Consider the following 56,369-nt stretch of genomic DNA (forward strand, 5'->3'; position numbering starts at 1 on the left):
AGGTCGCATTTGAAGTGTCCTACTCGCTTTTCTGAAATGAGACAGCCTCGATGACGTATGCGGCCAACAAATGCGACCTCCAGAGGATGCAGCCTTCGAAACGAGACACAGCCTGTGTGACGCAAATGAGTTGATCTTCCCACACTCTCAAACAACTTATATATTTGTGTTTATCAGAATGTTTAGCAATAAATGCAAACAATATTGTTTCTATACTTATAATCAACAACCAAAAATCAATAGTTTTAAATATTCCCATCGTTTTTTATTCTATTACATCATTCGCAATGCTTCATGGGATTGTCGTTTGTACTCTCATGAAGGACGGTAAGTACACAGCCTTGTACCTTTGGTTTTTTTTTTTGTCAGATTTTCAAATACTTTTTTGCCTCAAAACAAAGTTTGTGATGTTGTGATTCACCTCGGAGCTGGCTGGTTTTGTTCATGGCTTACAACTCTTATGGAGAATTTTAAGAAAAGCCTATGCAAAAATGAATGGGAAAAATACTTCCGGAACCCAGATGCTGAATAAGTAGGCGGGGCACTGTTGCTCTCTGTAGCAAAAAAAAAAAAAAAAAAAAAAATGTCAGGTTTGTCTGGCCTGTGATCTTTTATCATTTAATAATCAAGAGATATTATAATTGTTGCATAATAATAACAGATTTAAAAATACTGTTATTGAAATTACCATTCAGTTCCTCTGTGATTTTCAAAATGTCATTGTGATAAAAACAAAAAACAAAACAAAAACAAGAGAGTTTATTTAAAAATATGTTTATTTTTTTTATTTTTTTACACAGACCCTTTGACTGGAATATGTTATGGTTGATTTTTTTCCTTCAATAAATTGTTTTTCAACAAATCCACCTCTTTATGATATGTACTGGGATTATTAACTTTACTGTCACATGGTACTCCAATGAAAAGAATGTACCCTTTTTTACAACAATACATGTAAATACTGTATGACATATGTCATGCTCTGCACTACATGTAAGTACTGTTGGAATACTATAAGTAAAGTAAGGGATAATGTACACTCAGCCAGTTGTTATCACAAAATAAACCCCAAAAATGTGATCAGGACCTTGACGTGAATCGGAGGGGTCTTGTATTACCCTAAAGAGGTTTATTTTGAGGAAATCATTTTATTTTAAATCAAACTGTAGTAATTTACTGTCATAACATTGAAAGCAGTTCATTGACATCAGGGCCATTATATGATTGGCTTCAAAGACTCGTGTGATCCAAGTTGACCGTTACTCACTCTCCTACAGTAGAGATGCAGAGGTTGGTATCTCCTTATATAAGAGAATCTCTGCAAGACCCAGACAACCTGCCTGATATCACTTGATCCTCAGAGGTGCGGTTCTTATGTATAGGTGAATTACAGACCGGGCCAGTGACCAGGGACCCTTGACTACCCCTGGGCTGCAAGGTTTCGCATCCCATCAACTTTGAAAACAAATGATTGTATATGCTTAAATATGTGGCCCCCAGAGCTTATACAAGGCCCCCTCAACAGGACCCTGTGACTATGAGGGCACCGAGTCCTCTTATGGGACCCTTTTGCCTTCCTGTTTCGAATTAAATTTTTTGAGCAACTCTTTAACCTTATAATGATCCTTTGAAACATGAGTTTCTAAAGTCTACATCATCATCACGATGTGTATGAAATATCTACTTTCGCCTGGGGAAAGTTTCCGTGCCCTTCTGGAAGTAGAAGACCTTGTAATATAATTTCCAGAATAGCTACCTTCATGTTTTGATGCACTCATCTTTTTTATGTGAAATCTTTGCTGATTTTGAAAAGTAAAATTAACAATAATGTTTATATTTTTACTGATATTTCAAAATTAGTATTTATTGAATTCAAGCAACATGTGCTTAAAATGTCATTATTTTATAGATTTCTGACTTATTTCATATGTTAGGCTTTATTTGGGTAAGCTTTATTCTTTATTCTAAGGGCTGCCAAACAAAAAGGTTTATTATAAAGGTTTATTATAAAATATTTTACTTTGTGTGGTTCACAATATTGATTTAAATAGATATGTCAAATTTGACGAAATAACTTTAATGTTGGTCTGACAAAACCTTGTCTGAAGGTTTAAAATAGTTTTAAATGCTTGACGTTTTTACAGAAAGAAAGAAAGAAAGAGAAAGAAGAGAGCATCTTACAGCAGATTAAAAGGTTTGTGTGTAAGTTTTGAGAGCTGAAGTTTGAAATTACGAATATTCCAAAACAGACTCGTAGCTCATTTAAACATTCTGTCAGTGTAGGGGATATTTGGACACTTTGAAAAGGCTTAAATGATGCCTTTGCGGGGCTTTTCGATGGAAGAATAATAATGGTAGCCAAGCTGTAGGGTCGTTCCAAACAGAATTTTATTACTAATTACTCAATTTGAATTACTAATTAGCCTTGCTAGTCATAATTCACCCTTGAATTGGACTCTCTGTCCTGTATATTGACTGTTGCTGCTGTCTTCAGCATCGATTCTTGCTCTCGGTTTCCCTACCATTATTCCAGTGGATTTACTATCATTTTTTTTACTATAAATCTCCATTTTCACATTCTTCTTTTGTTTTTGGCAATTCGCAATCTTCATACATATCGCCACCTACAGGGCAGGGAGGACAATTTATAGTAAAAAAGGACTGTGCACAGACTGTGATGCTTTGTGTCAGGGTCTCTCCCATTCATTTCCTATGGTGGGTCAATTTTGACCTCAAACAGCAAAGGTTTAAAGGGGTAGTTCACTCAAAAATGAAAATTCTCTCATTATTTACTCACCCTCATGATATCCTAGGTGGGTATGTCTTTCTTTCTTCACTAGAATACATAGAAAAATATCTCAGCTCAGTAGGTCCTTAAAATGCAAGTGAATGGCGATTTCTCATTTGAAGCTCCAAAAGTCACAGACAGTCAGCATAAACTTCATCCATATGACTCCAGCTGTTAAATTAATGTCTTCTAAAGTGACACGATAGCTTTTGGTGTGAAAAAGATAAATATTTAAGCAATTTTTTTTAACTCTAAATCATACTTCTGGTAGGCAGCGGTACGCGCGTGTGACGTAATCGCATTGGCATTTGAAACGCGAGAACTGACGCACTTGAGTCACAGCCGGAAGTGCAGCGCTGTTCTCAAGTTTGGAGGAGGAAAGCTGTACAGTAGCTTGGCTGATTTTGGTTTAGATCTGTTATTATCTGTTTCTTTACTCACAATGGTGTGTTTATGTGCTGATCCAGGATATCTCAATCGAGTGGAGAGCGTGAAATTACCTCGGTATCCATGGAAACACGAATACATCACACGAGAGACCGCTTGGACTCCACCCTCTCCTAAAGTGTTGGATTATAGTTAAAAAGTACTTAAAAATGTATCTTTTTTCGCACCAAAAGATATCATATCACTTTAGAAGACATTAAATTAACCGCTGGAGTCGTATCAATGACGTTTATGCTGACTGTCTGTAATTTTTTGGACCCTCAAAAGAGAAATCTCCATTCACTTGCACTTTAAGGAACTACTGAGCTAAGAAATTTGTCTATTTTTCTTCAAATGTGTTTTGGTGAAGAAAGAAAGTCATACACACCTGGGACATCATAAGGGTGAGTAAATTATGAGAGAACTATTCCTTTAAAAAAAATTATGGCTAAAAAAAAAAGACTCATTGAATTAAGTCCAAAAAGTTTTTATTTTGGTATATTCATATTGCAAGTCTATGAAAAGTCAAAAAGTATTATACCACTCCAGTTTGAGGAAACCACATTTATATAAAAAAAAAAAAAAAGAAAGAAAAAGAAAAAAGAAAAATGAAATTGGTCAAAAATGACCGAAAAGCTCAGGAAGATTAAAGTGTTTAAATCTCGTATTAAGTGTATAAGCAGGTTTCAGCATACAATGAAAACATATCTGATCCCTTGATGCTGGGCAGATAGAAGCTGAATTTACAGAATAACAAGTATCAAACCATGTCATAGATATTGAACTAATTTCCCACAACTTTTGCACCTTGATCAGGGTGAGTTTTACTTGCACTTCTAACTTTTAGTGAAGACAAGAGCCTTACATTTTTCTTATAATTTTTTTTTTCTTCATTTCATTGTTTACTGATTCATTTTCATACATATTTGTTTTCTCCCTCTTTTTTCTCTCTTTTCATTGTTGGAAAATGACTTCTGTAGAATGGCCCCTAGGTTGAAAGAACTGTACAAGAGAGAGTTAAAAAGAGTCCTTTCACATCCTATAACATCATAATTTAAAGGAATACATTAGTTAACCCAAAAAGAAAAATTCTGTCATTCTGTCACCCTTATGTCTTTTTCCATGGAACACAAAAGGACATAATTTAGCAGAATGGCCAGGCTGCTCTTTTCCATACACTCAAAGTGAATAGTAACTGACACTGTTAAGCTCTTAAAAGGACAAAGGGCACTATAAAAAATAGTCCATATGACTATACTGGTATGCTATATTTCAAGTCATAAATAGCTTTGTCTGAAGAACAGACCAATATATCAGACCAAGTAATTTTCAGTGAAAATCTTTCCTTGCCTATAGGGCTATCCAAAGTGTAAATCAAAGTCCTACCTTTGTCCATGGATATTGCATTCAACCTCAACTGACTAGATTATTCGACATAGAAAATACCAGAGACAGAAGATCATTTTGCTATTTTTCAAGATGTTCAGATTATGCACTACAGGAAAATGTGAAGAGAAGCATTATCTGTACATTTGCAAAGTTATAGTAATGTACAGCAAACATGTGTACCAACAAACATGTGTGTTTCATAATCTTCCTGCTGTCCACCTGATTGGCATTGTAAACAGGCATTTTTGAAAGTGGAAATCATCAGCCAACCAGTCTAACAGGTCCATTTCATTTGAGCCATAAATGCATATGCATATCCAAAAAAAGCTAATTGTGTAACAATTTTTTCTCTCCCAAAAATGATTACTAGCTTAATAAATACTAGACTAGAAATGTACGGATTTTCAAATTATAAATCTTTACTTTGTATTTAAGCTAATCATTGAAAGATAAAAAAAAATAAAAAATAAAAAAAAGAATCATCCTCAGAATTATACTTGAAGAATTCTATAATCAGAAAACTCAGTTTTCCTTTCATTTCCATATATATGGGTGTGGTTAAGGGACAATTGCAATAATACTCCCTCTTTGTGTTTTCTCTCTTTGTGTTTTGATCAGCAATTGTGATGGCTAATGAGCCATAGCTCTTTACCAGACTCTTGTGTGAGTCTAGTTGATCTTAAATAGGAAGCTGTAGGAGATGAGGTCCCTTTTCTTCGTTCCTGTAATGATTTTCTCTTGTTATATTTAGTTAAGGAGATAGGGAAGTTGTTTGTGTTTTGTTTTTATTTCTTGATTAGGAAATGTATATCTTATTTGTGGGAGTTAGAAATTTAAATAAAATAAAATTTTATTGTTTTTGGCCGTTCTCATCTCCGAAGCCTTTGCTTCCTTTCTTTTTAACATACATTTTCAATAAATTCAGCTTTATGATTATTCTGGTTGTGGTGTCATGTTTATGTTGCATCCTTACCCCTAGATGGGACATAACAATGTGCATGGCAGTAGTAGTGGGGAAAGTGGTGTCAAATAATAAAAAAAAAGAAAAAAAAAAAGACTATGTTATGGTCACAATATCTCAGAAATTCATTTAAATTATGACATTGTCATTGATGAGAGTATTTAGAGGCCAGTTTTTATTAGAATCTGTGCATAACACTGCACTGTTTAATCTAATTCTAACTTGTCATTCAGATTTTAAATTGGAGCCTGCAACAAACACCTCTGGCAAAGAGATCTAACAAATAAAAATGCAGTGATTTCTTAAACAAATAGATCACCTGTTGGACTAATATTAGGTCTTCTTTTGACCTGTGCGCTCTGTTTGTAGGTAGTGTGTGCTTGATTTTAATATATAATTAGAGCTTTTGAGAATGACCAATAGAACTGCCAAATTGTTGATCTATTTCAATCCTTGTAAAACTTGTTTTCCTACATTAGAGAAATGTATGTTGAATTAAGAGTGAATGAATGAGAATGTCAAAGTTGAAAGCCATAAAGAAAAACATGAACCCATTTAAAACAAGGTATAGTTTAAACTTCCTTTGTAGTGCCAATCACAATTCAAGTATCATCAGATAAAACAAAAATGTAATAAAGATAATGACAGTGGGAAGAACAAATAGCCAATAAAGGAAAGACTTGAACTGGAAAATAAAACTATGTTTATATATATATATATATATATATATATATATATATATATATATATATATATATATATATATAGATAGATAGATAGATAGATAGATAGATAGATAGATATAGGTATAGATATAGATATAGATATAATTAATAAAAATACTGTTGGAACAATAGTGCAAAAATACAATGTAGTGTGTAACACGAGGCTTAATATTAGTTACAATAGCTGAACATGTTTTTTAGAACATATGGATCCACTTTGTATTAGGTGTCTTTAACTACTATGTACTTAAGCATTCACAATGTGCATATTGTATACATACAGTATGTGATGTTGCATTGTACTTGCATTTAATTACATCTGTAGTTACACTGTTAACCTTACCCCTAATCCTAAACCTAACCCATTCCCAACCCTTACACAAACCCCTAAGCCTTACCCTACTCTTAAACCTATTTGTTCCTCAACTTTAGAAGCAGCAAATGTGAATCTTGCAAGAATTTTGCAGAACAACATGCAGTTACACAATAAATACATTGTATTGTATGTATTTTAATGTTAGTACATACTGTAGTAGTTAAAGACACCTATACAGTGGGACCGAACATATGTAGGTTTTTGGCCTTTACTGACCCCAGGACCCCTGAAAAAAGCATCCTGTAAATAGGACCTTGGGTTTATGATACCAAATTATTTCAAAGACTTCATGCATTCACTGGAAAGACCATACAATGGTAATTCATCTCGTTATTTGTAATAATCTTCACAGCACGTTGATATTTTTCTACCTGGACCATGGTCAAAATAGCTTGCGGTTTGAAATGCAACCTTAGTTTATTGCCTCAGTTTTCTAAGTTCAGAACCTTCTTTATTGCAGCTGCATTTTCGATTTAGCAATAAAGAGAAGTGTGAACAGAGAAGATACAGAGAAGCATGTTATGTAACATTATTTGACAATAAGTTTCAGTTTTCTGTTCTTGGTGCAACTTGTATTGTGTGTGATGACGCCAGTGCAGAAGAGCTGTTGTAAAACCAGAAAGTCAGGTTAGACGGGGGGAGTGTTGTAACAGATTTTTGTGCGGCATCTCAATTTTTATATAATATTCCTATATTTGTGTGCAAGAAATTAAAGAAGTTAGAACTTTTCTTATAACCTCTGAATTGTGTAATCAACATTTGTACAATATTTGACAAAGAACAAAGACAGACAGAGTGGGCATGTCAGACATGTCCTTGCAGGTTAAAGAAGGGGTATGAAATGGTAGACAATCTGCCACATAGCTGCCATCCAGATGAACCACTGCTTGGTTCCACCAACCCACTGCAAAACCTCCCGACACTGCCCTAGCACCTACCGCCAAAGATGAATTCTTGTTTACAGATCTTATCCTAGCTGAAGCTAGCCAGCTCTCTTATTTTCTTACTTTCATTTCCTTCCAGTAAGACCTGGTGTGAGGATGTGTCATGAGAAGCGATCATTTGTCAATCCAGGAGCAGTTTTACATACGAAGATCTAATATTCAAATGTGTATAACATGAAACTTATTAACCAGTTCAACCATCAATAAAATGCAAGAAACAATCAGTAAAGTCCACACAACACACATTATTTCAGACTGATCTCTTGACTGTGGCAAAAAAAAACAAAAAAAAAAAATGCAAAAGGAAATTACTGATTTCATTGCATGTTTGACTGCAGTTTCCCAGTGAAATGTCCAGCTGGGGGAGCCAAAAGTGAGTGAAAAGGTGTAGTAATCACGCAAGGTTTTTAAGGTGAATATTCGCTGGAAGTTTTAATGAGTAAAACTTACCTTTCTTACCTAAAACTTTAACCTAAACCTAACCAGTAGTGTTCTAAATGTAAATGAGATGTGAACAAAACAGACAGCCTTACCCTAAACCAAAACCTAAACCTAAAAAATAGTGTGGAAAAACATTGTGATTGGAAATGAGGATGGCTCTGTTTGTCATTGCTTCTTTTCATATGTGGGTGTGGTCAAGAGACAAAAAAGTACATTTAACTGGGAAGATCAGAGATCTGCATTCACTGTTTGCACTGACTGTGTACAGAAACTGTAAGGTAAGTGATGTATTTTGTATCTTAGAACTAAATATTATACCATAATATTTATGTTATGATCATTACACTAGTCAAAGCTTTAATCTGTTGGACCTAATTACATTTGTCCTGTTCACACATGGATGTGGTGTTAACATCTCTTTCCAATCACAAGTGGTGAGCCCAGACAGATTGCTGTTTACACCTATTTATCTGTCTATTATTTACTAACCCTCATGTTGTTGTTGGGTTTTTTTTGTTGTTGTTTGCCCTTTTTGGAACTTGACAGTTCCTGGTCACTGTATGCTTTTATTGTATCGAAAAAAGCACCGTAAACATTCTTCTTTTATTTGTTAAACGGAAGAATAAAAAAGTCTTCCAAACAAAATTTTCACTTTTGAGAGAACTAGTCCTTTATTGTGTCTCAAATGCATCTCCAAGAGGAGGGGGCAAAAATAGATCTGTTTTTAATTAATTAATTAATTAATTAATTTAAAGTGACATGACATATAAATGTTAACATGTAACAGGTTTGGTAGGCAAAGCTACCAAATAAACACCAGATGACAACAAACAAGGGATGAGAAAGTATTAAAAATAAGTAAAATAATAAGGTAAGTGTAAATGAATAAAAATTAATTACTGTATGAGACATTCAAATCCTCACATAACGTTTTACCTTTTTTTTTTATATTTCTCTAAAATATTAAAATATCAGCTTTATTCTAAAATCTTTACTCTAAATCGACATCCATTATTAAGGCAATTCATGTGTGAAAATTACAAACCTAGGTGCAATGTTGGACCTGTCATTGCAAAGACTAAAGTGGTCTATATATACTGGAGAAAGCTTTCAATAGTAGCTGCTAAGCTGGTCAGAAGCTGTTGTGTTTTGGGTGCTGGTCCTGGTCCCCCAGCATGGGATGATGGTGTGCTGGTATCTGCACCAGGCTTTTAAACTATTTTTATCAGCTTCATCAGAAAAACCACACTGGTCAATCAGCTAATTTTTGCTGGTGAAAAGCATCAAACCACCAAACCTAGACCAGCATGGGATTTGCATGCTGGTAACACTGGTCTTTTTAGCATGGCAAGTATGCAATTTGAAATCTGCCACCTTTGCTTCATTGGCACTTTTTTGAGCTGATAATCTAAACTGTAAAACTCACACAAGAAATCACCCTGGAACAGCAAGAAAATGATGTAATGACAATTGTGATTGACTAATTGCAGCATGAGAATGTAAACAGTTCCAAGTCCTTCATTACAGACTGACTGATCAGTGCATTAGCATCTACTAAACATTATGAAATATTTGTAATTTATATGTTGTTTGCAAGATTTTTATCTGAATTTATGGCTATATTTCAATGGATACATGGAAGATATCAGCACAACAAGCTGAAAAGAACAGCAGCCAGGCAGCGCAATACACAACTAACTGGAAGAAAGCAGCGCAGTCAGATATTGCCCACTGACGTGAAATGATTCTCGCATATACACGAGAGCAACAAGTTAGCCAAATAACTAAGGGTACCAACCGGATCAAAACAGTGCGATACCGAAAAGGGGTGGCCATGCAGAAGTGATGTTCACCCAGGTGACACAAAGCAACCCTTTTAAATGCACAGATTTGCACCAATAACAACGTCACTAACAGGGAACCGTCTATCCTGCTACACCAGCATAATGCTGAAGTTGTAGGATTTACCAGAACAGTTCATTTTTATCAAATAAGCAGCAACCCGATGCAGTGACTACCAATCAGGAGAGCAGCCAGTGAAGCCCACATGATTCGGTGCCTAATACAGTTGGATAAAGCCATTGCCTAACCAACTGCCATATAAAGAGACTGTAGAGTAGGATTCCTGAATAAGTTTAGTCAGCACAGTTAACTCAAAACTTCACACATCATCTCTCTGTTACACGTGCATCTTCCCATAACATTCCCACATCAGATCCAAGTAATTGATTCCTGATTCAGATAACACTACACCAACAATACTGGAATTTTTACAGCAACCCCAGCAATTATTTGTTGTCTGTGTGAACACCCCTTGATCTGTAACATGGCATTTATGGCTCAGGTGATTTGTTAAAAAACAATTCTGGTACTAAGTACCCATGAAGCATTGAGAGGAATGGGCATGCTAATGGTTAGCTGTCTTTATAGAGCTCTTTGGTTATAACACTCGGTCTAACACTGCAGCTGATGCATCATTCCAGATAGGTTAATGCACTGTGCAATGGTAAAGTGAGTCATGTGAAAGAGTTTTTATGGACACTTTAAATATTAACAATCTGTTCTGTTTTAGCAGAGATAAATACACAATCAACAACACTATGGATCTGGGTTTTTGCACAGAGGAGCGGTTGTTTGACGTTTTCCATCAAAACAAGACAAATCTATCTACAATTGAAAAACCACAGATGCTTCTCCACCATCTCGAGGACAATAAAATCATTAGAAAATATCTTTATGAAGTAAGCTTGATTTTAAAATTATATCAAGCATAGGAATTAATTAAAGACATGAGAAAAGTAACAATTGCATCAGCAGGCAAGTCTCATAAGGGAAACATAACTCAAGCATCTTTGATCCTGCACCACCAAAATGTTTTTTAATCTTTTAAAAATGTTTTGGTGAATTTTGGAATTCAAGCTGAGCCACATGCTCAAGCCGCTCATGCCAGAGCCCCTCCTTTATAGACCGCAAGCCAAATTTGTTTACCCTTAACAATCCGTATACCATTTCCACTTCCAGTGCTAGGTGGACATGCAAACTCGTGAAAAATGAATGGATGTTCCAATCAAAACCTTGGATACACTTGACTGAATATATTTCTCCCTCTTTTCTGATGTCAAGGCTAATGCCTAAAATTACTTTTGTAGAGAAAGATTAATTATGTCTAATGTATGTCCAAATTTCTTTATGCAATTAAAACTTAAATAAAAGTTAAGTTACATTACGTTTAATTCGTAATCTAATATACTGTAGATTAAAGAGAGTGAAGCAAAAGCAGCCAACAAGTGTCCAGCATACATGGGAACACCTTTAATAGTGTTAAAAAAACATCCCATACAGTACCTCATAAAGCTGGATGAGACCTGTAATCTAGACAAAGGGTGGCTATTTGAAGAATCTAAAATATAGTTTTATGTTTTTATGTGTTTATCATTTCTTTTGGTTACTGCATAATTCCCATACTTCAGTTTCTGTCATTTCATAGTTATGTGTTCCAAAAATCTGGAAAATAGTAATACTATTGAATAGTAGGTGTGTCCAAACTTCTGACTGGTACTGTACATTTTGCAGTTCAAACAGAATTAATTGCATAAAATTGTGGACACTAAGAATAAAAAGAAAGAATGAGGAAGTTTAATATATTGCTGCACTGCAAGCATTGAAAAGACAAGAGGAACTTAAACACAAAGCAAATTCCAACAGCTGTTGTTGCACAGCAATAAAGAATCGAAAGAACATTTTAATGAAGGCTAATCTCATGTCCACAAAACTCTGTTCCTGAAAAGTACCAGCCCATATCATTTCAATGTTGAAATAGCAACACTTACTATCAACTAGTTACATGTAATTAAATAAATATATTGTTCCCTTTCGTAGTTCACTTCAGTGCTTCAGCGGTAGCTGACACATTGGGAACACCCCCAGGTTGTCATGATGGTCTGGAGCCCTATGGAATTATAACATTTTTTTGGCTGATTGCGCTTAAGCAACAGCCACTAAGAAGCTACGTCATGGTCTCCTTATAAGCATTTGCTTGGAGCCATCCTTCAGACTTTCTACTCTTGAGTGCATGATCTGTCAGCCCATGATTTTTCATGTAACTTACGCAGAGTTGAGGATTATTTTCTCCATTTTAAGTGGCAACACTTAACAACATAATTGGAAGCAGTGTAACATAATAGAGCAAATTTCCTGTGCAGCTTCCTGCATTTTGAAAGACCTAGGAAAACGATGTCACTTCATTGGGGCTTGCCATTTTCTTGCCATGAGACGCTATCCCTCGTCGATCCAGTTCTACAACCTCCGAATGGAGCTCTGTGAGCATGGAGCCATTGGGGATTTCGGTTCTGAGCTTGAGAAGATAGAGTGCGGATGGAAACCAGACTTTTACTTGTATTTGCAGCCCTCCCCCGAGAAAAAGTGGCACTGCTTACCTGTCAGACATGTTCATGAGAGCTGGCGTTCAGCTCGGTGTCTATTTTCTAGCGAATCTGTGCACAAAAACCATGCGCTTCACAGGCCGCTGCCATTAGGATATGCTGGATAAGAGGATTCGTCATAGAACTATTGTTTCTTTCTACGTAGTTTTGAGAAGACACACATGGATGAGGCAGTTTGGAGGCGCGGCCTCTGCCTCTCTCTCTCTCTCTCTCTCTTCTGTTCAGAGAGCTGTCTCACCATGAATGAGCTACCGCTTGGACTGATGCCCGAGGAGCGAAGAGGCCAAAAAAGAGCAAATTACCTAACCGAGTGATGGTGAACCAACGCACTGAGTGCTTTGTCAGTGCTACTATTATCTCAGTGCTCCAACAGGACATGGTAAGGTGTTGGAACAAATTTTTGCCTGCTTCATGTTTGCATGGGCATTCTTGCGGGTTAAGGCCGAAACATGCTTCACGCAAGTATGCAAGCGCAGACGCGTGGTCCCGTTGTTCATACATTACGTTTCGCTCTTGCATTGCTCTGACAGTTACAAAACTCAGACAACAAGAGGGCAATAGATTTTTTTATCCGTGACCACGAAACCGGTACTGAGTCCGAAACTGGTATTTTATAGATCCATGACCAAAACCAGAAAAATGCTGCCTTCGGAAGCAGGATACAAATAAGGTGCTTTTCAAACTGTTCGTAGTTAGTCCCATTTGAGTCGGTTGAGAGCAAGAAGTTGCATATGCTGTGTCCTGTTAGAGCTTTGTGAGTTTCTCTGCACTAACCAGTGGCATAAATCAAAGCAGCTGTTTGTTGTTTTGGTGGCCGCAACTGAGGTTTTTCGGTCACTAAACAGAGGCTGTCCCATTGGCTTGTGGACGTAATTTCAAGTGCTTACGAGGTGCACATTTTGTCTTCGCCTATGAGTATTTGGGCCCATTGTATGAGGAGCGTGGCATCCTTGTGGGCTTTGGCTAGAGGTGCATACTTGGAGGACTTTTGTATGGCAGCAGGTTGGGCCTCTCTGCATACATTTGTACTTTTATAATCTGGACAAGGGTTTAACTCCTGCTTCGATATTCTGTCTGCTGGAAGAGGGCTGAACTTCTAATTCTGTATGAATAGTTTGTTTGTGAGCCTCTGTATGCTTTCCACATGGGCTGGTACAGTCGGCAGCTACTAGTAGCATGGTGTTATGATATACTGTTCTCAGTGTGTCAGCTACTGATGCAGCGTTGAAGTGAACTAAGAAAGGGAACGTCTTGGTTACATATGTAACCCTGGTTCTCTGAGTTGAGAACAAGACGTTGCATAGCTGGCCATACTCCCTATTTACTGCACAGGGATGTGCCTCTTGCAGAAAATCTAAAGGAATGGCGCCAAACGGACACTTATAAGCAGCAGTGTAGTAGTGACTAAAGAGGTGGGCATACTGTGAATTTATCGAGGATCCCCACACACGGTCTGGAAACGTCATATATTTACACTTATATAAAAGGTGTAAGAAAAGTATTTTTTTATTATAATAATTATTTATGGTCCATTGTAATCATAGTCTCATTGGAACTTACAAAATATATTTAAGGATAAGACAGTCCTTTGCTGGCATGGTGTACAGTACACTACTAAAACTTGATATTAAATGTCTATTTAAATTAATAGCTTTGATTAACTGTTCATTTAATTAACTGTAAAATGGGTAACACTTAATACTTTAATAAACTAATACATACATAATCTTATTCATAATAAACTGTTAAGCATTGTATATGTAATGACTAATGAGTGTAGTGATGTTCACGTTAACACATTATCTTATATTACGATATACAGTACATACAGTAATAATGAATGATTAGACTATTTTTTTATTTGTGTACAAAAAATTTATTTTCTGTTTATAGTGAAATAGCTTTCCTATTAATAAAATATAAATTAATATTATTTGATATCACAAGGAAAAAAAAGGCACCACTGACATTTGATACAATTACGGGACAACTTGTCATCTGCGAAGAGCTTAAAAAAAAACAAGCATGGGTGCAGTGACACTCAGTATTTTCCCAAAGATTAATAGCATAAGTTTTTATTTAAATGCATCAATATTTTAACTTTTAGCAGCTAAGTAAATCTAAAGTGAAAATTATGATGACTCCAGTGCTGCTGGTGCATTAGCATTTCTTTATAAATTTCCCGTCCCTTATTGAAACAGAAAATATGATTGGTTAGAAAATATCCAATCGCGTCTAAAATGAACGTTCTGATTGGTAGCTCAGCTGAGTTGAACTGTCAATTCTGCCCGTGCCTTCAGTTCAGCGCTCCCGCATCCTGCTGCTCCGTGCGTGGTTGGAAAGAATCTCTGAACACTTATTAAAAAATAAAAAAAATCACAATCACAATTCACTCAGTAGTGCTGCGACATCACCTCAGCATAAATAAAATAAAATAAAATAAAAGTTACGGTTCAAAAGCCTGCTCGCTGTTCTGGTGGCCATATGTCACTCATTTTAGGTGGGCATATGCAAAATCCTTTGAAGGATACAGTAGGTGGGCATATGGTGTATGCCGGCGTATGCCCTAGACTACACTACTGCTTATAAGGATCGTCATGGTTACTGGTGTAACCTCCGTTCCCTGATGGAGGGAACGAGACGTTGGTGTCGATGTAGTGACACTAGGGGTCACTCTTGGGAGCCCGAGACACCTCTGGTCTTTGATAAAAGGCCAATGAAAATTGGCGAGTGGTATTTGCATGCCACTCCCCCGAACATACGGGTATAAAAGGAGCTGGTATGCAACCACTCATTCAGGTTTTACACTGAGGAGCCGATATAAGGTCCGGCCATTTCAGCGGGTAGTTCAGCGTTGTGGCAGGAGGGACCAACGTCTCGTTCCCTCCATCAGGGAACGGAGGTTACACCAGTAACCATGACGTTCCCTATCTGTCACTCACTCGACATTGGTGTCAATGTAGTGACACTAGGGGTCCCTATACAAAATGCCACAAGGCTGAACTGTGTTACGTGAACTGGCGGTGTGTGGTGGGCAGACTTGCTGTGTGCCTCATAGCCAGCACACCAGGTCGACACGTAACCTCCCCCAACACAGTTATGAGTGTCGAACGGCCCTTTTTGGGGACAAGTCGACTACCCAGAGATAGAGACAGGCTTAACCCAGTCGTGGCCTCTTTCCCCTTCTCTTTTTCCACTCCCTAAAAAAGAAGGGGGATTATCCGACTGGGCCGCCAGGTCTAGTCGGGGGGTGTCCCTCCCAAGGGGAGGACACCGCGGAGACCACACCTCGCCCCAAGAGAGGGGGGGATATTTAAGTGGAAGAATACATCACATGGTCTTTCCAACCATGTGGAGAGCCTTCAAGGTAGATCCTGCCCAATGGGGGAGGAGTTACTACAACATGGAGACTGAGGGGCTCTGCCCAAGGAAGACGCAGTTTGCCAGTAGGGAAACGAACTAGCGGAAGATATAGATCGCATGGGGTTAGCCTTACAGGGAACCGCCACATGCGGAGCACCTACCCCAGAACCGGGCTCTTAGTCAGCGCGTGTACTGGGCCGGCAGCGAGTCTCTCCGAAAACTCGACTGCCACAGGGCTCGGAGAAAGTCAACCAGGGAACAACTTTCGTGAACACTACTGGGAATTAACAGCGCACGTCTTCAGCTCAAAAGGAGGTGGAAGGCGCTATGTGCAAGCGATACACCCGGCCGGCTATCCCGGGCTTATCCGCTTGTGTTGCGTGCCACTACCTGGGACGAAACCGGTTCCACCCGGAGGTTGTAGAACCTTGCAAAGGTGTTGGGTGTTGCCCAGCCCGCTGCTCTGCAGTGTCTGTTAGAGAGGCACCTCTGGCCAGGGCCCAAGAAGCCGCTACACCACGGGTAGAATGGGCTCGTAGCCCTACCGGGGGCGGCATGTTTTGGGCGAGACATGCCATAGTTATGGCGTCAATGAGCCAGTGGGCGATCCTCTGCTTGGAAACAGCACTTCCTTTCCGCTGTGCACCAAAGCAGACAAAGAGCTGCTCAGAGATTCTAAAGCTCTGCGTGCGATCCAAATAGATGCGTAAAGCACGCACCGGACACAGCAACGACAGGGCTAGGTCTGCCTCCTCCTGGGGCAGCGCTTGCAGGTTCACCACCTGGTCTCTAAAAGGAGTGGTGGGAACCTTGGGCACATAGCCCGGTCGGGGGTCTCAGGATCACGTGAGAATAGCCCGGACCGAACTCCAGGCACATTTCGCTGACAGAGAACGCTTGCAGGTCACCTACCCTCTTGATGAAAACTCAAAGGGGGGCTCACTGTAGACCCTGAAAAACTACAGAGGTCTGATGAGGGAACAAGGCGTGGCCTGGAGGGATTCAGCCTCCTGGCGCCTCTTAGGAACCTGATGATCAGATCATGCTTCCCTAAGGACTTACCGTCGACTGCGTCATGGTGTGCTGCTATGGCAGCAACGTACACCTTCAAGGTGGAAGAGGACAGCCTCCCTTCCAACCTCTCTTGCAGGAAGGAAAGCACTGATCTGACTGCGCACCTCTGGGGGTCTTCCTGATGGGAAGAACACCACTTAGCGAACAGACACCACTTAAAGGCATACAGGCGCCTCGTAGAGGGAGCCCTAGCCTGAGTGAACGTGTCTACCACCGCAGGTGGGAGACAGCTTAGGTCTTCCGCGTCCCGTCCAGGGGCCAGACATGGAGATTCCAGAGGTCTGGGCGCAGGTGCCGGATGGTGCCCCTTCCCTGAGAAAGAAGGGCCTTTCTCAGGGGAATTTGCCCGGGGGGAGCTGTCACGAGGAGCGTGAGGTCTGAGCACCACGTCTGGGCGGGCCAGTAGGGTGCTTACCAGGACGACCTTCTCCTCGTCCTCCCTGACCTTGCACAGGGTCTGCGCGAGCAGGCTCACTGGGGAAAACGCATATTTGCGAATGCCAGGGGACCAGCTGTGTGCCAGCGCGTCTATGCCGAGGAAGGCCTCGGTGAGAGCGTACCAGAGCGGGCAGTGGGAGGATTCTTGGGAGGCGAACAGGTGCACCTGTGCCTGACTGAATCGACTCCAAATCAGCTGGACCACCTGAAGGTGGAGTCTCCACTCTCCCTTGAGGGTAACCTGTTGTTACGGCGCGTCCGCCGAAGTGTTGAGGTTGCCCGGGATGTGAGTGGCTTGCAGCGACTTGGTGCTGCTAACTCCGTTGGAGGAGACGGCAGGCGAGTTATGACATACAGCGGGAGTGCAGACCGCCTTGGCGGTTGACATATGCTACCGCTGCCGTGCTGTCTGTCCGAACTAGCACGTGCTCGCCCTGGATCAACGGCCGGAACCTCCGCAGGGCGAGCAGAATTGCCAGTAACTCGAGGCAGTTGATGTGCCAACGCAGCCGCGGACCCGTCTAGAGGCCGGCGGCTGCGTGCCCGTTGCCAATAGCGCCCCAGCCCATTTTGGAGGCGTCTGTCATGACCACGACGCGCCTGGAGACCAGTTCTAGCGGAACACCTGCTCGTGGAAACGAGAGGTCGGTCCAAGGGCTGAAAAGACGGTGACAGACCGACGTAATGGCCACGCGGTGTGTCCCGTGGCGCCATGCCCGTCTCGGGACTCGAGTCTGGAGCCAGTGCTGAAGCGGCCTCATATGCATCAACCCGAGCGGGGTGGCCACCGCCGAGGACGCCATATGCCCCAGGAGCCTCTGAAAATGTTTCAGTGGAACCGCTGTTTTCTGTTTGAACGCCTTCAAACAGGCCAGCACCGACTGGGCGCGCTCGTTCGTAAGGTGCGCCGTCAAGGAGACTGAGTCCAACTCCAAACCGAGAAAAGAGATGCTCTGAACCGGGAGGAGCTTGCCCTTTTCCCAGCTGACCCGAAGCCCTAGTCGGCTGAGGTGTGAGAGCACCAGGTCCCTGTGTGCGCATAACCCGTCTCAAGAGTGAGCTAGGATTAGCCAGTCGTCGAGATAGTTGAGAATGCAAATGTCCACCTCCCTTAACGGGGCAAGGGCAGCCTCTGCGATCTTCGTAAAGATGCGAGGAGACAGGGACAGGCCGAAAGGGAGGACTTGTACCGATACGCCTGACCCTTGAACGCAAACCGCAGGAAGGGTCTGTGTCGAGGAAGGATCGAGACGTGAAAGTACGCATCCTTCGGGTCTACCGCCGCGAACCAATCTTGATGCCGGACGCTCGCTAGAATGCGTCTTTGCGTCAGCATCTTGAACGGGAGTCTGTGTAAGGCCCGGTTCAGTACTCGCAGGTCCAAGATTGGCCGCAACCCACCGCCTTTTTTTTTTTGGTACAATGAAGTAGGGGCTGTAAAACCCCTTCTTCATCTCGGCTGGAGGGACAGGTTCTATCGCGTCCTTCCGTAGGAGGGTAGCAATCTCCGCGCAAGGTAGCAGCGTTTCCATCTTTCACCAAGGTGAAGTGGACACCGCTGGACCTGGGCGGATGCCCAGCGAAGTGAATCGTGCAGCCGAGTCGGACGGTCCGGACCAGCCCTCGCGACGGACTGGAAAGCGCAAGCCATGCGTCCGAGTTCCGCGCAAGGGGACCAAAGGGACGTCATCGGATGTACCGGCGGGTGGGGCCTCGCGGCGGGGCGGAGCTTGAGGTGCCACACCACATCGTGGCCGTGCTGAGTCCGAGGACATCGAAGCACTTACCTGGCTCCTTGTGACCACCCCCGGAACAGCCTGGGATGGGGGAGGAAGAGGCCTGTCCTCATGACCCGTGGAGACTGTCACATCGGGGGCGGATTTGTGCCACAGCTGGGCGCTCAGGGCGGGAGACCGCCGCTGGAGCGCCAACCTGCCAAATGGAGTGGTGGACGGTGGTCGTGATGCCAGCCGTACACACCGAATATGTGACCCAGGGAACAAGGAAACCACTCTTGCGGAGCTCTTGAGTACTGCAGCCACTTGGGCATGCAGCGCAATTAAATGCAAAAGGTAACAAAAAGAAGATCTGCTTACCAGCTCCGGAGCAGTGGGTTTCGTTGTCCCTGGGTCGCCCGTCTCAGGGGCGCTTCGAAGACCTCCGTGGGTTCTTCAGTGCCGGCTGTGAGACGGGTGGCGTCGGCTTCCTGCGGTGGGCTCCACGCCGGGGCCGGGCCGGAGGAGCGGGCTGCGGCGGAGCCGGTGCAGTCACCGCAGGGGGACGCCCTCGGCGATGAGTAGATGGGGGGATCTTGAGCCACGCCGGGGCAGGACAAGCCGGCTAGCATCCACCTACTGCTCTACCATCGAGAACTGCTGGGCAAAGTCCTCGACGGTGTCGCCGAATAGGCCCGCCTGGAAAATGGGGGCAGCAAGGAATCGTGTCCTGTCGGCCTCACCCATCTCGACCAGGTTGAGCCAAAGGTGGCGCTCCTGGACCACTAGTGTGGCCATCGTCCGCCCGGGAGACCGCGCCGTGACCTCCGTCGCTCGGAGAGCGAGGTCGGTCGCCGAGCGCAGTTCCTGCATCAATCCCGGGGCGGAACTACCCTCGTGCAGTTCCTTTAGCGCCTTGGCGGACTTGCAGGAGAGCCATGGCATGCAGGGCGGAGGCGGCTTGTCCAGCAGCGCCGTAGGCTTTGACCGTCAGAGACGACGTAAACCTACAGGCCTTGGACGGGGGCTTTGGGCACCCACGCCAGGTGGCGGCGCTCTGCGGGCATAGGTGCACCGCGAGCGCCTTTATCCACCGGGGGATTGCCGAATAACCCTTGGCCGCCCCACCATCGAGGGTAGTGAGAGCGGGGAAGCTGAAAAGATCGGGACCGGGCAGTAAAAGGTGCCTCCCGCGACCTTGTCAGCTCTTCATGCACTTCCGGGAAGAAAGGAACGGGGCGTGGCTTTGAGCGGCGCCGCGAGCCCAGGAACCAATCACAGAGCCGCGAGGGTTAAGAGAAGAGCGGTGAAATCCACTCTAACCGACGCTCGCGGCTGTCCGGGAAAGCATGTCGTCATCTCCGCGTCAGCCTGTGACTGGGCGATCGACCCCGAAGGGAGGAGCCCAGCCGAGGCTTCCGACTGGACGAGCCCGCTCTCCGATGCTGCGCTCGAGAGCTCATCACTTTCGCGGGCTCCGAATAATAGGTCGAACTCGCCGTGAGACGAGCCGGCGGACTCACCCGGAAGCCCGATCGGGGCAGACGAGCGTGCTAGGGAATGGGAGGTCCGCGGGGGGATACCCGGCGGAGGTGGTCCCATTGGGGTCCCCAAATCGCCCCTAGTGCTAGCCGCGCCGGCCTCAAACCCGTGGGTAAAAGGACCGAGGCGGGAGCCTCTGGGGTGGCTCGCTTCCTTACGAAGGCGAGCCGCGACCGCAACGTTGCCATGGACACGTTCTCGTAATGAGAATGTGACCATCCACGAACGCTGTCTCCGCGTGAGCAGTGCCCAGACACGAAAGACAGTGATCGTGACCGTTAGAAGGCGAGAGATAACGAGCACAACCAGGAATAACACACAATCGGAAAAGCGTCTTTAAAAAGACGTTCCGTGTGTGCGCTCTTTTAGAGAAATATATACTCTTTTAGAGGGGAAAAATGCTCTTTCAGAAAATATACTCTCTAGTTTTTCTGCCGAAGTGCCCAGGGGCGTTCTCTGCAGTGCACCAGTGCAGAGGAGGGAGAAGCCGCTGAAATGCGCCGTCAGATCCAGCAGGTGAATGAACAGTAGTATTCAACTCAATGAGCATGACCGTTCGGCTCCGAAGAGAAAATCTGAATGAGTGGTTGCATACCAGCTCCTTTTATACCCGTATGTTCGGGGGAGTGGCATGCAAATACCACTCGCCAATTTTCATTGGCCTTTTATCAAAGACCAGAGGTGTCTCGGGCTCCCAAGAGTGACCCCTAGTGTCACTACATCGACACCAACGTCGAGTGAGTGACAGATAGGGAACCCATGGTGTAGCTCCTTAGTGGGCGTCACTTAAGCGCCATAAGCCAATAAAATGGCATGATTCTATAGGGCTTTAGACCATCATGACCACCTGAGGATGTTCCTAATGCATCAGCTAATGTTGCAGCATCTTGTTCCCTATTCAAGGAACCAGGGTTACATATGTAACTGAGATGGTTTGTAGTGTAATATTTAAATATTTCACTGGTGCTAAGGTAAAATCTCATTTGTAGTTTTGTTGTCACCCTGCTGTATGTTTTTTGTTCTGCCTCCCATGAAGAAGTGGAAACGTGTTGAGGACACTGATAAGAGTGTGTACAATGTGTTGAAGTATATCGAAAACAAGGGAAAGGAGCATGTTTGGAAGTTTTGGAATTGTGTGAACCAGGAACATATCTTAAAGCTTTACCCCCAGCTCTCCAAGTTGATAAAAGAGCTGACAAAAGAGCCGAAGAACTGTGAGAAAACTATCTATCTATCTATCTATCCGTCCAACCTTCTGTCTATACTGTATAAATATACTGAGGTCTGCAACCTTGCTGTTTTGTTTCTTAAAAATGCCTAGCACTTGAGAGCAATTCTTTGAGGAAGAACAACAAGACTGCAGAGGAATCAAAGCATCAAGATGCTGGAAAAGGAAGAGTGGTTAAAAAAAGGAGGACAGAGAGCAATTGTGAGAGTAACCAAGCTGGACCATCATCACGAAGCACTACCAGCCAGAGGAAGACAGCTGAACATGTGAGGAGAGGTGAGTTCACTGGAAAATAAAGAGGATATCTATCTATCAATCTTTCTGTGTGTTGGTCGGTCTGTCTGTCTTTATAATAACATTGAAGTCTGGAACCTTGCTGCTTTTATTCTAAAAAATTACACAGCTCCTGATAGTCATTCTTTGGGGAAGAACAAGACTGGAGAGCGATCAAAGGAAAAAGATGCTGGAAAAGAAAGAGATTTTAAAAAGAGTGACCAAGCTGGACCATCATCACAAAGCACTACCTGCCAGAAGAAGAGAGCTGAACATGTGAGAAGAGGTGAGTTATCACAGGAGGCTAGGGAGACCGAAATATTTATATATTTAATAAATAATCATTTTTAAATATATTTAATTAATAAATCATATACAGTATATAACACAAATGAATACGACACACACCAGAATGGCTGCATACAGGTGCGTTGAACACTGTAAAATGAACAGGAAAGAAAACTCAAGTCTCACACTCCGACGTAGCTCACAAAATTCTTTACATACACAGCCAAGTTTCAAGCATATATCAATTTAAGACTGAATGTTTCCATTTAAATAAGTACTGGATAATGAATATTTCGAGCTATGGTAGTGTGCAGAAAATATATTCTCTCATTTCTTAATATTACTAGTAAACATTACACCAAAAAGTGACACTATACACAAGAAATAACAAGTACTCAGTTGTTCACAATCAGAATAAATGCAATTATTGAAATCGATATTAAATCCGCACTTGAATCATCTTCTCTGCCATAATTTTTTTCTCCACCATGAAACATCAGTCCACATTGGTCAACGGGAAGCAGCATGGATTGTATAGGGCAGTAGACTGCTACTGAGGCATGATTCTTGATGACCAATTTAAGCATTCAAATAAATATTTTGCATATGCATATGTATATTTAACACTGTCAGTACTGGGATTTTGTTAAATACGTGGTTAAATGCATGGATCGGTAAGTATTAGCCAGAAAGTCTGACTGGTCTTTTGGTAGTGTTCGCCTCTAGTAGGCCTACAAGGATTTCTGGGTTCTAATCTGCCCTAATATAACTTTTTAATTGTATAAACAAAATTTATTATAAATTGTTTATTATTGTTATTTACAAAGACAGTCCTCATATTGATCGTTATTTTAAAGAAAGTCTAAAGCAAGTATATTCCTGATTTTTTTGTTAAATCAACTTGAATCGTAAGTTATAAGCACTGTCTTTCTTACCGCAGTACAATTAAATGAAACGGAACCACTTGGACCTGCCTAACGGTTCTGCACTGACTTGAATTCGTCATTCGCCAAAAGTTTTTGGAGTTTAGAAAAAAATCGAGTGGAAAGAGAGTCTTCTTCATGCTGGCTCATTTCGAGTTTGATTGGGATGCGTATTGATTTAAAAGTGAATGTAGGCTAATTTAAAAAGAACGTTACAAACTTGGATGAACTCGTTTTCAACTAGTTGGTTTGCTACTATTATCTAATAAATAGGTTTTAATCCAAGAATTAGGCTAGTTAATTTAATATTTGTTCTAAATATAAAATAATTTCAGAAATTCAGACATTCTCCTTGGCTTGCACATGCACACAGTGATCAGCCATTCAAGTGAATCCGGCCACAGACACTGATCTAGAGTCAGCTTTCCCCTTCTCACTAGTAGCCTAATTAAGGTTTTGACTTGTGGTTGGGAAACGGATACTAGACCAGCAGTCACGAGCAGTTTTATCAGAATTGTATTATTGTGTTACAGTAATATCAATGCCAGTACCCCCTGGCCAGGGGGAGACTAGCCTTCCCCACCTTACACACGCTCCGCCTATGGCGGGGACACATCTGTTGCATTTTTCTTTGCAATTTAACTGGAAAGGCGCACAAGCTGCTCAACAGAGGAGAGAGTAGGGTGCGAATCTGGATTCAAGAAAGAACATGTCCACCTGCTGTCACTCAACGCCATTGATAAAAGCGACAAAGAGCACTCGTTCAGGGGCGGGTTTACGATTTCTGAGGCCCCAAGCAACCGACTCATGGTCCCATTTCGAAAAATGTTGCTAAAAAATGACAAAATGTATTTTAAATCATAATTTTACATTTTTCCTGTCAGCCGTTGTTGCCAAGTACATTCAAAATGTTTAATGAAATAAAAATCTAGTTAAAGATAATCAATGCATATTTTCCAGTTTTTCCACAATACAGTGATAAAAAAGCAATATTTACCCACATAGCCTATATGTTTACAAAAAACTGTGTGTGTGTGTGTGTGTGTGTGTGTGTGTGTGTACAGGTTTAACCTCCATTGTGGGGACCAAATATCCCCACAAGGATAGTAAAACCTGAGATCACCTACATTAATGGTTTATTAAATGATGTTTTTTTTTTTTTTTGAAAATGTAAAAATGCAAAAAGGTTTCTGTGAGGGTTAGGTTTAGGGGTAGGGTTTGGGTTAGGGGATAGAATCTATAGATTGTACAGTATAAAAATCATTATGTCTGTCGAGAGTCCTCATAAAGATAGCTAAACCAACGTCTGTGTGTGTGTGTGTGTGTGTGTGTGTGTGTGTGTGTGTGTGTGTGTGCGCGCAAACAGGGTGTGCAAAACCTACTACTTCACCCAGTAATATTTTGAATTTCAGTTGTTACAGTATATATTAATATTATAACCCAACAATTATTTATTGTTGTCCAGACTGTCATTATAATATGATACAGTAATATTATTATTACTTTGAGGATTTGTTGTATACAATAGTAATATAGTTCTGTGTTATTTACTTTCACCTGGAGCTTATACTGTATTTTAAAGGTGCTATATATAAGACTGACAACAAGCGTTTGAAATGGGTACTGCAGTCCAAATTCAAAATATTGGAGAGTCGTCTGCCCCGCCCTAGACTCGCAGCTCATGCGGGTTGCCAGAGTGAGTGAAACTGAAAATGTCTCCAATATTTATCCTTGTTTTACTACGTCCATGGCCCCACGTAATTGTGTGGTGGTTAAAACTGCTACTGCACTCATTATAACAAACTCCAGCGCTGGATCGCCACTTTTTATAACACACATGTGCGAATTTGAAACTCCTGCTTAAGAACTGGAGATGTTCCTTCTGCGTTATACACTTAACTGACGAAAGTGTATTTCAAAAAGTGGTGGGGACAAAACTGGCAAAGGCAAAAAGTGGTACATGTCCCACCCGTAGGTTAAATTATGCCCATGAAGTGCACCATTTGGGACAGGGCCTGTAAGGGGAGGAGACTAACAATTGAGGAGACTAACAATTTGTAGAAAAATGAATGGGAGAAATTGTAACCTCACTGAAGAGCCAATCATCTCTTTGAACAAGTTATTTTTATTTTGTTACCTAGAGGGTGTATGCACGTTAAATGGACCAGCCTGAATTTTATTTGTTTATTTATTTGTTTATTTATTTTTTTACAATGATTTGAGCTAATAAAGCTTACAGTCAAGTAGATTAGAGCTGTACTTGTATGCCAAGCAAATAGCTGCATGGGTGCATTTGACTACGTAGAAAGAAACAATAGTTCTATGACGAATCCTCTTATCCAGCATATCCTAATGGCAGCGGCCTGTGAAGCGCATGGTTTTTGTGCACAGATTCGCTAGAAAATAGACACCGAGCTGAACGCCAGCTCTCATGAACATGTCTGACAGGTAAGCAGTGCCACTTTTTCTTGGGGGAGGGCTGCAAATACAAGTAAAAGTCTGGTAACAATGCACTGATAAGAGTGTGTACAATATGTTGAAGTATATCGAAAACAAGGGAAAGGAGCATGTTTGGAATTTTTGGAATTGTGTGAACCAGGAACATATCTTAAAGCTTTACCCCCAGCTCTCCAAATTGATAAAAGAGCTGACAAAAGAGCCGAAGAACTGTGAGAAAACTATCTATCTATCTATCTATATATCTGTCTATTTATCTATCTATCATCTGTCGTCTGTCTGTCTGTCTGACTGACTGTCTGACCGTCTGACTATCTATCTTTCCGTCCAACCTTCTGTCTATATTGTATAAATATACTGAGGTCTGCAACCTTGCTGTTTTGTTTCTTAAAAATGCCTAGCACTTGAGAGCAATTCTTTGAGGAAGAACAACAAGACTGCAGAGGAATCAAAGCATCAAGATGCTGGAAAAGGAAGAGTGGTTAAAAAAAGGAGGACAGAGAGCAATTGTGAGAGTAACCAAGCTGGACCATCATCACAAAGCACTACCAGCCAGAGGAAGACAGCTGAACATGTGAGGAGAGGTGAGTTCACTGGAAAATAAAGAGGATATCTATCTATCAATCTTTCTGTGTGTTGGTCGGTCTGTCTGTCTTTATAATAACACTGAAGTCTGGAACCTTGCTGCTTTTATTCTAAAAAATTACACAGTTCCTGATAGTCATTCTTTGGGGAAGAACAAGACTGGAGAGCGATCAGAGGAAAAAGATGCTGGAAAAGAAAGAGATTTTAAAAAGAGTGACCAAGCTGGACCATCATCACAAAGCACTACCTGCCAGAAGACGAGAGCTGAACATGTGAGAAGAGGTGAGTTATCACAGGAGGCTAGGGAGACCGAAATATTTATATATTTAATAAATAATCATTTTTAAATATATTCAATTAATAAATCATATACAGTATATAACACAAATGAATACGACACACACCAGAATGGCTGCATACAGGTGCGTTGAACACTGTAAAATGAACAGGAAAGAAAACTCAAGTCTCACACTCCGACGTAGCTCACAAAATTCTTTACATACACAGCCAAGTTTCAAGCATATATCAATTTAAGACTGAATGTTTCCATTTAAATAAGTACTGGATAATGAATATTTCGAGCTATGGTAGTGTGCAGAAAATATATTCTCTCATTTCTTAATATTAACTAGTAAACATTACACCAAAAAGTGACACTATACACAAGAAATAACAAGTACTCAGTTGTTCACAATCAGAATAAATGCAATTATTGAAATCGATATTAAATCCGCACTTGAATCATCTTCTCTGCCATAATTTTTTTCTCCACCATGAAACATCAGTCCACATTGGTCAACGGGAAGCAGCATGGATTGTATAGGGCAGTAGACTGCTACTGAGGCATGATTCTTGATGACCAATTTAAGCATTCAAATAAATATTTTGCATATGCATATGTATATTTAACACTGTCAGTACTGGGATTTTGTTAAATACGTGGTTAAATACATGGATCGGTAAGTATTAGCCAGAAAGTCTGACTGGTCTTTTGGTAGTGTTCGCCTCTAGTAGGCCTACAAGGATTTCTGGGTTCTAATCTGCCCTAATATAACTTTTTAATTGTATAAACAAAATTTATTATAAATTGTTTATTATTGTTATTTACAAAGACAGTCCTCATATTGATCGTTATTTTAAAGAAAGTCTAAAGCAAGTATATTCCTGATTTTTTTGTTAAATCAACTTGAATCGTAAGTTATAAGCACTGTCTTTCTTACCGCAGTACAATTAAATGAAACGGAACCACTTGGACCTGCCTAACGGTTCTGCACTGACTTGAATTCGTCATTCGCCAAAAGTTTTTGGAGTTTAGAAAAAAATCGAGTGGAAAGAGAGTCTTCTTCATGCTGGCTCATTTCGAGTTTGATTGGGATGCGTATTGATTTAAAAGTGAATGTAGGCTAATTTAAAAAGAACGTTACAAACTTGGATGAACTCGTTTTCAACTAGTTGGTTTGCTACTATTATCTAATAAATAGGTTTTAATCCAAGAATTAGGCTAGTTAATTTAATATTTGTTCTAAATATAAAATAATTTCAGAAATTCAGACATTCTCCTTGGCTTGCACATGCACACAGTGATCAGCCATTCAAGTGAATCCGGCCACAGACACTGATCTAGAGTCAGCTTTCCCCTTCTCACTAGTAGCCTAATTAAGGTTTTGACTTGTGGTTGGGAAACGGATACTAGACCAGCAGTTACGAGCAGTTTTATCAGAATTGTATTATTGTGTTACAGTAATATCAATGCCAGTACCCCCTGGCCAGGGGGAGACTAGCCTTCCCCACCTTACACACGCTCCGCCTATGGCGGGGACACATCTGTTGCATTTTTCTTTGCAATTTAACTGGAAAGGCGCACAAGCTGCTCAACAGAGGAGAGAGTAGGGTGCGAATCTGGATTCAAGAAAGAACATGTCCACCTGCTGTCACTCAACGCCATTGATAAAAGCGACAAAGAGCACTCGTTCAGGGGCGGGTTTACGATTCCTGAGGCCCCAAGCAACCGACTCATGGTCCCATTTCGAAAAATGTTGCTAAAAAATGACAAAATGTATTTTAAATCATAATTTTACATTTTTCCTGTCAGCCGTTGTTGCCAAGTACATTCAAAATGTTTAATGAAATAAAAATCTAGTTAAAGATAATCAATGCATATTTTCCAGTTTTTCCACAATACAGTGATAAAAAAGCAATATTTACCCACATAGCCTATATGTTTACAAAAAACTTGTGTGTGTGTGTGTGTGTGTGTGTGTACAGGTTTAACCTCCATTGTGGGGACCAAATATCCCCACAAGGGTAGTAAAACCTGAGATCACCTACATTAATGGCTTATTAAATGATGTTTTTTTTTTTTTTGAAAATGTAAAGATGCAAAAAGGTTTCTGTGAGGGTTAGGTTTAGGGGTAGGGTTTGGGTTAGGGGATAGAATCTATAGATTGTACAGTATAAAAATCATTATGTCTGTCGAGAGTCCTCATAAAGATAGCTAAACCAACGTCTGTGTATGTGTGTGTGTGTGTGTGTGTGTGTGTGTGTGTGTGTGTGTGTGCAAACAGGGTGTGCAAAACCTACTACTTCACCCAGTAATATTTTGAATTTCAGTTGTTACAGTATATATTAATATTATAACCCAACAATTATTTATTGTTGTCCAGACTGTCATTATAATATGATACAGTAATATTATTATTACTTTGAGGATTTGTTGTATACAATAGTAATATAGTTCTGTGTTATTTACTTTCACCTGGAGCTTATACTGTATTTTAAAGGTGCTATATATAAGACTGACAACAAGCGTTTGAAATGGGTACTGCAGTCCAAATTCAAAATATTGGAGAGTCGTCTGCCCCGCCCTAGACTCGCAGCTCATGCAGGTTGCCAGAGTGAGTGAAACTGAAAATGTCTCCAATATTTATCCTTGTTTTACTACGTCCATGGCCCCACGTAATTGTGTGGTGGTTAAAACTGCTACTGCACTCATTATAACAAACTCCAGCGCTGGATCGCCACTTTTTATAACACACACGTGCGAATTTGAAACTCCTGCTTAAGAACTGGAGATGTTCCTTCTGCGTTATACACTTAACTGACGAAAGTGTATTTCAAAAAGTGGTGGGGACAAAACTGGCAAAGGCAAAAAGTGGTACATGTCCCACCCGTAAGTTAAATTATGCCCATGAAGTGCACCATTTGGGACAGGGCCTGTAAGGGGAGGAGACTAACAATTGAGGAGACTAACAATTTGTAGAAAAATGAATGGGAGAAATTGTAACCTCACTGAAGAGCCAATCATCTCTTTGAACAAGTTATTTTTATTTTGTTACCTAGAGGGTGTATGCACGTTAAATGGACCAGCCTGAATTTTATTTGTTTATTTATTTGTTTATTTATTTTTTTACAATGATTTGAGCTAATAAAGCTTACAGTCAAGTAGATTAGAGCTGTACTTGTATGCCAAGCAAATAGCTGCATGGGTGCATTTGACTACGTAGAAAGAAACAATAGTTCTATGACGAATCCTCTTATCCAGCATATCCTAATGGCAGCGGCCTGTGAAGCGCATGGTTTTTGTGCACAGATTCGCTAGAAAATAGACACCGAGCTGAACGCCAGCTCTCATGAACATGTCTGACAGGTAAGCAGTGCCACTTTTTCTTGGGGGAGGGCTGCAAATACAAGTAAAAGTCTGGTAACAATGCACTGATAAGAGTGTGTACAATATGTTGAAGTATATCGAAAACAAGGGAAAGGAGCATGTTTGGAAGTTTTGGAATTGTGTGAACCAGGAACATATCTTAAAGCTTTACCCCCAGCTCTCCAAGTTGATAAAAGAGCTGACAAAAGAGCCGAAGAACTGTGAGAAAACTATCTATCTATCTATCTATATATCTGTCTATTTATCTATCTATCATCTGTCGTCTGTCTGTCTGTCTGACTGACTGTCTGACCGTCTGACTATCTATCTTTCCATCCAACCTTCTGTCTATATTGTATAAATATACTGAGGTCTGCAACCTTGCTGTTTTGTTTCTTAAAAATGCCTAGCACTTGAGAGCAATTCTTTGAGGAAGAACAACAAGACTGCAGAGGAATCAAAGCATCAAGATGCTGGAAAAGGAAGAGTGGTTAAAAAAGGAGGACAGAGAGCAATTGTGAGAGTAACCAAGCTGGACCATCATCACAAAGCACTACCAGCCAGAGGAAGACAGCTGAACATGTGAGGAGAGGTGAGTTCACTGGAAAATAAAGAGGATATCTATCTATCAATCTTTCTGTGTGTTGGTCGGTCTGTCTGTCTTTATAATAACACTGAAGTCTGGAACCTTGCTGCTTTTATTCTAAAAAATTACACAGTTCCTGATAGTCATTCTTTGGGGAAGAACAAGACTGGAGAGCGATCAAAGGAAAAAGATGCTGGAAAAGAAAGAGATTTTAAAAAGAGTGACCAAGCTGGACCATCATCACAAAGCACTACCTGCCAGAAGACGAGAGCTGAACATGTGAGAAGAGGTGAGTTATCACAGGAGGCTAGGGAGACCGAAATATTTATATATTTAATAAATAATCATTTTTAAATATATTTAATTAATAAATCATATACAGTATATAACACAAATGAATACGACACACACCAGAATGGCTGCATACAGGTGCGTTGAACACTGTAAAATGAACAGGAAAGAAAACTCAAGTCTCACACTCCGACGTAGCTCACAAAATTCTTTACATACACAGCCAAGTTTCAAGCATATATCAATTTAAGACTGAATGTTTCCATTTAAATAAGTACTGGATAATGAATATTTCGAGCTATGGTAGTGTGCAGAAAATATATTCTCTCATTTCTTAATATTACTAGTAAACATTACACCAAAAAGTGACACTATACACAAGAAATAACAAGTACTCAGTTGTTCACAATCAGAATAAATGCAATTATTGAAATCGATATTAAATCCGCACTTGAATCATCTTCTCTGCCATAATTTTTTTCTCCACCATGAAACATCAGTCCACATTGGTCAACGGGAAGCAGCATGGATTGTATAGGGCAGTAGACTGCTACTGAGGCATGATTCTTGATGACCAATTTAAGCATTCAAATAAATATTTTGCATATGCATATGTATATTTAACACTGTCAGTACTGGGATTTTGTTAAATACGTGGTTAAATGCATGGATCGGTAAGTATTAGCCAGAAAGTCTGACTGGTCTTTTGGTAGTGTTCGCCTCTAGTAGGCCTACAAGGATTTCTGGGTTCTAATCTGCCCTAATATAACTTTTTAATTGTATAAACAAAATTTATTATAAATTGTTTATTATTGTTATTTACAAAGACAGTCCTCATATTGATCGTTATTTTAAAGAAAGTCTAAAGCAAGTATATTCCTGATTTTTTTGTTAAATCAACTTGAATCGTAAGTTATAAGCACTGTCTTTCTTACCGCAGTACAATTAAATGAAACGGAACCACTTGGACCTGCCTAACGGTTCTGCACTGACTTGAATTCGTCATTCGCCAAAAGTTTTTGGAGTTTAGAAAAAAATCGAGTGGAAAGAGAGTCTTCTTCATGCTGGCTCATTTCGAGTTTGATTGGGATGCGTATTGATTTAAAAGTGAATGTAGGCTAATTTAAAAAGAACGTTACAAACTTGGATGAACTCGTTTTCAACTAGTTGGTTTGCTACTATTATCTAATAAATAGGTTTTAATCCAAGAATTAGGCTAGTTAATTTAATATTTGTTCTAAATATAAAATAATTTCAGAAATTCAGACATTCTCCTTGGCTTGCACATGCACACAGTGATCAGCCATTCAAGTGAATCCGGCCACAGACACTGATCTAGAGTCAGCTTTCCCCTTCTCACTAGTAGCCTAATTAAGGTTTTGACTTGTGGTTGGGAAACGGATACTAGACCAGCAGTCACGAGCAGTTTTATCAGAATTGTATTATTGTGTTACAGTAATATCAATGCCAGTACCCCCTGGCCAGGGGGAGACTAGCCTTCCCCACCTTACACACGCTCCGCCTATGGCGGGGACACATCTGTTGCATTTTTCTTTGCAATTTAACTGGAAAGGCGCACAAGCTGCTCAACAGAGGAGAGAGTAGGGTGCGAATCTGGATTCAAGAAAGAACATGTCCACCTGCTGTCACTCAACGCCATTGATAAAAGCGACAAAGAGCACTCGTTCAGGGGCGGGTTTACGATTTCTGAGGCCCCAAGCAACCGACTCATGGTCCCATTTCGAAAAATGTTGCTAAAAAATGACAAAATGTATTTTAAATCATAATTTTACATTTTTCCTGTCAGCCGTTGTTGCCAAGTACATTCAAAATGTTTAATGAAATAAAAATCTAGTTAAAGATAATCAATGCATATTTTCCAGTTTTTCCACAATACAGTGATAAAAAAGCAATATTTACCCACATAGCCTATATGTTTACAAAAAACTTGTGTGTGTGTGTGTGTGTGTGTGTGTGTGTACAGGTTTAACCTCCATTGTGGGGACCAAATATCCCCACAAGGATAGTAAAACCTGAGATCACCTACATTAATGGTTTATTAAATGATGTTTTTTTTTTTTTTTTGAAAATGTAAAAATGCAAAAAGGTTTCTGTGAGGGTTAGGTTTAGGGGTAGGGTTTGGGTTAGGGGATAGAATCTATAGATTGTACAGTATAAAAATCATTATGTCTGTCGAGAGTCCTCATAAAGATAGCTAAACCAACGTCTGTGTGTGTGTGTGTGTGTGTGTGTGTGTGTGTGTGTGTGTGTGTGTGTGTGTGCGCGCAAACAGGGTGTGCAAAACCTACTACTTCACCCAGTAATATTTTGAATTTCAGTTGTTACAGTATATATTAATATTATAACCCAACAATTTATTGTTGTCCAGACTGTCATTATAATATGATACAGTAATATTATTATTACTTTGAGGATTTGTTGTATACAATAGTAATATAGTTCTGTGTTATTTACTTTCACCTGGAGCTTATACTGTATTTTAAAGGTGCTATATATAAGACTGACAACAAGCGTTTGAAATGGGTACTGCAGTCCAAATTCAAAATATTGGAGAGTCGTCTGCCCCGCCCTAGACTCGCAGCTCATGCGGGTTGCCAGAGTGAGTGAAACTGAAAATGTCTCCAATATTTATCCTTGTTTTACTACGTCCATGGCCCCACGTAATTGTGTGGTGGTTAAAACTGCTACTGCACTCATTATAACAAACTCCAGCGCTGGATCGCCACTTTTTATAACACACATGTGCGAATTTGAAACTCCTGCTTAAGAACTGGAGATGTTCCTTCTGCGTTATACACTTAACTGACGAAAGTGTATTTCAAAAAGTGGTGGGGACAAAACTGGCAAAGGCAAAAAGTGGTACATGTCCCACCCGTAGGTTAAATTATGCCCATGAAGTGCACCATTTGGGACAGGGCCTGTAAGGGGAGGAGACTAACAATTGAGGAGACTAACAATTTGTAGAAAAATGAATGGGAGAAATTGTAACCTCACTGAAGAGCCAATCATCTCTTTGAACAAGTTATTTTTATTTTGTTACCTAGAGGGTGTATGCACGTTAAATGGACCAGCCTGAATTTTATTTGTTTATTTATTTGTTTATTTATTTTTTTACAATGATTTGAGCTAATAAAGCTTACAGTCAAGTAGATTAGAGCTGTACTTGTATGCCAAGCAAATAGCTGCATGGGTGCATTTGACTACGTAGAAAGAAACAATAGTTCTATGACGAATCCTCTTATCCAGCATATCCTAATGGCAGCGGCCTGTGAAGCGCATGGTTTTTGTGCACAGATTCGCTAGAAAATAGACACCGAGCTGAACGCCAGCTCTCATGAACATGTCTGACAGGTAAGCAGTGCCACTTTTTCTTGGGGGAGGGCTGCAAATACAAGTAAAAGTCTGGTAACAATGCACTGATAAGAGTGTGTACAATATGTTGAAGTATATCGAAAACAAGGGAAAGGAGCATGTTTGGAATTTTTGGAATTGTGTGAACCAGGAACATATCTTAAAGCTTTACCCCCAGCTCTCCAAGTTGATAAAAGAGCTGACAAAAGAGCCGAAGAACTGTGAGAAAACTATCTATCTATCTATCTATATATCTGTCTATTTATCTATCTATCATCTGTCGTCTGTCTGTCTGTCTGACTGACTGTCTGACCGTCTGACTATCTATCTTTCCGTCCAACCTTCTGTCTATATTGTATAAATATACTGAGGTCTGCAACCTTGCTGTTTTGTTTCTTAAAAATGCCTAGCACTTGAGAGCAATTCTTTGAGGAAGAACAACAAGACTGCAGAGGAATCAAAGCATCAAGATGCTGGAAAAGGAAGAGTGGTTAAAAAAAGGAGGACAGAGAGCAATTGTGAGAGTAACCAAGCTGGACCATCATCACAAAGCACTACCAGCCAGAGGAAGACAGCTGAACATGTGAGGAGAGGTGAGTTCACTGGAAAATAAAGAGGATATCTATCTATCAATCTTTCTGTGTGTTGGTCGGTCTGTCTGTCTTTATAATAACACTGAAGTCTGGAACCTTGCTGCTTTTATTCTAAAAAATTACACAGTTCCTGATAGTCATTCTTTGGGGAAGAACAAGACTGGAGAGCGATCAGAGGAAAAAGATGCTGGAAAAGAAAGAGATTTTAAAAAGAGTGACCAAGCTGGACCATCATCACAAAGCACTACCTGCCAGAAGAAGAGAGCTGAACATGTGAGAAGAGGTGAGTTATCACAGGAGGCTAGGGAGACCGAAATATTTATATATTTAATAAATAATCATTTTTAAATATATTTAATTAATAAATCATATACAGTATATAACACAAATGAATACGACACACACCAGAATGGCTGCATACAGGTGCGTTGAACACTGTAAAATGAACAGGAAAGAAAACTCAAGTCTCACACTCCGACGTAGCTCACAAAATTCTTTACATACACAGCCAAGTTTCAAGCATATATCAATTTAAGACTGAATGTTTCCATTTAAATAAGTACTGGATAATGAATATTTCGAGCTATGGTAGTGTGCAGAAAATATATTCTCTCATTTCTTAATATTACTAGTAAACATTACACCAAAAAGTGACACTATACACAAGAAATAACAAGTACTCAGTTGTTCACAATCAGAATAAATGCAATTATTGAAATCGATATTAAATCCGCACTTGAATCATCTTCTCTGCCATAATTTTTTTCTCCACCATGAAACATCAGTCCACATTGGTCAACGGGAAGCAGCATGGATTGTATAGGGCAGTAGACTGCTACTGAGGCATGATTCTTGATGACCAATTTAAGCATTCAAATAAATATTTTGCATATGCATATGTATATTTAACACTGTCAGTACTGGGATTTTGTTAAATACGTGGTTAAATACATGGATCGGTAAGTATTAGCCAGAAAGTCTGACTGGTCTTTTGGTAGTGTTCGCCTCTAGTAGGCCTACAAGGATTTCTGGGTTCTAATCTGCCCTAATATAACTTTTTAATTGTATAAACAAAATTTATTATAAATTGTTTATTATTGTTATTTACACAGACAGTCCTCATATTGATCGTTATTTTAAAGAAAGTCTAAAGCAAGTATATTCCTGATTTTTTTTTGTTAAATCAACTTGAATCGTAAGTTATAAGCACTGTCTTTCTTACCGCAGTACAATTAAATGAAACGGAACCACTTGGACCTGCCTAACGGTTCTGCACTGACTTGAATTCGTCATTCGCCAAAAGTTTTTGGAGTTTAGAAAAAAATCGAGTGGAAAGAGAGTCTTCTTCATGCTGGCTCATTTCGAGTTTGATTGGGATGCGTATTGATTTAAAAGTGAATGTAGGCTAATTTAAAAAGAACGTTACAAACTTGGATGAACTCGTTTTCAACTAGTTGGTTTGCTACTATTATCTAATAAATAGGTTTTAATCCAAGAATTAGGCTAGTTAATTTAATATTTGTTCTAAATATAAAATAATTTCAGAAATTCAGACATTCTCCTTGGCTTGCACATGCACACAGTGATCAGCCATTCAAGTGAATCCGGCCACAGACACTGATCTAGAGTCAGCTTTCCCCTTCTCACTAGTAGCCTAATTAAGGTTTTGACTTGTGGTTGGGAAACGGATACTAGACCAGCAGTTACGAGCAGTTTTATCAGAATTGTATTATTGTGTTACAGTAATATCAATGCCAGTACCCCCTGGCCAGGGGGAGACTAGCCTTCCCCACCTTACACACGCTCCGCCTATGGCGGGGACACATCTGTTGCATTTTTCTTTGCAATTTAACTGGAAAGGCGCACAAGCTGCTCAACAGAGGAGAGAGTAGGGTGCGAATCTGGATTCAAGAAAGAACATGTCCACCTGCTGTCACTCAACGCCATTGATAAAAGCGACAAAGAGCACTCGTTCAGGGGCGGGTTTACGATTTCTGAGGCCCCAAGCAACCGACTCATGGTCCCATTTCGAAAAATGTTGCTAAAAAATGACAAAATGTATTTTAAATCATAATTTTACATTTTTCCTGTCAGCCGTTGTTGCCAAGTACATTCAAAATGTTTAATGAAATAAAAATCTAGTTAAAGATAATCAATGCATATTTTCCAGTTTTTCCACAATACAGTGATAAAAAAGCAATATTTACCCACATAGCCTATATGTTTACAAAAAACTTGTGTGTGTGTGTGTGTGTGTGTGTGTGTGTGTGTGTGTACAGGTTTAACCTCCATTGTGGGGACCAAATATCCCCACAAGGATAGTAAAACCTGAGATCACCTACATTAATGGTTTATTAAATGATGTTTTTTTTTTTTTTTGAAAATGTAAAAATGCAAAAAGGTTTCTGTGAGGGTTAAGTTTAGGGGTAGGGTTTGGGTTAGGGGATAGAATCTATAGATTGTACAGTATAAAAATCATTATGTCTGTCGAGAGTCCTCATAAAGATAGCTAAACCAACGTCTGTGTGTGTGTGTGTGTGTGTGTGTGTGTGTGTGTGTGTGTGTGTGTGTGTGTGTGTGTGTGTGTGTGTGTGTGTGTGCGCAAACAGGGTGTGCAAAACCTACTACTTCACCCAGTAATATTTTGAATTTCAGTTGTTACAGTATATATTAATATTATAACCCAACAATTATTTATTGTTGTCCAGACTGTCATTATAATATGATACAGTAATATTATTATTACTTTGAGGATTTGTTGTATACAATAGTAATATAGTTCTGTGTTATTTACTTTCACCTGGAGCTTATACTGTATTTTAAAGGTGCTATATATAAGACTGACAACAAGCGTTTGAAATGGGTACTGCAGTCCAAATTCAAAATATTGGAGAGTCGTCTGCCCCGCCCTAGACTCGCAGCTCATGCGGGTTGCCAGAGTGAGTGAAACTGAAAATGTCTCCAATATTTATCCTTGTTTTACTACGTCCATGGCCCCACGTAATTGTGTGGTGGTTAAAACTGCTACTGCACTCATTATAACAAACTCCAGCGCTGGATCGCCACTTTTTATAACACACATGTGCGAATTTGAAACTCCTGCTTAAGAACTGGAGATGTTCCTTCTGCGTTATACACTTAACTGACGAAAGTGTATTTCAAAAAGTGGTGGGGACAAAACTGGCAAAGGCAAAAAGTGGTACATGTCCCACCCGTAGGTTAAATTATGCCCATGAAGTGCACCATTTGGGACAGGGCCTGTAAGGGGAGGAGACTAACAATTGAGGAGACTAACAATTTGTAGAAAAATGAATGGGAGAAATTGTAACCTCACTGAAGAGCCAATCATCTCTTTGAACAAGTTATTTTTATTTTGTTACCTAGAGGGTGTATGCACGTTAAATGGACCAGCCTGAATTTTATTTGTTTATTTATTTGTTTATTTATTTTTTTACAATGATTTGAGCTAATAAAGCTTACAGTCAAGTAGATTAGAGCTGTACTTGTATGCCAAGCAAATAGCTGCATGGGTGCATTTGACTACGTAGAAAGAAACAATAGTTCTATGACGAATCCTCTTATCCAGCATATCCTAATGGCAGCGGCCTGTGAAGCGCATGGTTTTTGTGCACAGATTCGCTAGAAAATAGACACCGAGCTGAACGCCAGCTCTCATGAACATGTCTGACAGGTAAGCAGTGCCACTTTTTCTTGGGGGAGGGCTGCAAATACAAGTAAAAGTCTGGTAACAATGCACTGATAAGAGTGTGTACAATATGTTGAAGTATATCGAAAACAAGGGAAAGGAGCATGTTTGGACGTTTTGGAATTGTGTGAACCAGGAACATATCTTAAAGCTTTACCCCCAGCTCTCCAAGTTGATAAAAGAGCTGGCAAAAGAGCCGAAGAACTGTGAGAAAACTATCTATCTATCTATCTATCTATCTATCTATCTATCTATCATCTGTCGTCTGTCTGTCTGTCTGACTGACTGTCTGATCGTCTGACTATCTATCTTTCCGTCCAACCTTCTGTCTATATTGTATAAATATACTGAGGTCTGCAACCTTGCTGTTTTGTTTCTTAAAAATGCCTAGCACTTGAGAACAATTCTTTGGGGAAGAACAACAAGACTGCAGAGGAATCAAAGCATCAAGATGCTGGAAAAGGAAGAGTGGTTAAAAAAAGGAGGACAGAGAGCAATTGTGAGAGTAACCAAGCTGGACCATCATCACAAAGCACTACCAGCCAGAGGAAGACAGCTGAACATGTGAGGAGAGGTGAGTTCACTGGAAAATAAAGAGGATATCTATCTATCAATCTTTCTGCGTGTTGGTCTGAAGAACTGGAGATGTTCCTTCTGCGTTATACACTTAACTGACGAAAGTGTATTTCAAAAAGTGGTGGGGACAAAACTGGCAAAGGCAAAAAGTGGTACATGTCCCACCCGTAGGTTAAATTATGCCCATGAAGTGCACCATTTGGGACAGGGCCTGTAAGGGGAGGAGACTAACAATTGAGGAGACTAACAATTTGTAGAAAAATGAATGGGAGAAATTGTAACCTCACTGAAGAGCCAATCATCTCTTTGAACAAGTTATTTTTATTTTGTTACCTAGAGGGTGTATGCACGTTAAATGGACCAGCCTGAATTTTATTTGTTTATTTATTTTTTATTTATTTTTTTTACAATGATTTGAGCTAATAAAGCTTACAGTCAAGTAGATTAGAGCTGTACTTGTATGCCAAGCAAATAGCTGCATGGGTGCATTTGACTACTGTACCAAGATGGCTACCAAGTGAACTGATTTGCCTTAAATGGATTTGGTTAAGTTTTCTCTCTGCCTGTAAAAAAAAAAAAAAAAATTATCAAATAAAAATAAAAGTCAATTTTCAATTTTCAATTTTCCATTTAAAAAAAAAAAAAAAAAAAAAAAAAAAAATTATGTCCCTGAATTAAAACTTTAAAATTGAGTGTTCGTGACTTATAAGCTGATCAACAAAATTTAAATAATTAAAATGTAGGTCCCATGTAAGAATTTGATTTAAACGCACATTATTCTTGACAGTTTAAAGAATTGATATCAACAATCAAATCTATTCAGTAATATTAATAGGTGTTATAGCTGTAATATTATAACTTTGAGGTGTGCTTTTATTTCAGATATGATAGGGGCAGTTGTAATATTGTGTAACACTGCTTGTATTAAATACAGTATTATGATCAAATCTTTCTCAATGTAAATATTTGAGTGGTACTATTACAGTTTGCACATGTGTATGCTTATTATACCAAAATATGTCAAATAGAGTTGGAGTAGTCTATGAGTCTATGAATTTTTTTTTTTTTTTTTTTTTTTTTTTTTTTTTTTTTAACAATTGTGCCCAGTCTCCCCTACATTATCACTAAATGACTAACAATAAACCAGACACACAACCGGTTTTATTTACTCATTTTTTCTTTTCTTTTTTTCTGTGATACAGAATATGTAATGCAGTTTACTGTGAATACTAGAAGTAGACACTTTGAATTACTTTATAAGAAAGATTTGTGTGTGTGTGTGGAATCTGTGTGGCATGTTCTCACTAGTTAAATATAATAAATATTAAACACATACAGTAGTACAACAATTTGGTCATTACATTTCTCTTCACCCAAGAGGGACAAAAGAATCTCTTGGGCTTTTCTGCGAAAAAGAAATGGCTTCCTGTCACATGTGGGAAGAAAAAGGCCAAGCTGGACAGAATAGCACTGTCTATCAGTAAGTTTCTCTCATTATTTAAATGTTTTATTCCATCTCAAGATACAGTAATATAACAAAAGTGGATCCTCAAAGGGATATGAACTCTCATAGCATAAATAAATGTATAGGTCATCCAAAAATGAAAATTCTGTCATAATTTATTCACCCTCATTTTGTTCAAACCCCGTCTTTTTTTGATGAAACAGAGTCACCATTCACTTTCACTGTATGGAAAAAAGATCAAATGAAAGTGAATGGTGAAAAACAATTCCAAAACATCTCAAATGGACACAAAACCATGTCCTTTGCCAATTGTAATTTTTATACTGCCCCAACAATCACCAATAAGGTTAACACACTGCATGGGAAAACAGTGTGCACAAGCCTTCATATGTTATCTACAACTATTTGAAGCTGAAGTGTGTAACTTCTTCTGTTAAAGTACTTTCTCCTATCCCAGCATGCAGAAACAAATATAGGTAAGCCATTCGTTGGTTAATTTCTTTTTTCTTTTTTTTTTTTTTAAAACTGTAAACACTGTGCCTCAGTGGCACTATAAAAGCAAACAGACACCGCAACATTGACTCAATCAGTGGCATGTGTCTACTTGAATCTACTTGTTCGATCATTAGCAGACGAGGGTGTTTTAGTGAAAGCAGTTTGAGAACAATGTTTATATTAGCAATTACGTTTAGTGACGCTAGTGGCTCAGAAATTACACTTCAGCTTTAGTATTCAAATAGCTTTTGACATGACAACAGATTAACTGGCCATTTCAGGTTTTTATAACTATACATGTACTATTACTTTTACATCAAAATTCACCATACATATCTCTGCAGGAAAAAAATACTGCATTACGTATCGTCGAAAATTAATCACCCCAAATGAATTCGAGCGGCGTGGTGGGAAAGGATCATGCAAGAAGTGGAAGACAAGCATATTATGCCAAGGCATACCCCTCAAAAACCTAATGGAGGTAAGGGGCAGTTGATGTGATAATGCTAATAATATGCTTTATAGAGTTTTATATCTTGTATATATCTAACTAGATCTGTTTATGTCAAATGACTGTAGTTTACCACCTATAAAAAAAGCTGAAAAGCAGTATCTTCTGTCCTGAAAAAGGATACTTAGTTTTGTCATTTAAGAAATGATTGCATTGTTATTATCCATATAGCCACTTTATTTAAAATCTCATTGGCTTTTTCTTGGAGAAAACCCCCCAAAGCATTCTGTTCAAATCACCTTTTGTTTGTGGTTCCTTTTTTCTTTTTAGACGGGTGAATTGAAGATACCTTGCTGTAAGGGAAATTTTACTCTCCGTAAATGATGTACTTCCATAATGCAGTCATTGATAATTCATCCACCATTTCCAAAGCTTCAAAATATTGATCTCATGCATGTTTATAATAAATTTGTGACTGTTTTAAACATCTAAGTTAACTAACTAGTTACCTATAGTCAAGATTCAAGATATTAAGATTCAAGATGTTTAATTCCAGTGGGGAAGACAGACACATTAAAGGTAGCTGTTTTGGATAATGCTATGTATAACAAATTGGATGCCAGTGCATGTGTGTTTATAACTTTTAAAACTCTCCACAACGTTGTCCAACGGTACCTTACAGAACTCCTTAATCACTACACACCCTCTCGCACCCTTCAATGTTCTGGGGCCAGTTTTCTCATTATTCTAAAGTCAAGACTGTCAGCTATGGGTGGCAGGTCGATTTTACTCTCTCCCACAGTCTCTTCATCATCTCTCCTCATCCTTCTTCAAATCAAAACTAAAACGTTCTCCTTTTTATAGTGTTATGTCAATTCTGGTGGTCAAATGACTCTTGCGTACACTTAGCTTAGTTTTCATCAGCAAAAAAGTCAATTAGTCTTTAACTATTGTAATCTTTACCAGAAGAGGGCAGCATTAGAACATGAAAATTCAATTTTCTGTTTGTGTAGGTGAATAATACAGTACAGAGTCTGTAAATGATTATAACTGGTGGATCATGTTCAGCATTTTAATACTGAAACCATCCACTGCAACAGTTTAAGAATCAGGTTCTGTAAAACAGAGAATTGTACATGAAAATATATTACTGATAATAGCAGGTGATTTATAGCATTCCTCTGCCAGTTTAGGATGCTGTCTTAGAATTTTCCATAATAGTGTGGAAATGTAGTGGTCTTTTTAGTGTAATAAAACTGTTGTTGGGGTATGACAAATTGATTTGAGTGAAAGAAAGATGCTTTGCATTGAATCTATTAGGCTAATACTAATTTTCAGCTGTTTCTGTAATACACTGCATGCACAATTATTAGGCAAATTGAATTCCTCAGGATTAATTGTATTGTTGAACAAACACAATGCTCTCAGTCAATTCAGAATGTCATTGAACCTCAAACCAGAATGTTTAAGAAAGGAAAAGTGAGTTTTGTCTTTCTCAGGGGATTATATAAGTGTGCACAATTATTAGACAACTAAATTACAAGAAGAATTTCTCCCAACTCAATTGTTTATTCTCAATTTTTAGAGTAAGTGCAACAAATAAGTAACACAAAATGACAATTAAATAACATTTTTGGCCTTTCAAAAATATTCAGTGGCCAATATAGCCACCCTACTTTTCAATAACTGCCATAAGCCTTCCATCCATGGAGTCTGTCAGTTTCTTGATCTGTTCACGATCAACTTTTGCTGAAGCAGCAACCACAGCCTCCCAAATGCTGTTCAAAGAGGTGTATTGTCTTCCCTCACTGTAAATCTCACATTTGAGAAGGGCCCACAAGTTCTCAATAAGATTTAAGTCAGGTGAGGAAGGGGGCCAAGTCATTATTTGGGCATCTTTGAGGCCCTTGCTAGCTAGCCAATACTTGGATGCATGTGATGGAGCATTGTCCTGCATAAAGATCATGGCCTTCTTGAATGCTGAGGACTTCTTCCTGTACCACTGCCTGAAGAAAGTACTTTCCAGAAACTGGCAGTAGGTTTAAGAGTTGAGTTTCAGTCCATCTTCAACTCGAAAAGGTCCAACTACCTCATCCATAATGACAGCAGCCCATACCATTACCCCTCCTCCACCTTGCTGGCACCTGACTCGAAGTGGTGCCCTGTGTCCATTAGTGATCCAGCCATGGGCCCATCCATCTGGTCCATCAAGAGTCACTCTCATTTCATCTGTCCATAAAACCTTTGAAAAATCTGTCTTTGTGTATTTCTTTGCCCAATCTTGATGCTTCAACTTGTGAATATATTCAGTGGTGGTCGTGTTTCAGCCTTCTTGACCTTGGCCATGTCTCTGAGCACTTGACACCTTGTACTTCTGGACACTTCAGGTAGGTTGCAGTTCTGGAATATGGTGGCATTGGAGGATAATGGGTTCCTGGTAGCTTCACATTTAATTCTATTTAATTTAAGTCTTTTGCAGTTAATTTGCGCCTTTTCTTCTCCATGCGTTTTTTGTGCCCCAGTTGATTTGGTGGTCGCGCCTCAATAGTTTCGCTTTTTCAAGAGTGTTTCATCAGTCTGAAAGGCATTTTACAATATTTGATAGTTGACAGTGTCAGTTAAATCTCCTTTTTGGCCCATTTTACCTGAGGTAATGAAGCTGCCTAATAATTATGCACACCTTGATATAAGGTGTTAGTCACTTTCGTCACACCCTCTCTCATTACACAAATACATACCACCTGAAAATGATTGAATCCAATAAGCGTTCAAGTTTATATGGTTTGGAGTTGGAAAATGTGCATGGAAATAATGATAAGATCAGAATATTCACTTGCCTAATAATTGTGCACGCAGTGTAAATATTATCTATAAGTAAGTTAATAGTAATAACTAGGTACAAAGTATAACATAAACAGTGCAGAATTTATTTCCAGATTACAACTGGTTTGTAAGCAGAAGGTACTTAAGGAGACACCTCAAAAATATCAGAATAAAATTTCTGGACCATTTGGTATTTTCTTTGAGGGACAACATTATCACCTCTAACTAATGAGCAAGGCACATGGGCATTTACATATACTGTATATATATATAGTACTGTGCAAATGTTTTAGGCACTTAAGATGTTTCACAAAATATTTGTCTTAAGATGGTAATTTATATCTTCAGCTTTAGTGTGTCAATTGGAAAAATATATTTTAGACTCCCAAACATTACTTTTGCAAATAGAAAAGATTAGAATAGAAGAACAGGGCACTCTGCAAGAGATGGCATTGCCCCCACAGAGCCCCCCACTGAACATCAGTCTGGGATTACATGAAGAGACGGAAGCAATCGAGACAGCCTAAATAGATAGAAGAACTGTGGTGAATTCTCCAAGAAGCTTGGAACATCCAATCTGCCAACAACCAAGAAAAACTGTGTCCAGGTGTACCTAGGAGAATTGGGGCTGTTTTAAAGCCAAAGTTGGTCACACCAAATATTAATTTAGCTTTTTATATGTTTACTGGACTTTGTATGACGTTAACTGATCATTGAAAACTATTCATGGCATTATTTTTGAAGACATCCTCACTATGCAACATTTTTCACAAGTGCCTAAAACCTTTGCACAGTACTGTATATATATATATGAAGTTTAACCCCAAACTTAACTATAAAGTGTAACCCCTTACCCAAACTCTAAACCAAACAATTTTTTAAATAAGAAAATTATTGTTGCGTACCATGGAACAAAATTAAAAAATCAGGGTTTTACACAAGTTTCACACATACACCAAACCCTAAATCTCTGTACATTTTTGGTTTGTGGAACAAAACGAGGGACGCATAGTACAGGTTATTGATATATTAGTAATTTGTATTGCATAAATAAATATGCAATGAGTAACCAAAGTTGTTCACTGACGTTTCCTTTCTTAAAATAAATAAATAATTTGATGCCCAATATGAAATTCTGTTTGTTCATTGGTCGGTCTGTACAGAAATAAAAGTTTTATTTCGCCATATTAAGCAAATTATTATGAGTTGTCATGAGATTTTGTTGGTGGAGTAGTTCAGTGTAGTTCTGTCAACCAGTGGAGTGCAGCACTGGGACAGGAAGATCATTATGAATAGAACATTTACATGAGGAAATTCATAACCTATGCATGCAGTCAAATCAGTGTTACACCAATACTCTTGTATATAAACATCAACTAAGAGGTTAAAATGAAAGAGAGTAACTCAGACAGAAGGAACTTATCTGCAAGATAAATATTTAAAGTTATTTGGAACAGGCCAACAAAAATGATTCAGGTTTCTGTTTGTTTAAATAAACGACTTTAATGTATTTTTAATTGTTTTCTGTATTTATCCTAAATTCATTATTTATTTGATCCCAGTGGTGATTTACGTAGACTTTACAAATTAAACTGGTACACCATGCATCATTATCACTTAATGCGCTCAAGTCCCATACACTGTGAACTTCATTTCTACATTTATCTTTACGTTAATACCGTACTGCAGTTACACTGGCAGCCAAAAGTTTAGAATAATGTACAGCTTTTGCTCTTATGGAAAGAAATTGGTACTTTTATTCAGCAAAGTGGCATTCAACTGATCACAATGTATAGTCAGGACATTAATAACGTGAAAAATTACTATTACGATTTGAATTTTGATCCATAACACTCTTTTCCAATTATCTGTTATCCAATGTCTGTGTTTCTTTGCCCACTTTATCCTTTTCTTTTTGTTTTTCTGTTTCAAAAGTGGCTTTTACTTTGCAATTCTTCCCATAAGGCCATGAGTCTTCTCTTTACTGTTGTACATGAAACTGGTGTTGAGCGGGTAGAATTCAATGAAGCTATCAGCTGAGGACATGCGAGGCGTCTATTTCTCAAACTAGAGACTCTGATGCACTTATCCTCTTGTTTAGTTGTACATCTGGCCTTCCACATCTCTTTCTGTCCTTGTTAGAGCCAGTTGTCCTTTGTCTTTGAAGACTGTAGTGTACACCTTTGTATGAAATCTTCAGTTTTTTATTTTTTGGCAATTTCAAGCATTGTATAGCCTTCATCCTCAAAACAATGATTGACTGACAAGTTTCTAGAGAAAGCTGTTTCTTTTTTGCCATTTTTGACCTAATATTGACCTTAAGACATGCCAGTCTATTGCATACTGCGGCAACTCAAAAAACAAACACAAAGACAATGTTAAGATTCATTTAAAGAACCAAATAGCTTTCAACTGTGTTTGATATAATGGCAAGTGATTTTCTAGTACCAAATTAGCAATTTAGCATGATTACTCAAGGATAAGGTGTTGGATTGATGGCTGCTGGAAATGGGGCCTGTCTAGATTTGATCAAAAATGACTTTTTGAATAGTGATGGTGCTGTTTTTTACATCAGTAATGTCCTGACTATACTTTGTGATCAGTTGAATGCCACTTTGGTGAATTACATTATTTCATCTGTACATTATTCCAAACTATTGGCCGCCAGTGTATATTTAATATATATATTTAATATATATTACATATATGTATAATTCCCAATTATTCAGAGACGTGGGAGAAGAAGAGGGCGTTTCTGATTGGCAAAAGAAAGCGACGGACAGATCAACTTTTGTCCAATCAGGGTCAAGGAAATTCCTACAAGCTTTGTTATTGGCTGAAATGGACCCGGAAGTGACGTTGACGGGAAAATCTCTCCAGGAATCACAAATAGCGGATTTCTAAACATTACATTGCGGTTCATTCTAGTTAATACTTAAAAACGAAAGGCAACACTTTGCACCAGCATCTTACGATTGCCGAGAATGGGATCTAAAGATGTGAAACTCTTGGACGTTTTTTCATACGAGAGTCTCGTGCATGCAGTCGCCGGTGCAATGGTAATAATAAACAATACATATATTTAAAATAATTGTTAGGCAGTTCTTCATATATTTTGACTATTTTTATACACTCATCTCTCAAGTCCACATTATTGATTGAGGGCTAAATCATGCATGAAATTCTCACTTGTCTAGCCTATGAATAAATATTTTGACATTAAAACCATAACATTGATTATAATCTCTATACATTGCTCATAAAGCGTAAAATAACATCTTACATCACATCTTGTTTAGGCAGACCTATGAATGGATTTCAAAACACAAAAATCTTGTGGGACATTTAAAGAAATGATAATACGTTGACTAAAAAGTCACAGCTGCATGAGAACGTGCATGAGTGAACCTAACATCTGACGTCACAGAGTTAAAATATTACTCCATGTGTTAACAATGAGGTAAACATATTGTGCTTTAAAAACTGTTTGATGATATTACTTTTGTTTGTTTACAGGGCAGCGTTACTGCAATGACTGTATTCTTTCCTCTTGACACAGCTCGACTAAGGCTGCAAGGTACAAAAGTGAAACTGGTCCACATCCCTACAGCCATTTAAAGGGATAGTTCACCCAAAAATGAAAATGCTCTCATCATTTACTCACACTCATGCCGTCGGAGATCTGTATGACTTTATTTCTTCTGCAGAACACAAATATTTTTAAATGAATACTTCAGATCTGTATGTCCATTTAATGCAAGTGAATGCTGACCAGATCTTTTAAGCTCCAAAAAGCACATAAAGGCAGCATAAAAGTAATCCATACGACTGTGGTTTAATCCATGTCTTCTGAAGTGATCCAATTGGTTTTGGGTGAGAACAGACCAAAATGTTAATCCTTTCTCACTATAAATCTTGACATCAGCAGTCTCTTTAGCGATCATGATTTCAAGCTTGATTATTAAACTTCCTAGCGGCATCTAGTGCTCTGTGCATGTGTCAAGCACTAGGAAGTGTAATTAAGCTTGAAATCATGATCATGCCGAGAGACTGCAATGGCAAGATGTACAGTGAATAAGGATTTATTTTGGTCTGATCTCACCCACACCTATCATATCGCTTCTAAAGACATGGATTAAACCACTGGAGTATAGATTACTTTTATGTTGCCTTTTTATTTATTTTTTCATTTGAATTGTCAGGACCTACATAGCTAAAATATTCTTCTAAAAATCTTCATTTGTGTTCTGCAGAAGAAATGAAGTCATACATATCTGGGATGGCATGAGGGTGCAGAAAAGATTAGAGAATTTTAATTTCTGGGTGAACTATCCCTTTAATATTATATAGCTGAGTTTACTGTTTGTGGTGATTTAATGTATGCACTTTTTCTTTGCAGTTGATGACAAGAGGAAAGCCAAGTCCACTCCAGCCATTCTAGCTGAGATCATGAAGGAGGAGGGTCTGTAAGTCATTAAACATGCACTGAAAACCTTTCAGAAAACATTACTCAACACCTGTGTGACTGTGTGTTTTACTGTGTGTCATTGACTATAGCTGATTTTTTCCCCCCCAGGTATTTCAGGTTGCAATCACAACCACAGTGTTTTTTGTGACTAACTAATTTTGTTTCATTCTCCAGGTTAGCTCCATATAGAGGCTGGTTTCCAGTGATTTGCAGTCTCTGCTGCTCGAACTTCGTTTACTTCTACTGTTTCCATAGTCTGAAGGCCACCTGGCTACAAGGTCAGAGGTCAACGCCCGGACGAGACCTTATCATTGGCATCTCTGCAGGTTTACTGATTTAAAAAGCATTTAATATGTTTTCTGAAAAAAGCCAGTTAATGAAAATAGACATTTAGTGCACGCTGTTTCTCCCTATACTTCCACTGAGTACATGTGACATATGCAGTATTTGAAAATTAAGTTTAATGTCACAACGTTTACATGACACTTGACTCATCTGTGATGAATTTAGGTATAGTGAATGTCCTTGTGACCACTCCGCTCTGGGTGGTCAATACCAGACTCAAACTGCAGGGGGCGAAATTCAGAAATGAGGACATACAGCCCACACATTACAAAGGAATTATGGGTAAAACACATCAGGCATGGCATATAAATAATTAAAATCAGTTTTAAGTGATTCCTTCAATAGATGATCTTCCTTTCTGTTTCCTTCTCTCTAGATGCGTTTGCGCAGATCATACAGCAGGAAGGAGTGGGAGCATTGTGGAACGGGACCTTTCCCTCCCTGCTGCTGGTGATGAATCCAGCTGTGCAGTTCATGATATATGAGGGTCTGAAGAGGCAGCTCATAAGAGGAGTGCACAGAGAGGTCAGGGCAGCACCCTTCACTCAAGACTACTGTTCCATCGGGTCCGATACCATGCTCATGTACTTGTATTCGTGCTCGTAAAAATCCTCCAGTGCAATCTGACGTACAGATTTCATTCCATGAACATTCATCGTGTGTAGTTTACTTGTGCTGTGCTTGTAATTGTGAGGAGCTGATGTTGTGCTGACGCCGGCTGCTCATACCTTTTAGAGCTCCTTGGCTCATATACTGAAAACACCACCAAGAGCACTGTGTTGCAGTTGTTTGTTGCAGATAAAAGCAAGCAGAGCACTACTTCACTTTGTAGCACGAGGCACATACACACTACATATTTATTTAATTAAATAACAGACTTTTGAGGTTTAGTAATCACACTGGGTCTCGTAGTGACCTGTGTTTCCAGAGGTAAGAAACGAGTCAAAAACACACAGAAACACTTCAAAATAAAAGCTTCCGTCAAAATAAAGCTCAATTGAAATGGATAAAAGTACAACAGAAATATTTCTCTACTGTATAGTTATGTAAAATTAACTTTAATACTTCTATTACTACAACTAATAATAATAATAAATCAATAGTAAATGTATTATATTTAAGTAATATCTCACATCTGTGATGCTCTGTTATGCAGCACTTTATTTGACAGAAATAACTCCAATGTTTTATTTAGGATTGTGCTGTGAGGTTCTGTATAAAAGCACTTAATTTTATTAAAATAATACAACATTATTATGAAAATTAATTGTTATATTTTTATTTGATTAAAGTTTTAATTAATTAATTGATTTAGATGCTAAAATTGAAATTAAGTGTTGATATGGAATCAGGAAAAAAAAATGGTATTGGCAAGTACCGAAAAGGAAGTATCGGTACTCGTTCTCCAAAAAATGGTATTGGGACATCCCTGTTCATTAGCTTTTGTTTTAGAAACATAAAAATTGTAGGTTACAATGTTGGGTAACACTTTACAATAGGGTTCCATTTGTTAAAGGGATAGTTCACCCAAACATTCTCTCATTATTTACTCACCCTCATGATGTGCCAGGTGTGTATGACTTTATTTCTTCACCAGAACACATTTGAAGAAAAATATCTCAGCTCAGTAGGTCCTTAAAATGCAAGTGAATGGCATTTTCTCTTTTGAAGCTCCAAAAATCACAGACAGTCAGCATAAACTTCATCGATTCGACTCCGACAGCTGTTAAATTAATGTCTTCTAAAGCGACACGATCGCTTTTGGTGCAAAAAAGATCAATATTTAAGTACTTTTTTTTAACTCTAATTCATGCTTCTGGTCAGAATCGGTATGTGCGTGTAACGTACAGTAATCACATTGGCATTTGAAACAGGTGAGAACTTTTTTGGAGCTTCAAAAATCCGATCACCATTCACTTGCATTATAAGGACCTACTGAGCTAAGATATTTTTCTCTTTTTCTTCAAATGTGTTCTGCTGAAGAAAGAAAGTCATACACATCTGGGATATCATGAGGGTGAGCAAATGATGAGAGAATTTTCTTTTTTGGGTGAACTATCCCTTGAACATTAGTTACAAACAATGAACATTACTTTTACAGAATTTATTATGTTTGATAATTTCAGCACTTAGAAATACATAATTAAAACACAGGAAATACAATATGAACTAACAATAAACAATTGTATTGATCAATAATTTCTGTAATAAAATATTGTTCCTTGTTAGTTCATGATTCCTAACGCATTCACTAATGTTAACAAATAGAACCTTATTGTAAAGTGCTACCGAATTTCGTATTAATTTATAAGAGAAAGTATTTTAGGTGCTGTGATGGTCACCATTTTGCCTTCACTCATTTTAAAAGGTCCTGTGGTTTGACACATTTTTTTGGGGGGTTAATACTCAATGTCTCTCATTTAAAGGGATAGTTCACACAAAAAATGTTCCATCATCAAAAACAAAACAATTCTGTCATCATTTACTCACCCTCATGTTGTTCGAAACCCATATGACTTTCTTTTCTCTATGGAATATAAAAGACAATGTTACGCAGAATGACAGCCTCAGTCACCATTCGCTTTAATGTATGGAAAAGTGATGTGATTAAATTGAATGGTGTCTAAGGCTGTCATCATGCCTTTCATCGTATTTTATGTTGTATTAATTAAAGAATGTCATAAGCGTTTGGGAACAATATGAAGGTGAGTAAATGATGACAGAATTGCTATTTCTGAGTGAGCTATCCCTTTAAAGCTTAAAACTTCAACATTCAAATAAAAAAGATGAATAGACTGCAAATACTGTATGATATAAACAGATAAGCTAGTTCACAAGATCTTTGTTGCCTGGGAGACGGGAACAACCATATCATATTCAAGTTTGCACAGAAGATGATTTGAATTGGATTCACTCATTCAGATCTCGAGTGGGTCCATGCAGCATCTGTCGAGTAAGGCTAAATGACTCCACACATGGCTGTAGACATGTGCATTGTTACCATAGAAACATTGCTGGTAACAGCAAAATGATTATGAAACTCCATGGCAACATTGATGATGTCACAGTCCATTTAATTTTAAATTCTGCACAGAATATATCAGTGTTTTTCACACAGTTAAATAACTTCAAAAGTGATAATGTTGTTAAAGAAACAGTTCACCCAAAAAAATGAAAATTCTCTCATCATTTACTCACCCTCATGCAATCCCAGATGTGTATGACCTTTTTCTTCTGCAGAACACAAATGAAGATTTTCAGAAGAATATTTCAGCTCTGTAGGTCCATACAATGCAAGTGAATGGTGACCAAAAGCACATAAAGGAAATATATATGACTCTAGTAATTTAATCCATGTTTTCTAAAGTGATCTGGGTGAGAACAGACCAAAATGTAACTCCTTTTTCACTGTAAATCTAGACATCAGCAGTCTCCTTGGTGATCATGATTTCAAGCTCGATTACACTTCCTAGCGCCATCTAGCACTCTGTGAATGCATCAAGCACTAGGAAGTGTAGTTGAGCTTTAAATCACGATCATGCTTAGAGACTGCAATGGCAAGATGTACAGTGAAAAAAAAGTTATATTTTAGTCTGTTTTCAACCAAAAAAAAAAAAAGTTCTGGCCACCATTCACATGCATTGTATGGAATTACAGAGCTGAGATATTCTTCTAAAAATCTTACTTTGTGTTCTGCTGAAGAAAGAAAGTCATACACATCTGGGATGGCATGAGGGTGAGAAAATGACAAGAGAATTAAAATTTTTGGGTGACCTATCCCTTTAACAGTATGAATGAGTTTGCAATGAGTGGTTGCTGTCGCGTCAGTATACCCAAATGTCATTGATGTCATCTTCTAAAGGTTGATTAAATTTTCACGTTGTTTTGTCTAATTGTTCATAGCTCTCATCTCTGGAGGTGTTTCTTATTGGAGCCATTGCCAAGGCGATAGCTACCACAATAACTTACCCACTTCAGACAGTCCAGTCAGTTCTGCGGGTAAGGCATCTGCTTTTTTGCCTTTTGTATGTTTGTTGTATAACTTTTCACAAGCTTCTACTATTCAGTGTGTTAAACCATACTCACTTGAGCATCATCATTAATAATATTGCTCATCCGTAAAGGGATAGTTCAACCTAAAATGAAAATTCTGTCATCATTTACTAACCCTTACGTTGTTCCAAATCCATATAACACACTTTCTTCCATAAAACATAAAAAGAGATGTGAAGCTGAAGATTAGCCTCAGTCACCATTTACTTTCATTGCATCTTTTTTCCATACAATGAAAGTAAGCTACGCACCACTCACATTTTCTTCAGAAAATGTAAAAATAAAAATTTGTTTTTGTGTTATTTGTGTAATGTTATAATTTGTCTGTTGTGTTTAGTTTGGACAGCATGGGCAGACCAGAGAACATCCCAAACTACTGAACAGCCTGAGATCTGTCATGTATCTGCTCATCAATAGAGTCAGGTACAACATACACACACATAAACACTTAAAGGGATAGTTCACCCAAAAATGAAAATTATGTCATCATTTACTCACCCTCACGTTGTTACAAACCTGTATGACTTTTTTCTGTACAGCACAGAAGGAGATGTTAGGTAGAATGTAAGGGACTGATGGCCTCAGTCACCTTTCACTTTCATGGAATAAAGATGCAGTGAAAGTCAGTGGTGACTGTGGTTAACATTCCAATCATCTCCTTTTGTGTTTCACAGAATAAAGAAAGTCATATGGGTTTGTAAACACATGAGGGTGAGTAAATGATGACAGAATTTCCATTTTTTTTTGTGAACTATCACTTCAACATACGGTAGACAGAAAGAGATATTTTAAAGTTAATGATCCAAGGATATGTTGACACATTTCACTTTAATAAACTGTTGCAAATTTTTAGTTCTCTGCAGTTCATTCTGAGTACCTAAGTTGTCACAGAAGTTAGTGTCAAATGAAAGTGACTCACTGGCTGCTTGTGACATTGAATTCCTGGTCGCACACTGAGGTGATGTATTTGTTGATTGATTTACTGCAGGAAGTGGGGCATGCTAGGATTGTTTAAAGGCCTGGAGGCGAAGCTTCTTCAGACGGTCCTCACTGCTGCACTGATGTTCTTACTGTATGAGAAGATTGCCAGCGCCACCTTCAGGGTCATGGGTGTCAAACGTCCGGTGACATCCCACTGACCTCCAACAGGCCTTTATGATCTCACTAATATCATAGGAACTTTCATAGGCTGCACTGAGTATGTATGTGTTATGACTGGTGGTCGACCGATTATGGGTGTTTTTATGGCCAATGCTGATATCTGGAGAATGTTAATACGTACACAAATTATCTTAAATTATCACTTATTTTACACAATATTTACTCAAAATGCACTAAAAGAATTTGAAAACAGAGATTGTTTCGCTGTTGACAAGGCTGTTGGATTTTGTCATTGTAATTGTAATTGCCATTTTACATTAATAATGACTAAAGAATGACCAAAACTTGAACTAGTACTGAAATTTAAAGGGATAGTTCACCCAAAAATGAAAATTCTCTCCTCATTTACTCGCCCTCATGCCATCCCAGATTTTTTTTACTTTCTCTCTTCTGCTGAACACAAACAATTATTTTAGAAGAAAATCTCAGCTCTGTAGGGCAATACGATGCAAGTGAATGGTGACCAAAACTTTGAAGCTCCAAAAAGCACATAAAGGCAGCATAAAAGTAATCCAAACAACTCCAGTGGTTAAATCCATGTCTTCAGAAGCAGTATGATAGGTGTGGATGAGAAACAGATCAATATTTAAGTCCTCCTTTTTACTATGTGCTTTTTGAGTTTCAAAGTTTTGGACCCTGTTGACTTGCTTTGTATGGACCTACAGTGCTGAGATATTTTTCTAAAAATCTTCTTTTATGTTCTGCAGAAGCAAGAATGTCATACACATCTGGGATGGCCTAAACATGAGTAAACATTGATCTATTCCTTTAATTCCTGCAAGGTTGATTTTATGTAGGTTTTTTTTTTAAAGAACATTTCATTACAAATATGGACTATCTATGTTTATAACCAGCAAATTCAGGCTGGTGCACATGGTGTGAAATATAATTTTTTTTTTCTGTGATCAACAATATAACCTGATCTTGGATCAGCCCTCCTGCTTTGATAAGTCATATATGGCAACAGCCTCGGGACTGTTTTTTCTGGTTCTGTGTAGTTAATACTTGACTTTACTTGGAAACACTGCCCACTGTGACTGCAACTGACCTTTAACCTAAAAGGTTTTGAGTCTGAACTTTGAAACAGTCTATTTTCACTATTCGTAATAAGAGGATGTGGAATAACCAGTTAGTGAGCCGACTTCATCAGAAACATCACATCTCTATTTTGAATGTTACAAACAGAAGAAAGCTCAAGTGCATTTGCACAAAGACGCTGAGAATTATTTTCAGGCTTTTTAAAAGGTCTTGCTCAGCACTAATGTTCACACTGCAGTGCACATATGGTGAATCACCAGCAAACATTGTAGAACAGGAACAGTTATACAGGTATATGAATGTATTCTTGATTGTTAGAACGATTCTCTAATCTAGTGTATCAAATTGTTGTTTAATGTGTTTAATAATCACAAACTCTAAGTCATTTAGATGAATGAGTTTCATTCAAATAAACTTTAAAATAGATTTCCTAAATAAAATGAATGATCTAAATTAATGCAGTATAAACTGGTGTCTTTATTTTAATAAATAATATTGAATATTTATGTACTTGTTACTTAATATAAGGGAATAAACATCTGAAACTCAGAATTCAGCACTTGATCCCACTCAAAATTATTTATCATGGGTGAAATTCACTGGACAAATGTTGTAAGCTAAAAGTTCTCGTCCTTTTGGGGGCGCATGAGTATCCTGATGCCAAATCGTAAGTTGAGCAGCATTAAAGAAATAGTCACTCAAAAATGAAAATTTTCTCATCATTTACTCATCCTCATACCATCCCAGATGTGTACGACTTTTTTTCTTCTGTTGAACTCAAATGAAGATTTTTAGACATATCTCAGCTCTGTAGGTCCATACAATGCAAGTGAGTGGTGACCAGTGTAAAAGTAATCCATACGACTTTAGTAGTTTAATCCATGTTTTCTAAAGCAATCTGGGTGAGAACAGACCAAAATGT

At 38.9% G+C, this 56,369-nt stretch overlaps 2 protein-coding genes across 2 annotated transcripts; both read left to right on the forward strand.

Annotated features, from left to right (window-relative positions):
* Window positions 1-8,310: 8,310 nt before the first annotated feature.
* LOC127450588 (nuclear autoantigen Sp-100-like) lies at window positions 8,311-42,044 on the forward strand. The gene is made up of 13 exons (XM_051714820.1): window positions 8,311-8,328; window positions 10,623-10,791; window positions 21,661-21,838; window positions 21,946-22,128; window positions 22,256-22,411; window positions 26,195-26,377; window positions 26,505-26,660; window positions 34,684-34,866; window positions 34,994-35,149; window positions 38,964-39,146; window positions 40,527-40,628; window positions 41,453-41,589; window positions 41,890-42,044. The coding sequence occupies exons 2-13, from the start codon at window positions 10,651-10,653 to the stop codon at window positions 41,941-41,943; spliced, it is 1,812 nt and encodes a 603-aa protein (XP_051570780.1). The 5' UTR covers window positions 8,311-8,328; window positions 10,623-10,650; the 3' UTR covers window positions 41,944-42,044.
* A 5,184-nt stretch (window positions 42,045-47,228) lies between these two features.
* Window positions 47,229-56,059, forward strand: slc25a17 (solute carrier family 25 member 17). Its single transcript, XM_051714821.1, has 9 exons — window positions 47,229-47,441; window positions 47,899-47,959; window positions 48,782-48,848; window positions 49,025-49,176; window positions 49,361-49,477; window positions 49,572-49,720; window positions 53,099-53,194; window positions 53,586-53,671; window positions 54,237-56,059. Exons 1-9 carry the CDS (start codon window positions 47,367-47,369, stop codon window positions 54,385-54,387), a joined length of 954 nt encoding a protein of 317 aa, XP_051570781.1. The 5' UTR covers window positions 47,229-47,366; the 3' UTR covers window positions 54,388-56,059.
* Window positions 56,060-56,369: the final 310 nt, after the last annotated feature.

The sequence above is a fragment of the Myxocyprinus asiaticus genome, chromosome 13 (assembly GCF_019703515.2).
Source record: "Myxocyprinus asiaticus isolate MX2 ecotype Aquarium Trade chromosome 13, UBuf_Myxa_2, whole genome shotgun sequence".
NCBI classification, from domain to species: Eukaryota; Metazoa; Chordata; class Actinopteri; order Cypriniformes; family Catostomidae; genus Myxocyprinus; species Myxocyprinus asiaticus.

Bases quoted from the DNA above. Each gene is read 5' to 3' on its own strand.
- LOC127450588 (XM_051714820.1), top strand. From the start codon at position 10,651: ATGGATCTGGGTTTTTGCACAGAGGAGCGGTTGTTTGACGTTTTCCAT. The intron at 22,412-26,194 runs GTGAGTTATCAC...AAAAATGCCTAG, and splicing joins AGCTGAACATGTGAGAAGAG to CACTTGAGAGCAATTCTTTG. The intron at 41,590-41,889 runs GTAAGGGGCAGT...TTTTCTTTTTAG, and splicing joins CCCTCAAAAACCTAATGGAG to ACGGGTGAATTGAAGATACC.
- slc25a17 (XM_051714821.1), top strand. From the start codon at position 47,367: ATGGGATCTAAAGATGTGAAACTCTTGGACGTTTTTTCATACGAGAGT. The intron at 47,442-47,898 runs GTAATAATAAAC...GTTTGTTTACAG, and splicing joins ATGCAGTCGCCGGTGCAATG to GGCAGCGTTACTGCAATGAC. The intron at 49,721-53,098 runs GTCAGGGCAGCA...AATTGTTCATAG, and splicing joins TAAGAGGAGTGCACAGAGAG to CTCTCATCTCTGGAGGTGTT.